The 65,780-nt window shown below is 38.7% G+C and overlaps 3 protein-coding genes and 1 long non-coding RNA gene across 4 annotated transcripts; 3 read left to right on the forward strand and 1 right to left on the reverse strand.

Moving 5' to 3' along the window:
• Nucleotides 1–7,635: 7,635 nt before the first annotated feature.
• LOC119073098 (lipase member H-like) lies at nucleotides 7,636–9,016 on the reverse strand. Its single transcript, XM_037178412.1, has 5 exons — nucleotides 8,947–9,016; nucleotides 8,530–8,884; nucleotides 8,335–8,476; nucleotides 8,053–8,268; nucleotides 7,636–7,989 (listed from the first exon to the last, which is right to left on the reverse strand). The coding sequence occupies exons 1-5, from the start codon at nucleotides 8,987–8,989 to the stop codon at nucleotides 7,717–7,719; spliced, it is 1,029 nt and encodes a 342-aa protein (XP_037034307.1). The 5' UTR covers nucleotides 8,990–9,016; the 3' UTR covers nucleotides 7,636–7,716.
• A 20,800-nt stretch (nucleotides 9,017–29,816) lies between these two features.
• On the forward strand, nucleotides 29,817–50,152 carry LOC119073117. The gene is made up of 3 exons (XR_005086999.1): nucleotides 29,817–29,827; nucleotides 45,089–45,101; nucleotides 50,037–50,152. It is a non-coding gene; the product is annotated as an uncharacterized LOC119073117 (long non-coding RNA).
• Nucleotides 38,550–39,889, forward strand: LOC119073099 (retinol dehydrogenase 11-like). The gene is made up of 3 exons (XM_037178413.1): nucleotides 38,550–38,835; nucleotides 38,895–39,158; nucleotides 39,224–39,889. The coding sequence occupies exons 1-3, from the start codon at nucleotides 38,771–38,773 to the stop codon at nucleotides 39,840–39,842; spliced, it is 948 nt and encodes a 315-aa protein (XP_037034308.1). The 5' UTR covers nucleotides 38,550–38,770; the 3' UTR covers nucleotides 39,843–39,889.
• On the forward strand, nucleotides 48,418–49,867 carry LOC119073104 (trypsin-2-like). The gene is made up of 3 exons (XM_037178419.1): nucleotides 48,418–48,858; nucleotides 49,327–49,465; nucleotides 49,614–49,867. Exons 1-3 carry the CDS (start codon nucleotides 48,439–48,441, stop codon nucleotides 49,742–49,744), a joined length of 690 nt encoding a protein of 229 aa, XP_037034314.1. The 5' UTR covers nucleotides 48,418–48,438; the 3' UTR covers nucleotides 49,745–49,867.
• Nucleotides 50,153–65,780: the final 15,628 nt, after the last annotated feature.

Consider the following 65,780-nt stretch of genomic DNA (forward strand, 5'->3'; position numbering starts at 1 on the left):
AAAGAAGATTTACGCAACGATATACGACAGATAGTAATCAGTGAAAATTTTGTACCTGAAATAACACCACGATTACTTCAACTTACAGAGACATTTCGACAAGTGAAGGAAAATGTGGAGAAAATGCAAAATCAAAATCAATCACAGAGCGACACACATCGACGACCGGATCCGGGTTATCAACCAGGAGAGTACTAATCAAAACACACTTACAAAGCGACAAGGACAGGAACTTTTCTGCAAAATTAGCACCAAAGAGAGATGGTCCATATGTTGTATTAAAAAAAATCGGAGCAACAACATACGAAATTGTATCCACTCAAGATCCAGACAAACCAATTGGAACATATCACACGTCGGATATCACACTATTTAAGGAAGAAGAAGGCAAGCAATCAGCAACTGAAGAGCCTAGCTATCCATTGAGAAAGAGAGGAAGACCAAGGAAACAACATCGATCGACATCGTCGAGCTTCATTCTATGTTCAGCCTTTGCGTGCTCGCCTTATTATTAGACAGTACCTAAGCTTACGAATAAAGAATATTGTATTTTGGAGGAGAGTTGTTTATATGTATGACGTCGATGCTATTCATGGACTTCGAAAAAGCTTTCGATTCAGTGGAAACATGGTCGATATTGGACGCATTAGACGAATGTAGAGTAGACTCAAGGTACTCCAACACAATTCGATATGTGTACAAAAATGCTACTTCATGTATAAAACTTCATAAGAGCACGGAGAAATTCAGAATTGGCCGAGGTGTAAGGCAGGGTGACACCATTTCACCGAAATTATTCACGGCGATTCTGCAGAGTATTTTTAGGAAGTTAAACTGGAGTAAAATGGGAATAAAGATAAATGGAGAGTACCTGAGCAATCTCCGCTTCGCTGATGACATTGTACCGATAGCAGCGAATCTAGGTCAGGCTCAGCTTATGCTACAACAGTTAAGTGAAGAGGCGAGCAAAGTTGGCCTCAAGATGAACTTATCGAAAACAAAAGTCATGACCAACATCGGGGACGATAGAGAAATCAAAATTGGTGACACTGTCATTGAACGAGTCGACAGCTATGTATATCTAGGACATAAACTGAAGTTAGGTCTGGACAACCAAACTGCAGAAATAAGACGTAGGATTGGTCTTGCATGGGCAGCGTTCGGAAAACTCAGACTAATTTTCAAAAGCAAAATGAATAATAGTCTGAAACGCAAAGTTTTCGACACTTGTGTCCTTCCAGTGCTCACTTATGGAGCGGAAACGTTAACTTTAACAAAAGCATCCGAAGATAAATTGAGAGTGACACAAAGAGCCATGGAACGGAGTATGCTCGGAATAACACTCAGAGACAGAATGACGAATCAATGGATTCGACAACAAACCAGGGTCGTTGATGTCATGGAAAGAATAGCATCTCTGAAATGGAGCTGGGCGGGACATATTGCAAGAAGGACAGACGAACGTTGGACCAAAAAGATCATGAACTGGCGACCATATAAAAGACGAGCTATAGGTAGACCACCAGAGAGATGGACAAACGGAATTAAGAATATTGCAGGTACAAACTGGCAGCAAATGGCAATGGATCGTACGAAATGGAAAGAAGTTGGAGAGGCCTACATCCAGCAGTGGATAGAAACAGGCTGAAAAAGAAGAAGAAGATGACGTCGATGCAGCTCTTTGAAAAGAACACGCCTTATCTTTAGACTGTTCAATCAAATCGATTAGCATCCGGCCAACGATAAAATACCCGATAGCAGCGAACCTCTACACAATGTTTTTATTTCATTATTTATTATTGATATTTTGACGATGACTTTTGACCTAATCTAGTCTTGTATATATTGTGAATTTATTTTTGTGTATAATCATGTTACTTGTTTTTTTTGTACTCCACGCGTACCCCCACGAAGAAGTGATAATAAATTCGATTTTTGGAAGAAGAAAAAAAACTTAAGAGTACTCTCGAGAGTACTACTAGTCCAATATATTTTCTAAAACTGTAATCTCTTTATTCATGCTAGTTAGTTTTAGAATATCCATTATGTGTAGCTAGTCGCACGATATATTAGTTGTTGTATTGGACTCGTTGTTTAATTTTTTTTGCTGTTCCAGACAATATTCCAGTAAAGCATTTTCTACTTGCTTTTAGGTGTGTCAAATAAAAAAAAAATCAAGCAGTCCTGATATCAGTACTTGTTAAAATACTTCTTGTAGTTTTCTTTACTCCAAAAATGAATCGGTTAGATTGTTTGCCTTGTGGAAATAAGGAAAGCACAGATAATTTGCTGGTATTGATACAAGAAGACGATTGGTAATAGATTTAGTTTTTTTTTCGATTTTTCAATTGTAAAGAAAGATTTCTTACTTTCCTCACATGTAGCACACACGACTTGCATCGCTTGGAGGCGAGACTCCACAGAGGTGTCTGCATAAGATTCGGAAATATTTGTTTGCAAGTACTGTTCTAAGTCAATATTCTTGGCATGGAGTCGGCATGAAAATTTCGTTTAAGGCTTTAGATGAGATCATCGAAATTATATGTGGAAGTGTCAAGGTAAAGTTTCCGTCATTCCGCTGGGTGGAATACTGCTTTAACATGCAAGCGTTTTCACTTATTACCGAATTAAATTCAACAGAAAGTTATTTGTCGAAAAACGAAAAAAAAAATGGAATCAACTGATACCAAAACGCTTCTGCATTTCATTTATTCAAAAGGAAATATATTTTTGGGCGTGCAAGTATACTTCTGTTACTAATTTCCAACATTTAACTGTCGTCTTATGAGAGGGGTGCAGCACTTCCTACAATTTCTTAGTTTGCTTCGAAGAAATCGCACCCTTTGGTGCTATGAGGGACTTTTCACCTACGTGAGAGTTATAAAGAGGAAGTTGTAGGAATGATGCCATTATTAAATAGACGATTTGATTAGTTGCAGAGGAAGGTGTGAAGATCATTTTTGTTCAACTTCAATGCAACTGTTGAATAACCTTTGACGTAAAGTGATATTACCATATTTACAACTTCTAGTGCAACTGTCGATCGACCTCTGGTGTTAAGTGATATTACCGTATTTACAACTTCCATTTCGACTGTTCAATAATTTTGATGTTAAGTGATATTGCCGTATTTACAACTTCTATTGCAACCGTCTATCAACCATTGATGTTAAGGCCCGTCATTGGGAAATGACAGGACAGTTTCCCGAAAATGTATGTAAAATTTTATCACAAAAAGTCACCGAAAAAATTCAAAGAAACTCACCTCTTATGCTTTCTATTGTTTTCGGGCATAGTCTCTTTAGGTCGCCAAGGCATATTTGAACACTAAACACTTTTTACTCGATGCAAAAACAAAAAGTTTTTTTTTGTTTTGTCGCGACAAAAACACAGAAAATATTTCGACACAACTGTGACACTCCGCTACTATAAGTACTAGAATCAATGTTTGCTGTGTTCACTTCGGCGGTAAAATATTTTCATTCAAAAAAGTGTCGGACATTTAAAAACAATCAACAAACGGTTGACAAAGGGTAGCGTATACATTTAATAATGCTCATCGACCATTTTTTAAAGCTTTACGAGAGCTCAGCGGACATTCTCTCAACGATGGGAGAGTATTTATTAAAAATTTAGCCTCTCGTAAGACTGCGCTGAGCGTAAATAAATGTTCGTTCCTCTTTAGTAAGCTAAGAAGACTTCGCGAAGTCTAATTATGCCACCTCTTCGAATAAAAATATCGGCTGAGGTCGAATAATTCTCCGTTGAGCTCTAATAATTCTCCGCTGAGCTTTAACAAACCTCCGCTGAGCTCTAATAATTCTCCGCTAGGCTTCAGGAAGTGTCCGTTAGGCCTAAGCAAGTTGCAGGAAGGCTTAATGGAGCGAATCGGACACTCAGCGGAGATCTGCCAAAGCTAAGTGGAGTCTTATTAAATCATAGCAACAATTATTAGGTATCCGCTGATGTTTATTGAGTGTTCGCTTAGCTTCATTGCCTTACTACAACGTGCTAAGGCCTGACGGACTCTTACTGAAGCCTAGCGGAGAATTATTAGAGGTTTATCAAAACTCAGCGGAGAATTATTAGAGCTCAGCGGGGGTTTTTTAAAGATAGGCGGAGAATTATTCGACCTCAACCGATATTTTTGTTCGAAGAGGTGGCATAATTAGACTCAGCGAAGTCTTGTTAGCTTACTAAAGAAGTGGGAGAGGTTACAATTTTAATAAATGTCTACCATCGTTGAAGGGTCGGACACTTTTTTGAATGAAAATATTTTACCGCCGAAGTGAACACAGCAAACATTCATTCTAGTCCTTATAATAGCGGAGTGTCACAGTTGTGTCGAAATATTTTCTGTGTTTTATCGCGACAAAACAAAAAACAAAATTTTGTTTTTGCATCGAGTAAAAAGTGTTTTAGTGTTTAAATATGCCTTGGGGACATAAAGAGACGGTGCACGAATACAATGAAAAGCATCATGGGTGAGTTTCTTTGAGAATTTTTGTGATAAAATTTTCCATACATTTTCGGGAAACTGTCCTGTCATTTCCCAATGACGGGCCTTAAGTGATTTAACCGTATTTACAACTTTCACTTCAATTATTGATTGACTTTTGATAGGAAGTGATGCATTTTGGTTTAAAACTATATTATTTCAACTGTTCAACTATAATTTAACCGTTGTTGCAACTTGCAGCTGACCTTATCAAAATAACTTGAAGAAATACAAGGCTTTCAAAATATAGTGCCAGTTTGGGAAACCATTAAAATTTGGAACGCAATAATTTTCTCGCAATTTTTCGACCTTTTTTTGTCCGAGTGGAATTTTGAGCGGATGTGGTGAGTCACATAATGAAATTCTCAGTCGATTCGACTCACCACATAATATTCCAAATATACCATTTCACATTTGACATTGCTTAATCCATTAAACGCTGTGGTAAAATATAATCCTTTTTAATGACTTTATTGATCCTAATCGCTTAACAACCACTTAGGGTAGCTGCACTCTTTAACAGTTTGAGAGTGACAAAAAAGGGTTTGTACCTATTATGCATCTTGTATGTACCTGAAGAAATTTGCATAAGAAAAGTACATGTTTTCGGTTTTCGATCACCTCTCATTAACCGCACACAAGCACTGAGGACTTTTTTTACAGACACCATCATTCAGTGTTGTGCTCTTGGCGTGTGAGGACGTCTGCTAAAATCAGTACCGTTTTTTTGGACGTATGGATGTTTTCGGGACCGCTCGAATCTATTTTTGATTTTACGACACGAATGTAGAGGATCGTTAAAAATGCTTTTGGAGAAGCATGGAATTTTAATGGTTGAATTTGCGCAAAATATCACAGTTGACGTTCTGTTGAGGCTGATATTCTTAAACGAGAACAACATCAACATGGTGATATGAAGCCATCAACCATTCGTGGGTAGAAACCACCGTGCAGTACTAAGTGATTTCGGACTTTGCTTGCCAGTCGATCAGAAGTACAACGGCCGGTGGGGCACAGTGGCATACCAAAGCCCCGAACAGTTAATGGTGGACATGGAATGGGACGCAAAAGTGGATTTGTTCGCTTTGGGGGCATCCATTCAGTCGTAAAGCGAAAACAGAGGACGAGTTTCTTCAGAATATCAAAGAGCTGAAGTTTCACGCAACGCACATCTTTCATCTAGCAGCTCTATCCTTTATTTACTCGACACTTTGCTATGAGTCGACACGATGAAACATTGACCAGGCAAAAACGTCGATTACGGACGAAGACATAAGTGTTAAAGAGACGTACTTCAATCATACGTCCTTTTTCAAGGGTGTCAGCGGAGTGGAATTTGTCGGGCATCGCTGGGCAGAAGATAGCGAAAGTCTATTCGATGAGCAATCCAAAAGTACAGTGAGTAATCCTTTTGTTAGAACCTACTTCAACTACACAAATCTTACTGATGTATGCGAAAATTTCGATCTTCGTAAATTGATCCATTGGAAACGCCGTGAACACTTCTATTGTATGGCGTGCATACAAAATTGGCTTCGAAGAATTGAGACCTGCCCGATCGATCGACAACCATTACGGGCAGCCGACCTAAAACAACTTTGTAATCTACTCGCTTAAGTAGACGTGATTTTGGTAGGTGTCCCTAAATTTTCTTTTTTCAATTTTGTCGTAACGCAACTATTTTTCGTTCTTTTTTACAGCGTAGAATGGATGTAACAAGACAGTAAAGTTGGGACCAGCCATCGGACCACGTGCACTAACAATCCAGATGCAGTGGTCTTCGTTGCGATCAGAGATGCAACCTGCAAATAAAGCGACGTGGCCAGTCCAGTCAATGTACTCAACCAATATCGCTGCTGCTTCAAGCTCTTCGAACGGACAGTTGTGACGAGACTCCGCGATGTTCTCGAAACTGCGAATGCGAATGAACAGGCCGGCTTCCAAAGAAACATAGAAATTGCCTATAGGCATGTTCGATAAATGAATTGATTGATAAAATATCTATTATACGCTTTGCCGACAATAATATCAAGTGTTGCTTCAATGTTGAAACGGCGCAATGATGTTACTTGGACACAATTTGCTTGCAGAACAAATGGACGGCAAAATTATCGCTCAACGAATTTGCTGCCCAAGTATTTCTGCATGTTCCGTTTTTATCATGTTATTTGCTTCGATTTAAATGACACACTGCAGGACTTTACGTTGTATCTGTGTATTTAAAAAATCATCTGTTGTCGACAGCAACGACAAGAATGAATGATGATCTTCTGTTCGAATGTCCTTTTATTGAAAACACATGGTATACAACAAAAGAAGTACAAGATTTGGTATCAAACACAAAGTGTTAATTAACCTTTGAACAGAAGAAGTAACAGATTTAATCATGATATGGCAATACGTCTACTGTTTCTAAACGGTTAATCTGGCCACTTCATGAAATCTGTTGTAGTAACAGTTATCACAATATCGGCAAAAGATATCGACCACACCAATTGAGCAAAAAAGTTGATGAAAATCGGTTCATTGTATCACGAGCTGGAGCCCTCAGAGTGAACGGTAGTCGGTTTTCACATGAAACTGAAGAAAAATCGATTTTCCTAATTGTTTTTCAGTAATTGGAATGTTGGTTGACGAAGCTGCATCACTCTTCATGCATGGTCTAGCACCTTCGCAGTTCTGGAAGTGTGGGATTTTGAAGGATTCGTGAATTTTTTTTGGCTCTTCTCTGAACTTTTGGGATTATAGAGGTGGTTGCTTTCCATAAATCTAGCGGCAATCTTTCCAGTTGTAGAACTCAAGGAATTTGAAGGATTTATGAGGTTTCTTTGGGTTCCGTTCTGAAGTTTTCGGATTATTGAGGCGGTAGTAGGGTGGTTCTTACCTGACATGTACTTTAAATTTTCGGATTAGGTTTTGCTTTTGCTATTATTTGAGAGGTACTTCGTTTAGGCTGTACGTAATTTCGAAGCTGTAAAATGTTCAAGCTCCGCACTGATGCAGTAGGGCTACAGACGGAGTATGATTTCGGACGTACTACGGTCCCAAACGCAGTAGGCATACGGGTTTGTGCGGGTCTTATGTCTCAGGATCTGCTACGTTTTTCTCTTGTCTGTTCAAACTATGTTAAGCCACAGTAATTCACCGCTTTTATTTCTCCCATCACAATTAGCACTTCAGCATGTGTTGAGCAATAACTAAGCGGACGAATCGTTAGCCTATCTGGGGCCTTGAGCGAATGGACTTGCGGAATTCGTTGCCAAGAAATAAACACTTCCAATTATACCAGGACCGTCTTGAACCGGCTCACCTCCCAATCGTCTACTGGTTCCACTCACTATACACTGTCGGGAACGTATGTCATCCAGATCTCGGCATCTCGTAGCCCCGAAAATGTTCGATGGATTGATGGACTCTACCATGAAAGTTGTTGCTAGACTGTGGCCACATTGGCCGGTTAAATCTGGCCCGCAGCCTGGCTGTTGTGTGCCCTTGATACACGACCAAATTCCGGTTTATACTAGGCTGAAGTGAACAAATTTGATTTGACCTACCCAATTCGGATAAAAATTGGCGTGGCCAATGGGATGCTGAAAACCTAGTCGTCCTCCATCGGTGACGTGGTGCTCAACATATTGAGCATCAGTATGGTGAAGTCGGTTGGCAGGATCGTCTAGCGAAAATAAAGGTCCAGCCGCATCGAGTCCGACAATACTTGCGACCATGCCACGAGTCGTTCTCTTTCCCGCAGCCCCAGCGACTTGGGCACCCTAAGACATACAATTGAAGAGTAACATGCAATTGCACCAAGACTTGCGTCCGAATATGTATCAAACCAGTGAGTGTCCAATGAGTCCAATCGAGTTAAAGGACAGTCCGTTAGCATTCAAAAAATCTATAAACTGAGCGACAACATGCCCTGCATCATTGACACGGTTACGGGCGAGAATATAATTTGGAGTAGTGGCACCAACGCCCCTATAAACAAGGACACATTACACCTTCTTGTATTTTTGACTGATTGTACGTACCAGTCAACTGTGAAAACGTTGAAATTGTCACCGCGATTCAAGAACGCGTTCCTGATAGACGCACCCGTATTTTGACCACCTCCATTCCAACCATGGATGTGGAATCTCGTTGGATGATTTACATTGAAGAAACTTCTGGACAGTGCGTCGCTATCGTGGATTCGGATTATTTGAGCTTCCGGAGTGGTCGGATTGTTTCTGGTGAACAAGCGGAAGACAACATCATTGAATGCGTTAAACAATGGTTTAATGTCCACTTCGAGTGGTCTGACGTCAACTAGATGCATTCGTCCATTCGTGTCGGGTACCATAACCCAATCGTTATCATCACTACTCCTTACCGGGCTCGCAGAAGCTGTGAGTTCGAGAGAGAAGAAAATTTTTATTGAACTGAAGACTGTGCCAATTTTGTCTTACATGAAGCTATCAAAGAGAGTACTGCTAAAGCAACTAATTTCATTGTGTCGCTTGGAATTTCGCTTATGGAATGCTGATACCAATTTCAACGATTTTTTCATTTGTTTCACATTTTAATCTTATCGCTATCGATATCACCGATTCGCTGGTGTTATTTTCATTTTAAGATAAATTGTTTTCTGTTGTCGTTCAATTACGCATGAGATTGCGCGAGAAATCGCAGCATTTCATTGGATAGTATGGGTACTTGTGGTCATTCCGTTCGCCTTTCAAGGCGAAAAAAATTTATATTTTTCCCATGTTGTTGGCCATTTACAAAATAGAACATAAGGAGCTTATGCTTCTTTTTACAACATCAGGAACTTTTGCTCTCTTTTACAACAGTCTCACAATTGACTCGTGTGCGAATAGCAACAGCCGTTTTACAACTCGATTGACGGGTTATTTTATATATTTTTTTCAGGTCATTGTCAACGAAGCTAAAAAATCACCCATAAAAAGGCCACAATGTTCTGGGTCGACCTTCGATTCGATAAATTTCATTTTTATGTTGCTGAGAACTATGCGTCTCGTTTCGGCAAGTTTTGCCTTGGTTTTAGCGATTTTTAGACTTTGAACCATAAATTTCTCGCCTACTTTCAGTCATTGATTTCTCGTGCTCATGTAATTTTTGCAATTGTCAGTCGTCGTACCTGAAATTACGACAAAATGTTTGGGATTGAAAATTATTTTTTTCACCATTTGGTAAGAAGAGAGGCTAAGTTCGGAGATGGGCAATATTGGGTCGACCCCTCCCGAGCTGGGACCCCATAAGTGATTTATGGTTTTTCGAAGATATCTCCGGACATTTAAACGCTACACTTGTAAGTGATACATCAAATGAAAGATATTTACAATACCGATCGACAAACAAAGTTTACGGAAATTGGATAACCGACTCGTGAGTTAGAGTCCTTGATGTGAACCAGGTGCAGGGCGTGAAGCAGTTTTTGCTTGTAGGTCGGCCAAATTTGATCGGATTTCGACTGTTTTGCTTTATTAGATAGGTATTGACCGTACCAATCAGGGAAAAAAGTTTATGAAATTCGGCTCACCGGAGCATGAGCTAGGTCCCTTGGAGTGAGCTTATATCCGACTACTCGGCCATACAGTGAACGTGGTGTTTTTTTTGCCAATATCTTCAGTAAATTTTTACCGAATTTCATGAATTTTTTTTGTGTTTGAAAGTTAGTAACGAATGAAAAGCGGTCGTACTATTTCCGGTTTCCTAATAAAATGGCTGCCGACGGCCATATTGGATTTTATTAAAATCGATATAAATGGGTAAAATTTTTTTGTAAAATCTAAGATGTACTTGCACACTAAATAGCGTGCGGTGGAAAAATTTCTAGAATTAGGTTCTTGGCCTGAGGCTGCTACTCGGTCCTCAGTGTTTTTTGCACATAAATCGAGTAAATCTCATGGAGTCTAATTCAATACCGAATAGAATCATGGTAAAAAAAAACGTTTCAAATTTGAACTCTTGGACTAAGGCCGCTACTCGGCCGTAAGTGTATTTTGCACATAAATCGAGTAAATCTCATCCGATTTTGCTAGTTTTTGTTTCATTTGAGAGACAATTGAATGCCGAATAGAATGATGACAAAAAAAGTTTAAAATTTAAGCCCTTGGACTAATGCCGCTACTCGGCCCTAAGTTCTTTTTGCACATAAATCGAGTAAATCTCAACCGATTTTGCTAGTTTTTGTTGCATTTGAGAGGTAATTGAATACTGAATGGAAAGTTGGCAAAAAATTTTGTGTTTCTAAAATAATATCGTAAATTGTTGGTTTCATTTGAGAGGTACTTTGTACGGGCATTCGTAATTGCGCTATGCGCAATTTTAAAAATGAACACTTTCAGTAAATTTGACCATGCCCAACTTGACTAGGTGGGCAATGATGTGATGGACACAATCGGGTTACGGAAGAATTTTGGTAACAGACGCATTAGAGGGTTGTAGACGTATTAGGGTTCCGGGCGTATTACGGCTACGGACGTATTATGGTTACGGACGAAATAAGGTTACGGGTCGTACGGGGTTCAGTCGCAGCAAACGCTCCAGCTGTCCTGATGCCTTGTTATAAACTTGATTTAATAAAGGATCTTCAAAATGAATTTAATTACAAATCATTATCATCATCAGCAATATCGCAATCATTTCAATGCGTTGTTGCCACGGTAGTGCTACTCACCAAAATTGTTCTTCTCCTTTTGGGCTGGAACTTCTGTCGTTGACTGAACTGCTTCTGGTGTTGATGAATTTCCGCGACGGAAGAATTCATGGATTCGTAAGGCTCGTTCAGTTTGAAAATGTTTTTCGACCTGTTCCATCTTTTTCTGAATTTTCGCATTTCGTTTCTGTTTGTTAGCAGCACAGGTGATCGCCCGTTTCATAGCACCGACTTCCTTGTTAGTCTTCAATGCGATAGCCTTGTCGATTTGATTTTGAACGGAATTCAATGCCGTTCCTTTGAAGGCGTACTTTCCGCCAAGAAAATATTCTTGTGCGAAATCTGTAATATTTACCATGATTTTCTTGCAGCGCTTTACATTTACTCTTCGAATGATCTTCTGCATTTGTCTCTCAATCGGTTGGTCTTGGTATTTGAAGAAGTACTCATTGTCATTTACACTGAACGAGTCGACTAAAATACCACGGGTTTTATCACGACTGCACTACAACAATGGCTGGTTCCATGTTTTGGTGTGTGCTAAATTCCTTGTATATTACGTACGTATTTAACGATTTGATTTCGAGTGGAAATTCTGAGCTCCTACGTTGTGGAAAAATTGTAAAAATGACCCAACACCAAATGCAAAATTGACATTCGTACTAGAGCTGTGCGGGCGTACCTAAATTTTATGCCCGCCAGCCCGTGACCGATGTTAACCAGTGAAATTAATGCCCGACGCCTGACAATTTTTTGACGCCCGCCTGATGCACATTTTCTTTTCAAGTTTTTGGCGCCCGCCTGATGACCGCCCAATTTTTTTTTGACGCGACCAAAATTGTTCAGTATGCCTTGTTTATGCAATATTATCAAATCAACAGAATCAAAATAAAACACAACTGCTGATTATGCAATGTTCTATCGCTGTTGGTCGATTTCATTAAGCAGTATTTCGTCGAATTTAATTTGCTTGCTCCTTCTTTGTATGAATTGTATCCAAACAAGATGTTGTTTTTGAGATTGAGCCCGCTCTAGCCCGACGCCCGATTAATTTTCGATGCCCGCGCGAAATATAGTTTATAGCCCGCCCGTGCTATAAAGCCAACAGTCATAAATGAGGAAGTGATGAAATCGATACCGAAGGTTCCTATTTAATAAACAGTGATTTACCAAACCCGGTAACATCATATATCCGTACACTGACGATCCCAATAATAAATCAATTTTTGCAGGAATGTAGTACTGTGGATCAGCCAATGGTAAATCCTTAATGTGTTTCCATTCTCTCCGTGCAATGAACGTGGATGGTAACGGTTGCGTTATCTTCTTGGTGACTGGACTCTCTATCATCATACTGAACGTTGGATTTTGTTTGGAGCTGATTTCGAAACGGACGATGTGTTTTATTTTTCCTGTGTTAACACCGCCTAGGCCCGTCGAATTTGCTAATACATGGCTTTTCTTTAAACCGAGCGTTTGTACTAAATATTCCGAAGCGTAAGACGTTTCACTCGCATCGTCCAACAATGCACGGAAAGCGTAAAATTGATCGTCCCGTTGAGAACGTACTAATACAATCGCTGTGGATAACAAAACCGGTTCGTGCCAACCGATAACCTTGGGATCGACTTCTTTAAGCTCCTTAACACTTGGCTCGAGATAAGTATGATGGGGTCGTACTATAGCATTACTCGGGCCCGAATCAGACCCACCCGAGTGATCACGATTAGTGGAATTGTTAACGGTTCGGTCAGCTCGCATCTGACCTTCATTTGAACCAGTTGATGAATTGCGTGGATGTAGTAGATCGTGATGATATTCCCGGCAGACTCTACAACTTGGTCTCATGGCACATCGACCTCCATGAGGTTTGAGACAATTTTTACACAATTTAGCACAAGCTACTAAATCTTGCCTAGTGCGTGAATCCGCTCTGAGCAAGCGATTGCAATTCGCTGCCTCATGTGCATCATTACACTGGAAAGGACACTTGCCTTGACGACCCATCGATGTGTGAAAGCTTTGATGAACTCTTGGTGGGAATCTTGGCGTCTCGTAACGGAAACTGGAACTGTGCCGACCCTTGAATTGTGAACAACTCGTCGTTGTCTCGATTGCGAAGTTGAATTTCTGTTGGCAGCCTAGCGCATGAAATCGATTTTTAAGAAAATCTAAGAACTCTTTCATCGTCGGCAACGTTTTCGGCTTTAAAATTTGTTCCCATAACCATCTAGTAGCGTCGTCCAATTTCTGCACCAACAAAAGTAACAAAATTGGATCCCAAGTGTCGATTTGAATATTCAAGCTTTTCAGTGCTTGAATATTGACCGACGTAACATCCATCATTTCTTTCAAACCATCACCAGATTCTCTGTGTAGCTTTGGTTGCGACAAGATTTTGATTATGTGTGTATCGATGAGTATTGCTTCATTGTGGAAACGATCTACCAATGCGTCGTAAGCCGGTACGTATGATTCGGCCTTGATATCGTACTGAGAAATGACCCGTTCCGCATCGCCTTCCAAACACGACTTCAAATAGTGAATCTTCTCCAAGTCGGTGTACGTTTTGTCGTGCATCAAAGAGTCGAACATGTTCCGGAAGGAAATCCACTTGTCGTAGTCGCCTGAGAAAATCGGAATGTCCATCGCCTTGAGCTTGATATTCGGTTTAGCGTTGCCTGTTGGATTCGGTTGTAACGGTGCTGCTATCGGTGCATACTTTTCCAATTTCCTTTGTATTCTTAGAGCGACCTTGTCCAACATCGCGAAAGCCGTTTCGTAATCTTTTTTCAAATATTCTCTTGCACCTTTTGCCGTTTCCACCTCACTTTCCTCAATATCATCATTGGTTTTTTCAATCTTATCCCACATTTTCGTTATCATATTTCTTTTGGTCTCAAGATAGGCTTTCGATAAATTTGGTTCTGCCATTTTAACAACTTCATCGACATAATCGATAAATCTGGAAATTTTCTCTCGAACAGCTGAAATTTTCTTCTCCATGATTAGCAACGGGACTTTTGAATTTAGACTATTTTCGAGCGGCGTTAATAACTGTATGGCTCATCAACGGTATATCAATGTAGAAAAAATGATTTTTTTTTCTTTGTCAAATTTCTTACCGACACCACTTGAAAACGCCTTGAATGCTGCTATTCGGCTTTTCTATAGGTTGTATACTGGGTGCACTTCTTTGTTGTCCAGTTACGGTTTGTGCTCGTGCTAGGCGGGAAACTCAACTAAATTTTCGCGCCTAATCTTATCGTTGTTATGTACTTCTCCAGTGGTCGATGTATGGTGTATAGCTTGGTATATGGTTTTCGTATATATTTCTCCTATGATTTCCCGTATTATTTCTGATGTTATATGTTGCTGGCGAGTGATATGTTGTTATTCGTGTGTAATTTATGTTCGATATTATTTCTTTGTTCCTCGGATCACTGTTACTTTTTTATTTTATTTAAATTCAACTGTCTCAAATATTCACTGTTTAATTTAGCTTACTGGGTAATTATTATTGTTAATTTATGTGCTTTATGTGGACTGTATATTTTCTTTTAATTTTTGGGTTTAGTTCGCTGATTTATTTTAGGCTCGAAGGACCATGTTTGAAACGCACCTTCAATTAGTTTCAAATTCTTTATTTTATCTTAATTATATTTTCTGGCTCACTTATGGAGCGGAAACGTTAACTTTAACGAAAGCATCCGAAGATAAATTGAGAGTGACACAAAGAGCCATGGAACGGAGTATGCTTGGAATAACACTCAGAGACAGAATGACGAATCAATGGATTCGACAACAAACCAGGGTCGTTGATGTCATGGAAAGAATAGCATCTCTGAAATGGAGCTGGGCGGGACATATTGCAAGAAGGACAGACGAACGTTGGACCAAAAAGATCATGAACTGGCGACCATATAAAAGACGAGCTATAGGTAGACCACCAGAGAGATGGACAAACGGAATTAAGAATATTGCAGGTACAAACTGGCAGCAAATGGCAATGGATCGTACGAAATGTAAAGAAGTTGGAGAGGCCTACATCCAGCAGTGGATAGAAACAGGCTGAAAAAGAAGAAGAAGAAGAAGAAGATATTTTCTGGCTACAATTTTACATCCGCATATCTCTGCGGCTAAATATAAAAAGAGATCGAAACCCAACATTCTACATCCGAACTGTAGTACGACACCTCTCCTTCATCGATATATACATTATCTCTCAGTATACAATATCAAAGTTGCGCGAGTTCGAATATTATACATTTATGAAGGATATATCGCGCTTTTCATCGGTTTTGCTACGAAAGCTTCACATCTCGAAGTTGTTAGTGACCAGACAACTGAAGCATTTTTAGCGGCTTTCGACCGCTACATTAGTCGTAGAGGTATTCCGGAACGCTGTCATTCAGATAATTTGAAGACATTCACTGGAGCCAAGAATGTACTAGCAGTTGAAAGCGAACAGTCATTATTGGATTACAATCAAGCGATTAACCATGCGGCAAACAAGGGCATCAATTGGTCGTTCATCCCACCAAGAGCACCTCATTTTGGCGGTATATGGAAATCAAATATCAAGTCCATGAAGCACCATTTTAACGTATGAGGAGCTGTCAACTGTTCTGACGAAAGTTGAAGCCTGTCTAAATTCGAGACCGATGTGTCAATTGAATGATGATCCGAACGATTTGAGCGTGTTGACACACGGGCATTTTTTGATCGGTAGACCGCTGAAGGCCAGACCGAAAGGAATAATGGTGGCTAAAGGAGTCGGAGTGAAAGAAAGATGGAACGTGGTTCAGAGGATTTACACAGACTTTTGGGATGCATGAAGTAGGGAATATTTGAATCAGTTCCAACACCGACCAAAATGACAAGGTCAGAAGAAGAATTTCAAAGAAGGAGGGATAGTTCTACTGAAGGAAGACAACATAGCCCCTACGAGATGGCCGTTAGCACGAGTAGTAAAAGTTCACTCGAGCTTGGATAAAACTGTTCGATCAGTGACGATAAAGACACATAACAAGTTTGGCAAATCAATCCTATAGAGTTAAATTGTGTCCGCTACCGATGGAAATGAACCGTTGAGTGAGGCCACTAAGAACCCACCGACTGTTCCTAGTCATTAAGCAATTTTCTAACAACAAAAACATTAAATTAAATGAGAGACTGATGTGTGAATGTATGGATAGAGAGTGAACATGCACTAGTGATAAAGATTGAGACAATAGTGATAAAGACACGATGAACATAAATGAGATAGCCGTGTGAGACTGTAGAAGATATATAAATTCCATCTTACCGTATTGATGACCCTTGCATATCGACGTTCAGCCAGTATAACCTCAGTCAATTTCAGAATCACAAGTTCCAGTACCTTTAATAGGGCCGTTTTATCAGAGCCGGGTTAGCGTCTGCAGCGCCCTGGGCCATTAGTTTACAGCGCCCAAAAAAAAAAACAAATTACGATTTTCTAATTTTATTTAAAAAAAAATTAAATCAAATGAACCGTTTTCTAAAAAAGAAGAAGAAGTTTTCTACACTTAGATTGGATAAATTTCTTGATGACCAGCTCGTCATCTATCATTTCTAGTATATCGTGCTCAGGGGCGGATCCAGCTTTTGCTCTGACACGGGCGGATATAACACAAAAAGTTTGTGACCCGGTCGGTTTTCGTTTAAATTTTTGTTTTCTTTGTAAAAATCATCTTCTGACCCCCGGCGACCGCCTCGACCGCACATAGGTGGATCCGCCCCTGATCGTGCTCAATAAAAAGTGTACTCAAATTGTATAGCTTATCAGGTCCAACTGAGGATCTGAGTGGATTTTTAATACGCTTTAATGCAGAGAAAGAGCGTTCCCCAGTAGTATTAGCAAAAGCCATACTTTCAAATATTCTCAGTGCAACATCAACGTTTGGAAATGTTGATTCCAGGAGGATTTTGGTTTTCGATATTTCGACTGCCTGCATCGTCAACGTATCGAGCACAGACAGTCAGTCAGTTGATCAATATGTGAAATATCCGGTGTGGAGTCGATGATTAGCGAAAAATATTTGCTCTGACAAATCAATCAATCAATCAACTTTATTACACCGCCAAAAACTGGCTGAATATAAATATAATACAAACAAGGCATCAGAACAGTCGGAGCGTTTGCTGCGACTTAGCCCCGTACAACCCGTAATCCTATTTCGTCCGCAACCATAATACGTCCATAGCCCTAATAAGCCCGGAACCCTAATACGTCTACAACCCTCTAATGCGTCTGTTACCAAAATGCAAGTCAAGTTGGGCATTGTCAAATTTACTGAAACTGTTCATTTTTAAAATTGCGCATAGCGCAATTACGAAAGCCCGTACGAAGTACCTTTCAAATAAAACCAACAATTTACGACATTATTTTAGAAACCCAAAATTTTTTGCCAACTTTCCATTGGGTATTCAATTACCTCTCAAATGGCATTGGGATAAAAAATCCCCGGACAAAATATCCCCAGACAAAATAACCCCTGCCAGGGTATTGCACCGACAAAATATCTCTGGACATAAAAACCCCGGACATTTAATCTCCGATTTTCGAGACAAAATACCTCCACATGGGAAAAGGTCAAAAGGTCTATGCAAAAATATCTAACGAACAAAAACTCTAACGACGAATTATCTAAGTACAAGAATGTCTACACTATCGAAATGTCTATTAGGTTAAATATCTATGGACACAAACACTAATAACAAATTCAATTCTAATTGTATAGTATTGTATAGTATATTGTATTGTATTAAGTATATCGAATACATCGACTATATTCGAGTATATCGAGTACATCGACTTTTTCCGAATATATCGAATACATCGATCATATCCGAGTATATGGGTAAATGTACAGCTCTTTGTTACCAATTTTTTTGTAACTGCATGACGTTTCGCATTTTGACATATGGAAATATTTTTATTATGTAACGTAGCAGCAATACGAAAAGTGAAATTAATTAAAATAAAATAATTTATTTCGGTAAAATAATTCCAGAAACGTGTTCCTGTGAAGTTTTTGTACTTGTGAGCATATAAAGTACTTCTCGAAATTTTTTGTGTTAGTCATGAGTTGTCGTTTTGCGTCAACAACACACATGAAAGTATCAACTTTGTAACGTAGCAGCACAACAATTTTGGTGTGATTTTCTATAAAAATTAATTAATTTTATAGTTTTTTTCCAAATAATAAGTTCTACTAATACTCTACAGAATCTAGTAAGAAATTAGATAACTTTCCCTCTCATTCCCTCAATAATTGAAAAAGTTTAACAGATAATGCCTATTTTTAGATCACATACATTTACCCATATCGAGTACATCGATTATATCCGAGTATATCTACTACATCGCCTATATCCGAGTACATCGATTACATCCGAGTATATCTAGTAATCTAGTACATCGCCTATATCCGAGTATATCGAATACATCGACTATATCCGAGTATATCTAGTCCATCGCCTATATCCGAGTATATCGAGTACATCGATTATATCCGAGTATATCTAGTATATCGCCTATATCCGAGTACATCGCCTATATCCGAGTACATCGCCTATATCCGAGTACATCGCCTATATCCGAGTACATCGCCTATATCCGAGTACATCGCCTATATCCGAGTACATCGCCTATATCCGAGTACATCGCCTATATCCGAGTACATCGCCTATATCTGAGTACATCGCCTATATCCGAGAATATGGAGTATATCGACAATATCCGATTATACTCGAGTATATCGTCTATATCCTAGTATCAGAGTATATCAAGTACATCTATTATATCCAAGTATATCGAGTATATTTGATTACGTTTGAGTATCTCGAGTACATCGATTATATCCGATTGTATTCGAGTATATCGAGCAATCTCAGTTCCACTGTAATTGGAAGACAAATAAATTGTGACTAGATTGTACCGGAATTCACTTGATCCACATAAGTACAACATCACAAATGCGAATAATATTATGAGTTTTATAAAATAGTTAGCGCCGCAGGCCGTGAAGATAATGGAAAAATAAAAAAGCGGGGTCGAGGGGCGGCAGCCCCCGCTGAGGGGGGTCAAGGGGGGAGAATCCCCTCTTGAATGTAACAACATAAGTTTACATCTTGCAAAGTTTTTGTCAAAATTTCCACATTGCCAATTATTGTTATCTCGTCTAATATTCATTTTCGCCTTATTGTGACTTTCTGGATGTAGATATTGCCTTTAGACATTTTGATCCAGACATTATAGCCTAAAGTCCCTCCACAAATTTCCGCGTTGTGCAACATACACACAAGAAATGCTTACTGGAAAATTTTTTTAAATTTAATTCAGCGAAAATAGAAGTGAGTCATTTTGTCTTATTTCAATTTTTGTATTTTGGAGTTATTTTGTCGGGGTTTTTTTGTCTGGGGATATTTTGTCGGAGATATTTTATCCGGGGATATTTTGTCCGGGGATTTTTTATCCTAGTGCCCCAAATTTGAAACTTTTTTTGCCATCATTCTATTCGGCATTCAATTATCTCTCAAATGAAACAAAAACTAGCAAAATCGGATGAGATTTACTCGATTTATGTGCAAAAAACACTTAGGGCCGAGTAGCGGCCTTAGTCCAAGGGCCCAAATTTGAAACTTTTTTCGTCACGTTCTTTTCGGTATTCAATTACCTTCCATAAAAAACTAAAACTAGCAAAATCGGATGAGATTTACTCGATTTATGTGCAAAAAACACTTAGGGCCGAGTAACGACCTTTGAGCCCTCCCAACAAGCCCACGTTGCATCTTACCCAAAAACAATGTTCAGCAACTTTGTTCTACTCGTCAATACCTTTCATTTGATATATCACAAGCAGCTATTGCGTGCGTATTTCGGTAGATATCGTCGAAAGACTGAAAAACACTTATAGGGCCCTAGCTCTGGAGGGGCCGACCCTACCATGCCCATTTTCGAACTTGACCTTACTTTTGTCGATACCAATCGGGGAAAAAAAGAATTTTGAAAAAAGGTTGTGATTTACTCAAGCTAGAGGGGTCACGGACGGACGGACGGACATTTTTTTTATTGCGGATTCGTCATCTATGAACATAAGCAAATGCTTTGCCCTTACTGTCTGCTTCCAATTCGACGTGTTACAAACGGCATATTAATCTTATAAGCCCCCAGTACTTCGTACGGGGCTAAAAATACAATGAATTTGACGAATACACAATGTACAATGTTAACGGATACGCGCGTCAAAGGTTAAAAACATCAAACAAAAGACTCTTGAAAACCGTCCTGCTATTAGTCCGTCTCACTAGCGATTTATTAGCCCCGTACGAAGTACTGGGGGCTTATAAGATTAATATGCCGTTTGTAACACGTCGAATTTGAAGCAGACAGTAAGGGCAAAGCATTTGGTTATGTTCATAGATGACGAATCCGCAATAAAAAAAATGTCCGTCCGTCCGTCCGTCCGTCCGTCCGTGACCCCTCTAGCTAGAGTAAATCGCAACCTTTTTTCAAAATTCTTTTTTTCCCCGATTGGTATCGACAAAAGTAAGGTCAAGTTCGAAAATGGGCATGGTAGGGTCGGCCCTTCCAGAGCTAGGGCCCTATAGGTGTTTTTCAGTCTTTCGACGATATCTACCGAAATATGCACGCAATAGCTGCTTGTGATATATCAAATGAAAGGTATTGACGAGTAGAACAAAGTTGCTGAACATTCTTTTTGGGTAAGATGCAACGTGGGCTTGTTGGGAGGGCTCAAAGGTCGTTACTCGGCCCTAAGTGTTTTTTGCACATAAATCGAGTAAATCTCATCCGATTTTGCTAGTTTTAGTTTTTTATGGAAGGTAATTGAATACCGAAAAGAACGTGACGAAAAAAGTTTCAAATTAGGGCCCTTGGACTAAGGCCGCTACTCGGCCCTAAGTGTTTTTTGCACATAAATCGAGTAAATCTCATCCGATTTTGCTAGATTTAGTTTTTTATGGAGTCTAATTGAATACCGAATAGAATGATGGCGAAAAAAGTTTCAAATTTGGGCCCTTGGACTAAGGCCGCTACTCGGCCCTAAGTGTTTTTTGCACATAAATCGAGTAAATCTCATCCGATTTTGCTAGTTTTTGTTTCATTTGAGAGATAATTGAATGACGAATAGAATGATGGCAAAAAAAGTTTCAAATTTGGGCCCTTGGACTAAGGCCGCTACTCGGCCCTAAGTGTTTTTTGCACATAAATCGAGTAAATCTCATCCGATTTTGCTAGATTTAGTTTTTTATGGAGTCTAATTGAATACCGAAAAGAACGTGGCGAAAAAAGTTTCAAATTTGGGCTCTTGGACTAAGGCCGCTACTCGGCCCTAAGTGTTTTTTGCACATAAATCGAGTAAATCTCATCCGATTTTGCTAGATTTAGTTTTTTATGGAGTCTAATTGAATACCGAAAAGAACGTGGCGAAAAATGTTTCAAATTTGGGCCCTTGGACTAAGGCCGCTACTCGGCCCTAAGTGTTTTTTGCACATAAATCGAGTAAATCTCATCCGATTTTGCTAGTTTTTGTTTCATTTGAGAGATAATTGAATGACGAATAGAATGATGGCAAAAAAAGTTTCAAATTTGGGCCCTTGCACTAAGGCCGCTACTCGGCCCTAAGTGCTTTTTGCACATAAATCGAGTAAATCTCAACCGATTTTGCTAGTTTTTGTTTCATTTGAGAGGTAATTGAATACCCAATGGAAAGTCGGCAAAAATTTTTGGGTTTCTAAAATAATATCGTAAATTGTTGGTTTTATTTGAAAGGTACTTCGTACGGGCTTTCGTAATTGCGCTATGCGCAATTTTAAAAATGAACAGTTTCAGTAAATTTGACAATGCGCAACTTGACTTGCATTTTGGTAACATACGCATTAGAGGGTTGTGGACGTATTAGGGTTCCGAGCTTATTAGGGCTACGGACGTATAATGGTTGCGGACAAAATTGGATTACGGGTTGTACGGGGCTAAGTCGCAGCAAACGCTCCGACTGTTCTGATGCCTTGTATTAATTTACAATTCTGATTAACCGGACTACTGGCTGGTTCGAAAGATACGCTCTGGACATTCGCGGTTCAATAAGCAACTGCATCGTAGAATCCCTCAGGCCGTATGCGCTCGTGTTGCGTACAAACTTCGGTGATAACATATCGTCCACAATATTCCCTTTGTATATGTCGAAGGCAAGAACAGCGTCCGCGATCGTACGTCTCGTTTCCAAACTTTGCAGATTCAACTGTTTACACCGATCGACGTACGGTGCTAGCCGATATGATAACGCATTGCTTCGGCTCTCAAGCAAGTAAATGACAAATTGCTTTTGAATAGATTCGATGTCGTGCCGCCGGATTCCAAATGGTCGATGCGAATTCTAGTCTTGATCTAACGTACGCCACATACAATATTCGCTGCGTCTCTTTCGTAAAATTACCGTTCGAAAAGTGTTTTATGCATCCGATCGTCTGTCGACATTTCATTGCCATTGTTTCGATGTGGTGACCAAAATGGAACCATCTGTCGACCAAAACACCCAAATCGCTGATTTCCTCGACTCTTTCGATAATTTGACCACCCAAAGTGTAATCGGCTTTGATGAATGCTGAATCAAGTCGATAAATACTGAAGACGTGACATTTTTCAATGTTGAATTGAAGACAGTTTGCCGTGTTCCAACTGTTAACGTTATCGATGTCATTCTGCAATCTTCGTATATCCATATGATCATTGATGATGGCAGCCAGTTTGATATCGTCGGCAAATAGCAAAGCACAAGCGAATGTTACGGCTTCAACCACGTCGTCGATAAATACGGTGAATTCACATCAGATAGCTATAAAGCATCTTTCTGGTCTTTTTAACGTTGCGCTTTAGCAACGAACTAAACGAACAACGATGAAGACCAACCTATTACCACCTACAGCACGAGGCTAATAGGTTAATAATGCCTACAAACTGAAATAGCTTAAAGCTGAAATGCCTACAAATTGAAGCAGCTTAAAGCTGAAATGCCTGCAAATTCAAGTAACTAAACGCTGAAATGCCTACGAATTTAGCTAAATAACTGAAATGCCTACAAATTCAAATAACTAAACGCTGAAATGCCTACGAATTTAGCTAAATAACTGAGATGCCTGCAAATTCAAATAACTAAACGCTGAAATGCCTACGAATTTAGCTAAATAACTGAAATGCCTCATAAGTTTAACTAAACAACTGAAATTCGTTCGGGATTTCAGCCAACGAATCGTCAAAGCTTGATTGTAAGAACGAACAGAGCTTTTATGCTCTTCCCTTACCCACGGTTCACGTTAAGTGATTGAATCAATGAAAGAGAAGCTGTTTCGACCTCCGAATACGATGGTGGTCACAGGACAGTATAGAACTGTCCATCATCAGTTGCTTCCATCGTATTCGTTCACAAGACAGCGTAAATTTTCGATTGAACAAGTTTTGAAAATGTACATAGAAAAATTGCCATCTTCGATGGAATGTTCGGATACTAATGGATGGCTACTTTGAAAACCCAACATGTAGCAAAAAACATCACACTGGTCCAAGTGAACTTCCAGGAGGCACTCCTGAGGTTGATTCGAACGTCCTGGATTTGTCACTGCCAACTTGAACGTAATTTGTCCTTCCAACTAAGAATTGCCACAACCACTTCGCCGTTTTCCTTCCAATTCCAAATCTTGCGAATTTGACAACCATTGATCGAATCACTACTTTGTCGAATGCTGTCTTATAGTCGCCATAAAAAGAATCGAGCTGACACGATCGTTCAAAAGCAGCGTGAGCCAAAGTTGACAAGCAGAGCAGATTGGTTACGACTGATCTTTTATCTCTAAACCCATGTTGAGCATTGGTCAGTTGAGGCTGGATTCTTTCACTGATCTTTCGTTTAACTGCGATGTCGTGTATTTTCAATAAAATCATTTGAATGGCTACGACCCTGTAATTTTTCACATCTGATCTGTCTCCTTTCCGTTTGTAAATTGCAGCAATACGTGAAGCCTTCGATGCAGCCGGTATTTTTCCATCGTCGAATGTCTTTTGGTGTAACAACCAAATGGGCCAAGCCATTGCTGTCGCACATGATTTGACTACACTCGGTTTAATGTCGTCTGGTCCAGATCCACTTTTCCAATCAATCGTATGAATAGCCGCTTCGATGTCAAACAATGTCAGGCTGATGTCTGTAGCTCCATTCACCGGAACGTACACGTCATCGAATTCCCAATTCGATTCGTCCGGTACATAAATCGATTCGAAATAATCAGCAAACAGTTCGGCGATTTCTTTCGTTGTTTTACCAATCCTGTTGCCAAGATACATTATGTCCGGATACGTATGGTCGTTGCCTCCCTTCAGTTTGGCGAATTTCCAAAATTCCGCTGGATTTGAATTGATGTTCGCTTGAATACGTCTGATATGTTCGTTGTATCGACGGTCACACTCATCGCTGAATAACTTCTGTGCCTCTTCGTACTCCAACGTTGCTTGATTTCCAGTCTTTCGTTTGAACAATTTGTTACGTCGATTTTTCAGTCGCTGCAATTCCGGACACCACCATTTCGGCTTGTTAGAATATTTCCTGACCTTTTTCTTTGGCACATTATTCTCAATTAGAGTTTTGATCGTGTGAACACCGCCAAAGACTGTCCCAAGCCAGTTTGAAAAAGAGTGGAGGGAATGAAGTTTAACGAGGACGTAGCAGTAGATAAGATAGGATTAGATAGATCAATCTTAAGGTTGAATGAATCGTGAGCTGGAGGCCGAAAGAATTGGGGTTAAGGGACCAACGTTGAGGTGAAACAACACGATCAGGAAGCCAAAGGATAGAACGATCCCAGAATTCTTATTAGCTACTAGGTTAAGCTTTTAAAGGACGAATAACCTTTTGCTCAGATAGGTTCAAAAGAATGGGCAAAGCTTTATGGAAAAGAATGTTCAAAAAGAGTAACACTACCCCGTCGGGCACTGTGCACTTTGATAGGCACGGTGGTCCCGGAACGTGCAGAAATGTGCGGGTCAGAGCTCGAGGATTACCGGGGGCGAGCAAAGTAAAGCTTTCATACTCACCAACCCGCAGTAGCAAGCGTGGTGTTTTAATGCTAAAAACCTTCAAACGAAGCCATAACGAATTATACATTGCCACATATAATGCCAGAACATTGTCGTCAAGACAAAAAATGCAAGAAATGGAAGAAGAGCTAGAAAAGATAAAATGGGATGTTGTGGGAGTGAGCGAAGTGAGAAAACCAGGAGAGGAATGCCTGAAATTACAATCAGGGCATACATTCTTCTACCGAGGAAGTGACAGTCAGATGCTGATGCACGGTGTCGGATTGTTCATAAACAAGCGGTGGTCGGATCGCATAATTCACACGAAAAGCATATCCGATCGAGTGATATACGTAAGCCTGAAGATAAATAACAGATACAGTGTCAAATTAATTCAGGTTTACGCACCCACGTCCACCCATGATGACGAAGAAGTAGAAAGATTCTATGAAGATGTCGAGAAAGCTCTGGACGAAAACCCTTCACATTACCAATATCTAATCGGTGATTTCAATGCGAAGCTGGGAAAACGAGAAGAAGACTCCGAAGTTTCTGTTGGTAGTTTTAGCAACGACCAAAGAAATGAGCGTGGAAATACTTTACTCAACTTCTTACAGCAACACAATTTGTACGCAATGAATTCATTTTTTGCAGGAAAGCCTCAACGGAAATGGACTTGGGCTAGTGCAGATGGTGTAACGAAAAATGAGATCGATTACATCATAACTGGCTGTAAGTCAACCGTTAAGAACGTTACGGTCCTAAACAATTTTTCAACCGGTAGTGATCACCGAATGGTTCGTGCAAGAGTCACGTTAAATACCAGATTTCAAAGATCACAACTAGTTCATAAAAGTGAAAGGATTGACGTACAACGGCTTTACACACAAAATGAAGAATTTGCTACGAAAATGACTGCCGAATTAGATAACGTCAACAATCAATGTGAAACATTGGACGAATTGAATACCAAAATCGTCGATACAATAATGGGTTTCATGAAATCCAAATGCAAATCCGTCCAAGGGAAAGAATCAAAACTCAGCAGAGAAACATTAGACCTGATCGCAAGCAGAGCAGAGTTGGTAAAAAACGGAGGACGAGATTCGGTGGAATACCGGAACCTGTCTAAAAGTATCAACAAAGCAAGGAGATCAGATGAAAGAAAATATAATGTCCAATTGGCTCAAAACATAATTGAAGCTAACTGCAATATGAAAGTCCTACGGAGAAAAATGACAAACGCCAAAAAAGAAATCTTCAAATTACGAGACAAAACAGGAACGATTCAAACGGATCGAAATGCGATATTAAACATTGCAACAGAATTTTATGAGAATTTGTTTGCTTCAGCAAGACAGAGCCCAACGGAAGAAACCTAAGATAGACCAATAATAAGAAACGTGGGATCGGAGGATATGCCCGACATAACTGTTGATGAAGTCAAAGCTGCAGTAGCCGAGATGAAAAACAAAAAGTCTCCCGGAGAAGATGGTGTTCCAGTGGAAGCCATTAAACTAGGTGGAGACTCATTATTAAAGGCAATCACGGCTTTGTTTAATCAATGTCTCCAATGGGAAGAAGTACCAGAAGCCTGGGAAAATGCGGTAATTACATTGCTGCATAAAAAAGGAGACATAACAAAGCTGGAAAATTACCGACCCATAAGCCTATTGTCAACACTCTACAAGTTGTTTATGAAAATCATTACGAAGAGGAACACTAACAAGTTCGACTTCTACCAACCTGTTGAACAAGCTGCTTTCAGATCTGGTTTCAGCACAAACGACCATTTGCAGGTGATGAGAACGCTTATTGAGAAGTGTCGTGAATACAACATCGACATAGTCTTGCTATGTCTTGCTACTTCTTTTTCAGCCTGTTTCTATCCACTGCTGGATGTAGGCCTCTCCAACTTCTTTCCATTTCGTACGATCCATTGCCATTTGCTGCCAGTTTGTACCTGCAATATTCTTAATTCCGTTTGTCCATCTCTCTGGTGGTCTACCTATAGCTCGTCTTTTATATGGTCGCCAGTTCATGATCTTTTTGGTCCAACGTTCGTCTGTCCTTCTTGCAATATGTCCCGCCCAGCTCCATTTCAGAGATGCTATTCTTTCCATGACATCAACGACCCTGGTTTGTTGTCGAATCCATTGATTCGTCATTCTGTCTCTGAGTGTTATTCCAAGCATACTCCGTTCCATGGCTCTTTGTGTCACTCTCAATTTATCTTCGGATGCTTTCGTTAAAGTTAACGTTTCCGCTCCATAAGTGAGCACTGGAAGGACACAAGTGTCGAAAACTTTGCGTTTCAGACTATTATTCACAGAGCCGGATTAACCCATGGGCAAAGTGGGCCCGGCCCAGGGCGCTGGGAAAATAGGGGCGCTAATTTTCTCGACAATGTAATCATTTCACGTTCAACACAAGTCATGCACAAATCAACGTCGATTAAAAAAAAATCGCGCTCGCTTCGCTTGCGTCTGTACATTACATTCTTGGGGTAAATGTGAGCTACAAGAAATGCATATATACATCTAACTTTATATTTTTGAATAATACACGCACATCGACTAACCCAAGGCTGTTCGTATTTGGTTATTTAAAGCGTTTTTATGATGGTCCTGCTTTAGAAAAGTTGAATTTTGAGGCTTCTGGCTGAAGACACTATAAATAATTTTCAATAACCATTCCATTGCTTCATTTTCGTCAGCCGCCGGTGATAGTCGGATGATGGAAAGCTTTTAGCTCATGAGGAATTTTCGAAAATTTTGTAAATTCCTCATGAGCTGAAACCTGCTCATGATCGCCGGACAACGGGAGTTTGGAACAAATAAAGCAGCTGGAAAAGCTGCAGAACAAATCCGTTTCCGCCCATTGAAAATTGTTCATGGCATATATTCGCGATTTTTTTTGTCGAAATCCGAGGCCAATTACCTAAATTTCAAGATCTAACACTTTCAGAGTTTAGACAAAGGATCATCCTACAGTGCCCTAAACTTCAATACTTTTGGGATCCCGAGTCCTAGATCCTTGAAATTGCTTCAACGCAAGTCGTTTTTTCCGAATCATGACCTTACCCAACGCACTGCTCCTAGCATGAACATAAGAAATATTTGGAGGCTGATGAAGTCACAGTAGGCACTGCGTTTCTTTCGTGAAGATAGGTGACTTGTTTTAGTTGTGTGAGTTCAAACACACAATACAATCAATCTTAAGCGGTAGCTCTCATCACAAAAGCCTCCAAATTCGACGTTTGTCAAAGTAGTGTTCATGCTAGGAGCAGTATCACAAATATTGTGTCAAAAATTCACGTTTTACTCTTGGTTTTTCCTCACAACGCGTTCATGTTCTAACGATCTTCCAAGGGAAGTGAAAAGTGAGAATAATGAGAGGACATTCGAGTGTAAATTGAAAGAACACCTGAATGAAACTATAGAATTGTGATGTAAATTTGAATTGTAGTGTTCATTTTTCAATGTCTGTGATTATGGAACTTTGTATTTGAAAATAGCTATTTGCTAAATAAATTTGTTTGATTTGATTTGTTCTTCAAAAAAATTGTTTCGGATTCATTCTACAAACTTCAAACTTAAAATCCTGAAAAATACGAGCGAAACCTTTTTATAACTTTACTTGATTTTTGTTTGTGGGAAAGTTTTGCGAATTAATCACGAAAACTCTGGTTATATCATATATCTCTCATTCATATATGGTTATATGTTATCATAAGCCTGCCACCTCGCCTCGCTCGCCGTTTCTAACTACACATTACTTAGAAAATAATATTCTTGAGGAAATGTTGAAAACATTTTATTTGATTTGGTTGACAATGTAGGAAACAATTTCTGTAATAAATTTTTCATGCGGCGCTGCAAGGCTCGTTGCCCAGGGCGCTGTAAATGCTAATCCGGCCCTGATTATTCATTTTGCTTTTGAAAATTAGTCTGAGTTTTCCGAACGCTGCCCATGCAAGACCAATCCTACGTCTTATTTCTGCAGTCTGGTTGTCGAGACCTAACTTCAGTTTATGTCCTAGATATACATAGCTGTCGACTCGTTCAATGACAGTGTCACCAATTTTGATTTCTCTATCGTCCCCGATGTTGGTCATGACTTTTGTTTTCGATAAGTTCATCTTGAGGCCAACTTTGATTGCCTCTTCACTTAACTGTTGTAGCATAAGCTGAGCCTGACCTAGATTCGCTGCTATCGGTACAATGTCATCAGCAAAGCGGAGATTGCTCAGGTACTCTCCATTTATCTTTATTCCCATTTTACTCCAGTTTAACTTCCTAAAAACACTCTGCAGAATCGCAGTGAATAATTTCGGTGAAATGGTGTCACCCTGCCTTACACCTCGGCCAATTCTGAATTTCTCCATGCTCTTATGAAGTTTTATACATGAAGTAGCATTTTTGTACACATATCGAATTGTGTTGGAGTACCTTGAGTCTACTCTACATTCGTCTAATGCGTCCAATATCGACCATGTTTCCACTGAATCGAAAGCTTTTTCGAAGTCTATGAATAGCAAGACTATGTCGATGTTGTATTCACGACACTTCTCAATAAGCGTTCTCATCACCTGCAAATGGTCGTTTGTGCTGAAACCAGATCTGAAAGCAGCTTGTTCAACAGGTTGGTAGAAGTCGAACTTGTTAGTGTTCCTCTTCGTAATGATTTTCATAAACAACTTGTAGAGTGTTGACAATAGGCTTATGGGCCGGTAATTTTCCAGCTTTGTTATGTCTCCTTTTTTATGCAGCAATGTAATTACCGACCTGACCTGACCAGAATTAAATATATAAACTTATAAAAGCCTCATTTTCAAAAAAATTGCCTGCGGCGCGCTTCACAGAATTTTTAATTGAACTTTCAGTCTATCAATACTTTGTCCCTAAATTTTTATTCACTTGACTGTAAGTCATATGGGTCTTTATGGCAGAAAATATCGGAAAATGTGTATAGGTACCGCGATCACTATAATGGAAAATTATGTGGAAATATGACGTTAAATATGAAACGTTAAATGTATAATATTTTTTTTTAACTTGAGTAAATTTAAATCGATTTTCAAAAACGTTTTGTTCGAAGGAGAACTGAATTCCTCAGGTCAAGTTTTTAAATGGGCGTTATCAGCTCAATGGTCTGGGAGTAGTTCTCGAAAAACCGATATGCTCATTGTTTCTTTTCCTATGGAACACGATAACTAACTCAGCTAATTCAGCTAATTTTCTAGACCTGGTTTTCATTCAAAAAAGCATTTCCTCAAAAAAAGAATCCTGTTTTTCAGATTATGGTACTCGGGCATAATGTTACAATTCTTCCTTCGAGTGAAAATCAATAAATCAATATTAAGATAATAATTTAACGAGTGAGCGCAGCGAATGAATATGTTAGAAAATAGCTGTAGCTCTAAAAGACAGCCACGTTAAGAGTTTCCTGTGTCACATCTTGGCTGACTCCAATATCTTTTTTAAGCATTTTTTCAGTATAGTCGACATTAAAAAATTTCGAATAGAAGGGAGAATATGATCGAATTTTTGAAGTAATAGTAGGAAAAGTAGACAAAAATTCCAACAGGTTTAATGGAAACTAATTACAAGATTCGCCAGTGGCGCATCGAAATTTTAACCTTGCTTGTGATCATTATTTCTTCCATCCTTCGATGAATTACATGCAAATGATGTAGGTCGACGAAGGAAGTTTATTGATTAAAAACCACATATTTGAGGAAATTATTCTATGCGAGGAAAATGTATTTCTCAGCATTTGTCCAAAATTTGAGGAACGGAAAGAAGCCTGACCCGTATTCAACCTGGTTTTATTTAAACATACAGTCTCGCAAGGTTGAAATACGACATGTTTCTGATTCGGGAGTTGTGGTTTGTAATTGAATTCACAAGAATTTCGTTTGACAAATGAAGATCTGGATTTCTGTTTTCTGAATTTTTATACTAAAATACCAAATCTAGATTTTCGTTTGTTTGACGAAATTTATATGGGATCTATTACAAACCCTTACCTCAGAAACATGTCAGATATTATTCTTCCGCGATATGCATTAGTTAACCTACATCTTTAACACTATCTTTTCGTGAAGGTTTCAAGCCCTCTATTCAGGTTTATGATCTGTACAGCTACAGGTCATGTCAAAGTATACTTTTTAAAAAAATCTCATCTCTCTCACTTTATATAAGGCCTTAGAATTTGTTGGTGGAATGGACTTAAATGACTTACAGACTTTTTCTAATGCGTAACTTTAGTGAAAATTGGAAAAAAAATGTCCGAAATTTTTGCAGAAAATGTCCGAAATTTTTGCAGAAAATGTCCGAAATTTTTATGAAATGTCCGAATTTCGGACAAGGCAAAATTTAGTGGGACGCCTGCATTGGCGTTCGTTAACGTGTGTGGCAAAAATGCGTTGTCATCATATGCGTCTGCTGACCAAACAATATCATGGAGATTGAAATCACCGACTACCATGACCTTGTGCGTGCGGTACTTTTCGACGATGAATTTGACGCGCTGATAATGCTTCATTGCCACTTGCAGGTTGAAAACACTTTGGTAGCACACGTAGACGATTATTGACTGTGGCTTGATGAGAATTTCGATTGCCAAAAATTCGCTGTTTTGATCGATGTCAACTACGAAATCGAATGTCACAGTTCTGCTGGGTAATGATTGATGAACAAGGACTGCTACTCCACCAGCTCGTCTTAACGTTTGGTTCAAACGGTCATTTCGGTACACTTTAAACACACTTGGAAAGTATACGCTACTATAACATCCAGAATTCAGCATAGTTTCGGTAAAACAGAGCACCTTGTACGGCGACAGTTCGATTTTCATGGAGACATTTCGCTTATTCGTGATACTGTGGGCATTGTCGTAAAATATTGCCAGTGATTTAGTGCGTTCGGGTTCGTCGATTGTGATTTGAGTCGTTGCATTAGTATCAGTACCATCTCCAATAGCACTCCGAAAGGACGTTGTTATTAGCGGTTGAACGGTTGATTTACGGTTTGTACATGCGGGAACGGAAATACGACTCAAATTAATTGGTGTAGCGTCATGTCTTGCTCGGCTAGAGCATATACTATTTAATGAGTTACCTGTGCGATTTCCATCGGTGCCAAGACCGGTAACTGATTGGCATTCGTCGTTGCTTGCATGTTTTTTGGAACTACACCACCGGTAGACGGTTCCGGGCCGAATTCGAATTCGCGGATCAGACTATAAGATGGCCAGCATGCTGGATTCATCAAGGTCTGGAAATGAGCCTGAGTACAGCCAATGCGAAATGAGACGAAACGGTAGGTAGTGATGTGACGATCCCTCTTCACCAATTTGCAGACGTCAAAATCGGTTGTTGGTAAACCAGTAGCCTTATTGATGTAGTCAGCTAATTCCTCTACCGTTGATTTCTCATTGTTGATCAACCACTCTGTTGGGTTGTCGATATTAATATTACCGAATGCAGACATTTCGTCAGCTGAAAGTATTAACGAAACAAAATCAATATGACACAGTGAGAATCAAGTTTATCTCACCATTATGAGTCGCAACCGTCTCAACACATTCACTTGAGTTAGTGGAACTCGTACGGTCACTGTCATCGTTATTAGAGCGCGGATTATCATAATCGTCATTTTCAGGACTGGCCTGGAATTCTAATAAAAAATTATTTTTATAGGAGCCGGACTTTCTGTTTCACAAAATAACCGCATTTCGTACCGATCAAATTCCCATTAACATCTAAGATGTTACCGGTTCCGTATGTTTGATCAAACTCAAGCGCAGTGTTTTTAGCCCCGTACGAAGTACAAAGGGGCTTATAGGATTACGATGCCGTGTGTAATTGATGGAATTCGAAGCAGACGGTAAGGGCAAAGTGTTTGCCTATGTTCATAGATGACGAATCCGCAATAAAAATTTGGGCCGTCTGTCCGTCCGTCTGTCACGTCGATATCTTGAGTAAATCAAATCCGATTTCAAAATTATTTTTTCCCTGAAAGATAGTCGAAATAGTGAGGCTAAGTTCGAAGATGGACATATTCAGGTCGGCCCTTCGTGAGTTAGGGCCACCTAAGTGATTTAAGGTCTTTTGGTGATATTTATGGCAAAATAAACGATGGAAATGTAAATGACACGGCAAATGATAGGTATTGTCAATACCAATCCAGGAAAAAAAGTTTTTTAAAATTGGGTGAGTGGACCGTGAGTTAGGGCCTTAGAAGTGAAATGCTACTAGGGCCCTATGTGTATTTTACATAGAATTCGAGTAAGTTTCATTCGTTTTTCGTAATTTTTGTTTGATTTGGAAGGTAATCGAAGGCCGAATAGAATGTTGTTGAAAAAAAATTAAATTTGGGTCCTTGGCCTAAGGCCGCTACTAGGGCCCTATGTGTATTTCACATTTATATGTCGAGCAAATTTCATCCGTTTTTCGTAATTTTTGTTTCATTTGGAAGGTAATCAAAGGCCGAATAGAATGTAGTTGAAAAAAATTTTAAATTTGGGTCCTCGGACTGAGGCCGCTACTAGGGCCCTATGTGTATTTTACATATAACTCGAGCAAATTTCATCCGATTTTCGTAATTTTTGTTTCATTTGCAAGGTAAGCAAAGGCCGAATAGAATGTAGTTGGAAAAAAAATTAAATTTGGGGGCCGGTACTAGGGCATTTATAATGTGCATTATAATAATTATAATTATGTGCATTTATAATCAATAAATTAAAATTTTAGGGCTATTTGAAATTTTTGTTTCATTTGAAAGGAACGTCGTACGGGGCTTCGTAATTGCGCTATGCGCAATTTCTAAGATGTACACATTAAATAATAATTTTACTTTAACTACATTAACCGGCGCAATAGGCTTACGGTCAAAGTAGGGTCCAGAGTTGGATCGGTTATCCGAAAAACCGAAAATTTCGGTTCGGATAGAACCGAACCGAGAATTTCGGTTCGGATTGAACCGAACCGAAAATTTCGGTTCGGTTTGAACCGAACCGAATACTTTGGTTTCGTCGTAAAACAATATGAAATGAAGGCAGACTCGTCAAAATTGATTGATTTCATTATGAACTAAACAAAAAGAAGTAAATGGAGCAATTGCATGCGATTTTAGTGAGAAAACGAATTTGACAAGAACTTATGAGATTTTCAATTCTCAATAAAAGTATCATGCAATTGCTCCATTTACTTCTTTTTGGTTAGTTCATAATGAAATCAATCAATTTTGACGAGTCTGCCTTCATTTCATATTGTTTTTCGACAAAACCAAAGTTTTCGGTTCGGTTCAATCCGAACCGAAATTCTCGGTTCGGTTCAATCCGAACCGAAATTCTCGGTTCGGTTTAATCCGAACCGAAATTTTCGGTTTTTCGGATAACCGATCCAACTCTGTGACAGACGCACTAGGGTCACGTACGCAATAGATATACGGGTTTGTACGGGGCTCCGTCGCAGCAAACGCTCCGACTGTTCTGATGGCTCGTTTTTTTTTTAAATACCGCTCTAGTCTGAGTATCAGGTCGCTGTAATTCGAAATTGGCATTCGTTTGATTTTGAGGCTGTAAATTATTGTTTGAATCGGCTTGATGCACACTTTCGCTCATTGATGGTAGTGATTGATGCTGTTCAGTTGTTGATATTTCTTTTGGGACTTCACAATTGTCACTCGATTTAAAAAAATTGGTTAACGGTTTTATTTTACTCAGTTCGGCTTTCTCAAGCTCGATTCTTCGTGTCCTTGTCTTTCGATAATGAGCGCCAGATTTTTAGCCCCGTACGAAGTACGAAGGGGCTTCATAGATGACGAATCCGCAATAAAAATTTTGGCCGTCTGTCCGTCCGTCTGTCACGTCGATATCTTCAGTAAATCAAATCCGATTTCAAATTTTTTTTCCCTGAAAGATAGTCAAAATTGTGAGGCTAAGTTCGAAGATTGGCGATTTTGGGTCGACCCCTCCCAAACTGGGGCCCCATAAGTGCTTTAACGTTTTCCAAAGATTTCTCTGGACATTTAAAGGCTACTCTGGTAAGTGATACATCAAATGAAAGGTATTACCGATCGACAAAAAAAAAGTTTATGGAAATTGGATGACCGACTCGTGAGTTAGACCCCTTGGTGTGAACTAGGTACAGGGCGGCAGGCCGTTTTTGCTTGTAGGCTGGCCAAATTTGAACGGATTTAGATAGATTTTGCTTTAGTAGATAGGTATTGACCGTACCAATCCGGGAAAAAAAGGTTTTTGAAATTCAGTTTACTGGAGCGTGAGGTAGGTCTCTTAGAGTGAGCTTATATGTGGCTACTCGGCCGTACAGTGAAGGTGGTGGTTTTTTGTTAATATCTCGAGTAAAATTTGACCGAATTTCATGAATCTTTTTTGTTTGAAAGATACTAACGAATGTAAAGCAGCCGTACTATTCCACCTCCTAACAAAATGGCCGTCGGCCGCCATTTCGGATTTTTGTAAAAACAATATACGTAATGCGAATAGCATTTTCCTTTTTAAATTATCGTCTGTGCCAATAGTCAAAATTCTATAAGAAAAACTATTGATAGGCGCCTGCCAATAGTCATTTTAATAAAATCTGCCACTTGTGACGCAAACTTTTTTATTATAATTTTCTTCCTAAAATTTTTCTGGTAAGATTTTTGTTGATAAAACTTTCGCGTACTTTGCTCATCAGCTGCCATTTGTGACGCATATCTTTTTGCGTGTAGAATCTGTAAGCGTCACCTACACCGATATCAGTTCTTTTGTAAGTGGATAACAGGACTTGCGTCACACCTCCACTGCAAGTGGTTTTGGGCGATGTCAGCTCCTTTGTAAGTTGTGATTTTTTAGAATTGGGTCGAAGATAATAGACAATTATACTATGCAGTTTGAACGAAAATATTCTTCTTAGAAAACTGTATAACTTTCTCCTTGATCTCAACCTTCCAGCTTTCATTTGACGAAAATCGAAAATTTTACGGAATTCAAAAATTTGATGAAAATCGAAAAGTCTAAAATCGAAAAATTCACGAATATCGAAAATTTGACCAAAATCGAAAATTTGAGGCACTTAAAACGCTCATAGCTCCCAAATAAGCGACTTTTTAAGAAAACCATGAAACACGCATCGACTAGAATCTAAAACCCTATAACTTTGTCTTTTTTACGAAGTTTCCATCTGCTGTATTTTCCGAGTTATGGCTGACATAGCTCGCACTTAAAACGCCCTTATATCCAAAATAAGCGACTTTTTAGGGAAACCATGAAACACGCATCGACTAGAATCTAAAACTCTATAACTTTGTCTTTTTTACGAAGTTTCCATCTGCTGTATTTTCCGAGTTATGGCTGACATAGCTCGCACTTAAAACGCCCATATCTCCAAAATAAGCGACTTTTTAGGTAAACCGTGAAACACGCATCGACTAGAATCTAAAACTCTATAACTTTGTCTTTTTTACGAAGTTTCCATCTGCTGTATTTTCCGAGTTATGGCTGACATAGCTCGCACTTAAAACGCCCATATATCCAAAATAAGCGACTTTTTAGGGAAACCATGAAACACGCATCGACTAGAATCTAAAACTCTATAACTTTGTCTTTTACACGAAGTTTCCATCTGCTGTATTTTCCGAGTTATGGCTGACATAGCTCGCACTTAAAACGCCCATATCTCCAAAATAAGCGACTTTTTAGGGAAACCATTAAACAAGCATCGACTTGAATCTAAAACTCTATAACTTTGTCTTTTACACGAAGTTTCCAACTGCTGTATTTTCCGAGTTATGGCTGACATAGCTCGCACTTAAAACGCTCATAGCTTCCAAATAGACGTCTTTTTAGGTAAACCATGAAACACGTGTCGAATAGAATGTGAAACTCTATCAATTTGTCTTTTAAACGAACTTTCTATCTGCAGTATTTTCCGAGTTATGGCTGACATAGCTCGCACTTAAAACGCCCATATCTCCAAAATAAGCGACTTTTTAGGGAAACCATGAAGCACGCATCGACTAGAATCTCTATAACTTTGTCTTTTACACGAAGTTTCCACCTGCCGTATTTTCCGAGTTATGGATGACATAGTTCGCACTTAAAACGCTCATAGCTACCAAATAGAAAACTTTTTAGGAAAACCATGAAACACGTATCGACTAGAATCTAAAACTCTATAAATTTGTCTTTTAAACGAACTTTCTATCTGCCATATTTTCCGAGTTATAGGTTCCATAGCTCAATAGCTTAACACTCTCATAACTCCGAAATTATAAGCTTTTATAAAAATTCCTTCAAATTAGTTTCTTAGAATTACGTCCTTAACATACCCTGAAAATTTCAGCCAAATCCGCCGGTAAATTCAAAAGTTTCGGTTAACAGAGTGACAGAGTGACAAAGTGACAGAGTGACAGAGTGACAGAGGTTGGTAAAATTCATCAATTTCAAAATGTATGAAAATGAATTTCTTCATACAAATTTCTGCAAATTTCCAAGTTTTGAAATTTAATATGTCGGCCAAATTTTAACCTTATGAGGCGTGTGATAGCTCGTTGAACTCGTATGGACGCCCAGATTACGAATAAAATACTTTGGGGGTAGTAGGAGCAAAGGGGGAAAAGTCAAAAAGTTCGTGTTCCTCAGTCCCCCGAAAAAAATGTTTTGTCAAATTTTTCAGTGTGAACGGACTTGCGTCACGGCCCTTCACTAACGTAGGGCCATGATTTTTAAGAATTTTGTAAACGAAAACAATCACTAGTTTTAACAGCAAATCCACAGACAAATGAATGCGACTTACTAACGTTGATAATTTCAGGTATCTGAAAATATGAAATTTTGCTTATTTTCATATAAATGTCGATTTTTTAAAGTGGACTTGTGTCACGCCCGCTTACTAACGTGCTGCCATGATAGATGACATAAAATAATCGGACTCGTAACATCATTAGATCGATAAAAAGAGAGCTATTTTCCTAAATACGTTTTGGTCGATGTAGTACGTCAAAAAGAGTATGAGTGTGAGATAAATTTAACCAATACAACGACAAAAATAAAATCTACAGCGGAACTGAGCAAATCCTCTCTTTTAATCGATCTATTAAAAATGAGATTGTTTCGTATTATTCTCAGAGAGTGAGTGCTGTTTCTGCTGTATAGTTCGATGTCTCTGGTTCGAGGTTATCTCATTATAGTTTTTGCTCTTCTGCGATTAAAAGATAAATAATAAACATGAATGATGCTGTCTATTACTACCAGTCGCATATCAACATCGTCGCTTATACATCTAATTGCTCAGCTGTTTTGATGGCATATAATCAACATTTGCTCTTCTACAATGTACACATAAGATAAAGTTGGAAGTATGAATTCTCGTCTGGTCAAGGTTGATTCAGAAATCATTCACTCTTTCGCATTATAAGTGATTATATTGAAGAGAATATTGTTGCGTACACCTACCGTGTAAACACATGCTAAATAAAGATCGAAAATGAATTGTGATTTAACTTGTGGATCGATTTTTGTTGTGATAGGAGTGGTGTTGTATCTTTTAAGGCATGATCTTCTATGAAACAGTTATACTCATGAATTATACTAACGTTTCTCATTTACAGACGATACGCACAAGGTGGTCAATTTACTAAGAATGTTCGTGCTGATGGAAAGGTTGTAATAATAACCGGTAGTAATACTGGGATCGGAAAAGAAACCGCTTTGGAACTAGCTAGAAAGGGTGCACGCGTCTATATGGCATGCAGAAGTTTGGAAAGGGGCGAAAAGGCGAAAAAGGAAATTGTTGCTGTAACGGGAAATACAAACGTTTTCAACTTAACGTTAGATTTGACATCAATGGAATCGGTTAGAAACTTTGTCAAAGAGTAAGAACACGAAATGAATGTCCTATAAGATTGATCGCTTTGATCAAGTTGATTTGTTTCTGAAGATTTTTGAAGAGAGAAACATCATTGGACATACTAATCAACAATGCGGGTGTATTTGGTTTGGACAGAAGTATAACTAAGGATGGACACGAAATTGTTTTGGCATCGAACTATTTAGGTCATTTCTTGTTAACCAATCTTTTGCTGGACATTTTAAAGTCATCAGCAGCCAGCAGAATTGTAAATGTTTCCAGTACATTGCATCGATATGGTAAAATTGTCCGTGACGATTTACATGCCGAACGAGAATACAAAGTGGGACAAGTGTATGCAAACAGCAAGTTAGCTAATATGTTATTTTCACGTGAATTGGCCAAACGGTTAGACGGAAGTTCAGTAACAAGTAACTCGCTTCATCCTGGTATCATTAGTACGGAAATCTCTCGAAATTATCCCACTTTCTCAGCGATGGCACCATTCGTCTTTTACTTTTTTTGGAAAAGTGTTAAATCGGGCTGTCAGACTACATTGTATTGTGCTCTAGATCCGGAGCTAAAAGGTGTGACGGGAAAGTATTTTTCCGACTGTAGAATTGCTGACGAAAGCAATAATGCACATGATGATGATACAGCTGAGTGGCTGTGGAGAGCTAGCGAAAAATTAACTGGTTTGGCAGAGTAATAGTATTATATATAATAGTTACAGTAGTTTGAATTGGGAAGAGAATGGTTGAATAAAAAAAGAATTTTAGATTTTCTATTAAATTTTTGCTTATTCTGAGAACCAGAATCTGAATCCCAATGCTCGATTAGTGCCAAAACGCAACTGATCTTTTTTCAGCAGAGAGTTGGTGCTATAATGTTATACAAAGCATTAGTTTTGTGACTCGCCGATTAAAGTATCTTGGTGTGGACCGGCTTCGAGTTTTATGTTGAAAACAATCTACTTAACTATGTTTAACTTTGCTTCCCGACTCTTGACTAGACTAGACTAGACTTAGATTAGATACGAAGAGTTCGATGTGTTATGTATCTATTCTGACCATTTTACCAGTTTGGTTTGATTTTAATTGATAATGTTTAAGCCGTGCTTCGGAAGCAGTCGCATATGAACGTCTATCGTAGAGGGCAAAAACAACAAAAAATAACACTCAATAAACAGGATAATTCAAAATTGGCTAGCGCCTCCGTACGAACAGACGTGTCAGCAAAATTTGCACCAAGATGACTGGGACCTCTATAACATTCTTCGCGAATGTTCGATGAGTTCTGAGACATTGCTGGAGCTCCAAGGCCACAATAAATAACTTCACCATCCATGTTATCTGGAAATAACAGGAATCCGTTTTGGAGTGTACAAATTTTAGACAACTTAAGTTTATCATCAATAGTCTTTCAAACTAGAACTATTTTGATGATACAGCAAGGCGATAAAATAACCAGTAAATTTCCTCTTTTGCCAAAATCAATTAAGGAGTTTGATGACACTGGTAAAACCTTCTATCGTGGTGTATGGGCAGGAAAAACTGGTCGAAATGTGGCATCTGTATCTGAGAGGACATTAAACGAAGTAAAGCAACTCAAAGAAGTAAATTTGCTGATGGACATTCCGGTCGGTACCAAAACATCTTAATTTTCGCCAATTGAACATAATCAATGTTATAATCCGAAATTGGTGCTACCCACTGGCGTATATTCTGATGGAAAAAAAAGATTTTCTCTTATGTGAGCTCGTATTAAATGAGATAAAAGGAATGATACCGTCGATCAATGTTTTAAATTGCATGACGGACTACGAATCAGCAACACGAAAGGTATACAAAAAGTATTTCCAACCGCTCGCTAATCCGGCTGTTTTTTTCATTATGTACAAGGGATTCAGAAGTCAGGTAAGAAATTTGGATTAAGGAACGAAGCATTCGAAGGAGATTTCGAAAGAGCAATTAACAAAACTTCGGCGTTAGCCTTGCTCCCCAATGAATTTATTGTCGATGGGTTCAAGGAAATATGCAAGTCTGTTCCGAAGTCGGCCAGGTGGGATCGATTTGCTCGTTGCTGGAAACAACAATAGGGAAAGGCCAACATTTCAGTTTATGGACTTCGTCACCGAACCAATAATTTTTCTGAGACTTTAAATCGTGTTATCAACTTATTAATCGGAAGAAAAAACCCGAATATTTGGTTATTGATCGGAAATCTTCAGACAGTCGACATGCTAAAATCTGATGAACTTGAACAAGTTTTGGATGGTTTGGTTGTGGACAAACAAGTCAAAAAAGAAACCACTCGTTTGAACAAAAAAATCAAACAAACTCTTAAAGACTTCAAGAAGAACAAAGATGTTGGAGAATTTTTGGATTCTGTTACTTACAAAGATAATTTGGCGTGTTTATTAATTAAAAACATAGCTAACGCCGACCCGTACGAAACACCTATTCGTATCAAAAGCCTTTCATGTGAAACTTTTCATTTCTCTTACTTCATTTTCTTCTCTGCTGAAAAACTATTCTTCCTTTTAAATCACTTACATTATCCACTCTTTGCCTTGTTATCATATACAATTAAATTGCCGGAGGCAATATAGACAGCCCCGTACGAAGTCAAATTTCATAAATTCCTATTTAAACAGCTATATACCGCTATATTTACCTATATTTCACTGTAAATAAACATTTCACAGAGGAATATGCTATTATATAGCTCTATATGCCTGTATATAGCTCAATATAGCTGTATATAGGTATATATAGATGTCCGTATATGGAATCCCTGAAACCCCACACACATAACAAATTATTTCCATGTTAACAGAAACTCTCTAAGTATCATTTTCCCCAAGATATTTCTATTTTACTAAAATCCAATATGGCCGCCGGCAGCCATTTTGTTAGGAGACCGGAAATAGTACCGACGCTTTACATTCGTTAATACCTTTCAAACAAAAAAAAATTCATGAAATTCGGTCAAAATTTACTCGAGATATTGTCAAAATACACCACGTTCACTGTACTTCCGAGTAGCCAGATAAGAGCTCACTCCAAGAGACCTAGCTCACGCTCCGGAGAACATAATTTCATAAATTTTTTTTCCCTGATTGGTACGGTCAATACCTATCTAATAAAGCTAAAACAGACGAAATATGTTCAAATGTGGCCGACCTACAAGCAAAAACTGTTTGCCGCCCTGTGCCTGTTCCACACCAAGGGGTCTAACTCACGAGTCGGTCATCCGATTTCCATAAACTTTTTTTTTGTCGATCGGTATTGTAGATACCTTTTATTTGACGTATCACTTACAAGTTTAACGTTTAAATGTCCGGAGATATCTTCGAAAAACCGTGAAGCACTTATTGGGCCACAGCTCGGGAGGGGTCGATCCAAAATCACTCATCTTCGAACTTAGCCTGTCTTTTGACATTACCAAACGGGAAAAAAAAGAATTTTCAAAATCGGATGCGTTTTACTCAAGTTATCGTGCAGACAGACAGACGGACAGACGGACATTTTTTTTTTCGCGGATTTGGCATCTCTAGACAATCACAATAGGTTTCCCCTTACTCAGGGAGTCCAATTCGACGTGTTACAAACGTATGCGTAAACCTATAAGACCCCAGTACTTCGTACGGGTCTAAACAGTTGTCGGAATTGCTCAGCGTATTGCTTTAATTACCAGATATTTCGTCTACATTTCATAGACATTCCCAATGGCATCGCCTAAAAACAACAATAAATACACTTTACAGTTACAAAAGTCATCCGAAATTTACATAACAAATCTCGTCTTACCCTAACAGTCGTACAATAACATTGTCTTCGTCATTGATACTCTTCCATTCAAATAGCCTTACATATATGTTCACTCTGTAACAATTAAAGCGGACAATTAACTATCGTCAACTAAAGTATAGTTTCCACTTAAAAAGAGCACTCCGTTTAGCCTCCGTTTACATGACAGTTGTAAAATAGAACAAAGGAACTGTCACGTAAACGGAGTAAAAAATTGAAATAAATTCAATTTCCACTCCGTTTGCGTGACAGTTCTTTTGTTCAATTTTACAACTGTCATGTAAACGGAGGCTAAACGGAGTGCTCTTTTTAAGTGGAAACTATACTTAATACATTTAAATTCGTTTACATTTCATCTAAACTCTAAATTCAGGTTCCATTCTTGAACTTCAAACTTAAATTCAACAAAATCAAACTAGGACACACATAAAATTAATTTATGAAACGAGCACTTTAAGTTCCAAAAACATAAATCACTCAAAAAATCTCGTGGTCAGACCAAACTCACTGACGACGCACGGTGGGGCTGAACGAACTTTAAATAAACATGTCGACTTCCATCTCGGTTCTTTTCATAGCTGAGTTAGGGGAGGCGCGTACTATCCAACGGCACATGTTGCAGGCGTAACCGCTGAGCCGTTTCTGAGAAATAGGAATATCGTAGCCTGGCTCTGCGGAAATTGCTGGACCAGTGTTTGAAACTGGAATCGGTAGAGGGACAAATTCTTAGAATAACCTTGTAAAAATTATTGCTCTCGGTTATTTGGTCGCAGAGCAATAGAAGCTGAAAGTCGAAAATTCCACCTCTTCAAGGAGTGATGCCTCCACGACGAAGTTCCCGATCCAGCACTTTAATAGCGTTTCTAGACTAGAGTAATGTGCTCTTTCGAATAACAATACAAATTTTTTGAAATTGGTCTCTTTTGGTACATTTTCAGAAAAGTCACTTTTTTGCTACCCTCGGTGAACTTTGGCTACTCCCATACCTTGTCGGTATCACAATTGCTCAGCTTGCGGTTCTGCTCATTCACACTGCTTCAGTCACTTTCGTCGTTGACATTTTGATGCTTTTTCTCCACTTTCAATCTTCGTCGAATTTCGCAACTATTGGAACAAAAAACCAGCATACCCACAACCTTAAACACACTTCCGAGTCTATCAGATCACAAAACAACAGAAACCGAACAAAAAACAATTAAAACACACAAAAATACTGAAAAATTCGACGAGCAGAAACTTTCACGACTACAGCCATTTTCACACCGCCTACTGCTACACAGTGTGGAGTCCACACACGAATTATTTGATTTGATTCGATTATTAAAGCTAATGCGAAAGGATGCCCGGAAAAAATTGCATCTTTCCCAAATAAAGATGTAAATATAGCTAATAGAGCTCCAATCGATTTAAGAGAAGGTATGAAAGCAATTTCAACCAAAAATTGTGCCACATTTCCGCCACAATCTCGTCGAATTCATTTCGTAAATTTACGAGAGGCTATTCACACAGCTAAAGACAAAAATGCGCCTATAATGCCAACTTCGTCAAAAGTTGAGGAGACAGCCATTAATTTTAGGACTGCTAACAGCAACTTGACTACAAATAGCAATACTATTGCTTGACTACAATAAGCTTTCCATTAAAGGGACTGTTTGGAACGACAAGGTCCCGGACAATTTTTAGACCCGTACGAAGTACTGGGGTCTTATAGGTTTACGCATACGTTTGTAACACGTCGAACTGGACTCCCTGAGTAAGGGGAAACCTATTGTGGTTGTCTAGAGATGCCAAATCATTGAAAACAAAAATGTCCGTCTGTCCGTCTGTCCGTCTGTCTGCACGATAACTTGAGTAAAACACATCCGATTTTGAAAATTCTTTTTTCCCCGTTTGGTAATGTCAAAAGACAGGCTAAGTTCGAAGATGAGTGATTTTGGATCGACCCCTCCCGAGCTGTGGTCCAATAAGTGCTTTACGGTTTTTCGAAGATATCTCCGGACATTTAAACGTTACACTTGTAAGTGATACGTCAAATAAAAGGTATTTACAATACCGATCGACAAAAAAAAAAGTTTATGGAAATCGGATGACTGACTCGTGAGTTAGACCCCTTGGTGTTAAACAGGCACAGGGCGGCAAGCAGTTTTTGCTTGTAGGTCGGCCACATTTTAACATATTTCGTCTGTTTTAGCTTTATTAGATAGGTATTGGTAATGTACCAATCAGGGCAAAAAAAGTTTTTGAATATTTGTTCTCCGGAGCGTGAGCTAGGTCTCTTGGAGTGAGCTCTTATCTCAAAATTTACTCGAGATATTGACAAAATACTCCACGTTCACTGTACGGCCGAGTAGCCAGATAAGAGCTCACTCCAAGAGACCTAGCTCACGCTCCGGAGAACAAATATTCAAAAACTTTTTTTGCCCTGATTGGTACATTACCAATACCTATCTAATAAAGCTAAAACAGACGAAATATGTTAAAATGTGGCCGACCTACAAGCAAAAACGAATTGCCGCCCTGTACCTAGTTCACACCAAGGGGTCTAACTCACGAGTCGGTCATCCAATTTTCATAAACTTTTTTTTGTCGATCGGAATTGTAAATACCTTTCATTTGACGTATCACTTACAATTGTAGCCTTTAAATGGCCAGAGAAATCTTCGGAAAACGTTAAAGCACTTATGGGGCCCTAGCTCAAGAGGGGTCGACCCAAAATCGCCCATCTTCGAACTTAGCCTCACTATTTCAACTACCTTTCAGGGAAAAAAATTTGAAATCGGATTTGGTTTCCTCAAGATATCGACGTGACAGACAGACAGACAGACAGACAAAATTTTTATTGCAGATTCGTCATCTATGAACATATGCAAACACTTTGCCCTTACCGTCTGCTTCGATATTTGAAATAACTAATCTCCCGCTCCTCTCGCTCGGTTTAATAGTTTATCTAGATTTCTTGCCCGAGCAGGCTGTTAGCGTTACCATCAGATATTTTCCATACGAATACAATTTTAATGAGTGACGAAAATATTAAATTTAATTTAATCTGTTTCAAAATCTAAGACTTCTCTTAAACATTAGACATACGGAAGGCGAAAGACAAACTAAAATTAAAGTTTGAAAAAGCCTTTGGTAATTGGTATCAATAATGCGAAATACGGGCATAGCAGTACAGTAAGGGCGGAAATATAAGTATTACTACCGAATATCACCATAGGTCACAGTGTGTTGAAAATTCTGGCCTTTGACAAGGATCTTGTGTTCAACCTTAGTCTTGATTTTGGCTTCTGTTTGGTTTCTGTTCGATTTGTGATTTGTAACGGATAATGTATAGCCACGCGATTAACAATAACTATTGATTTGATACACCAGATACTGAGCAGAAACAATAAGAAAGCTACAGTTGGTCCCTGTTACCAGACCCGAAGCACTGCGAAAAATTTATATGCAAAATGAGGCTTTAATTGTGATGCAAAAATGACGTTTTTGATATCCGGATGATGTGCAATTGTACATCACCTAAATATCACCTAATTATCACCTAAACATCACTTTAACAACAAGCACATCATTTATGAGTGATTTATGAAGAGACGCACATTTTGAGTATACACACCTGTTGAACATGTTGACCTGTTGGTGATATCAATCATTTTAGGTGAAAAAATAGGTAATTTTCCCAAGTACCTGAGCTGCTGCAGTGACACAGGTCCGAGACATGGTATGCTGAGAGAGCCTAGTCTCTGTAGTACCATAACATGTAAAAACATCCTTGGATACAACATAAGACATTCGACCACTGTTTCGATCTGAGAGAAAAATTTAAATACGTCTTTCGACGTTTTGCATTAATATGCAGTTCAACTCAGCGGAAGTCGACGAAATTTTATCCCTTTCTTTCGTTTGTTTTTCGCTTTTTTGAGGTTTTTTGTGCGGCTATTCATTATTTATTGCTGACAAGAGTGAGATCTACTAAAATAAAGAATTTTTCGATGTAGTTTTTCATCTAAAGTCATTAATATCACCGTCAGGTGAACATGGCCCTTGTAGTGCACCGCACTATATTTACACTTTCACCCAAGACATGATCCATTGATACCTGAACCATGGATAAGCTTTCAAAATAAATAACGCCTGATGTTATACACATCAGCGAAACTATTCACATCTGCTCACAAGGATTCAATTTAGTTTGAATCATTGTGTGCAATAATAAAATGATCAAGATGTTTTCAAAATTGTTAGAATAATAGAAAAAAAGATTAAGTCATAAAACTTGAGTTCGCACTTTGAATAAACGCGTATCCGCAATAAAAGTGCAGCTGCAAGTTTGTTAGAGGTTTTTTTGGTCCTCCTACCCTAGTTTCCTATCCTCTCCTAGTTTTTTATAAGAACTTGAAAATATTCAACTGTATAATATCTCTGTATACACTCTGATTGAGGAGTTATACTTTTTATGTGTGAACTATCCTTAGAATATTAGTGATTTTGTGGAAATAAATATTTGTGTTCTTAAGAAGTTTTGTTGTTTATAATCCAACCATAAGCTCGAGTAATCCACTCTCATTAACCGGTTAACTACCGCTCGGCTATCCGGTCGATAGTGTTGTGCACTACACCCTGGTGGTAAGTATACTCAAATTTTGCGTCTCTTCAAGACCTTCAAACGTAGCTAAAATAGTTTTTTAATTGCAAAAAAACGATTTTGGGCGACCCATACTTCACTACCTCGATCGTTGACAACAAAATAAATTTCACCAAACGTAGTACTACGTTTTACTAGCGTCAGTTCAACGAATCGAATGAGCTATAACTCAATAAAATCCGTGACCCTATGTCCCAAAATGTCTGGTTTTGTTCGATGTTTTGGCGACATCACTCTTATACATATCAAATTTACATCAGATGAACTACTCTCTCAACATATTTACATCAAATAATTTTTTACTATATTGAAATTTATGATTCTATAATGGACTCAGTTTAACACAGATATCGATAGAGCTAGAGCTCGAAAATTTGTCACTGCAACTGAACTTTCAGAATTTTTCATTTCACCTTGAGACAATGTGTTCAAACACATGAACACTTTAACGGACTGGGCTGGGCATTTATAAACAGTTATAAAAATTACACATGATTTATCGAATAAATCTAATCAAAGAGACGTATGGCGCAGAACACGGTACAATTGTCTCAATTAAACAGGGCGAGTCGAATTTAAAACACTTTCTTTATTTGCAATTGTACGAAATAAACATTTATTACCGACCGGTTAAGTCAGCCAAGCTAACATCATCGAAGCAATAAATCGATTTCATCGATGAAATCGATTTATTGCTTCGATGATGTTAGCTTAGCTGACTTAACCGGTCGGTAATAAATGTTTATTTGGGACAATTGATAATAAATAAACTGGGTTAATTTCGGCTCGCCCCTCTTTCATATAAAAAGCCAATCGAATTCTTCGAAATTAATTCAATTCGTGCGATCATGTCGAACCTATCGGTTGTGCTATTGTTTTTCCAAGCTATTTGTTTTACAATAGTTTCGAGTCAGGACTATCCTTATCAAGTGTACGTTACTGCAGGAGGATTTACGTGCGGTGGAACTCTTATTGCGAATGATATAGTTGTCTCAGCCATCCTTTGCGCGGACTTTAACAATAATTTCAATGTTAACAATAATGATGCTTTCAATGTTAACAATAATGACGCTTTCAATGTTGTTGTTCGCTCGGGAAGTTCAGAAACCGAAACAACCGCAACAACCTATCAAGTTTCTGATGATCTTGCCTTGTTTAAGTTAGATCCTCCGATTTCATTTAACGAATTTGTTCAGCCTATCCCGATAGCAGATCGTAACCCCATCGCAGGTGATAGTTGTGTCGTACCCGGCTGGGTGGAAACAGACGTAAGTTTTCTATTTGCTGGTGTGAGCTTTATTGTCATCAACCATCAGATTCAAATAATTTGTTCGCAGCAGAGAGAAGATAACAGATGGAAGCAACGCCATCTGTTATCAACTCACTGGTTCGGAGTTGATTTCAATCATTTCAACGTCAACGTGTTTAATCTCTGAGTTCTAAATAAAATTCAGCAGCTGGGACGATGTTAAAGATACTGGCAATGTGTCCGCTTAACGATCATTTAGCTCTTCTCAATTTTCAGTTTGAATTTTCATCGGCTTACGATGTCAATTTGTTGAAGAATTTCAACTCAACTCAATTTATGTTTCTAATTGGTTTACATTCTACAGTTTTAATTGTACCACATGGTTCTACATGTTGTCAACAAAAGAAGCGTTAGGTCGAGGTGTTGTTGTCTCTCCTGAAGACGCACCTATTTTGCCTTTACTAATAAAACGAAATCTGTGTTTCAGGACGCCATTTCAATCGATGTCCAATTGACAAATGTTGTTATCCTCGCTAAACCCGTATGCCAATCATTGTCGCTGATTCCTCTATTAAATTTACAACGTTTGTGTGTCTTGAACGTCGGTGCTTGCGTGAATGATTTAGGTAAGTTCGATAATTTACAATCAATGGGTGCAGTTTGTGATCCGTTGAGCGTTTGCATTACCTTCAGTGTTTACGTACTTTGGTGCTATCGGTAGACCGCTTGAGGCAAGTCTTGTGTAGAAGTCAATAAACACGTTTTATGTTTCAGGCGCACCATTGGTCTGTAATGGAAAACTTTCTGGCGTTAGTGTAGGGACTAGTGGATGTGTTGCCGGGGTGCCTCAAGTTTATGCAGACGTTGATGCTATTCGAGCTTTGCTTGCAGCCGCCAACCTATGACATGCCGGATTCAACATTTCTTGGAGTTTCTTGAATGTTTGAATGTGGGGGATTGTCTCAGTCAATATGAATGTTTGTCAAAACTTTCTTTTTGAAACATTAAATGTACAACTTCTCGTTCGAAAAATCAAAACGTTTTTCTTCACCTCTTACGGCATACTGTTGATTGTACAATGTACACGTTAAGTCGTTCGACTCTAATATGACAACTCCTGAAGTGAAACATGTCTGTGACGTACCTACGAACTTGATACTGCGGATTTTTCCTTATTGTTCGTCCGTTGTGACGTAGTCTAGGAGCCATGGAACATCGTGTGTCCAAACATATGTCCGGAGCATCTGAAAGCGGTTTTCGGTAGAGGTCGACTCCCAGACGAAGAATAGTTTGGGTGCCAGGCCAGGCTGAAAGAGGTGACGGGAAAAATCTCCGAGTGTATTATCGTTGCAGCGGCGATAATATCGTTTCATGGCTAAGACGATATTATTGTTTCAGAAAACGATATTATCGTCCGGAAAACGATATTATTGTCGTCTGATACGATAATATCGTATCAAAAACAATAATATCGTTTGAATCGGCGATAATATCGTTTCACTGGTGATATTATCACTGCAGCAACGATAATATTGTTGCATGAAACGATATTATCGTCGCAAAAACAATAGTATCGTTTCAATCGGCGATAATATCGTTTCATGGGCGATAATATCGTTGCACGGACGATATTTTTGCCGATTAGTCTAGTCGATCAAACGTTCTAAAATTTAGGTGTTAATTTTTTTTCTCGTATTGTCTAATAATTAGTCTGTGTAATTCATTGCACATAAAAAGCGTTTTAACACGCCGAGCGATCCGGCCCATTGCCCCGGAGCGAAGCGGAGGGCCGCAATGCGAGCCGGGCGCCGGAACGGTGTTGGTAACTTAGGTGTTAATTTTTTTTCTCTCGCATCGTCTAATAATTAGTTTGTGTAACTTTTATATAAAATATTTAAATTTACAGAAGCAAATTATAGACGGCAACTGAATTCACCCTTCAATTAGAAAGGTGTTTGGTTTGCCATAGAAAGATAAAAGATGGGTTCTGGAGATATTATAACTAGAAATGGAAATAACAAATGAATGGAATTTTCAATAATTTTTAGAGAATAATTTAACTGGACTACTGGACTACGTATAACGATAATATCGTTTCATGGGCGATAATATCGTTGCAGGGACGATAATATTGTTACAGAAGACGATATTATCGTCCGGAAAAAGATATTATTGTCTTCTAATATGATATTATCGTCGCTCGGACGATAACATTGTTTCACTGGTGATAATATAATATCAGAAATGATAATATTGTTTCTTGGACGATAATATCGCTTCACGGGTGATATTATCACTGCAGAAAAGATAATATTGTTGCATGAAACGATATTATCGTCGCAAAAACAATAATATCGTTTCAATCGGCGATAATATCGTTTCATGAGCGATAATATCGTTGCACGGACGATAATATTGTTACAGAAAACGATATTATCGTCCGGAAAACGATAATATTGTCGTCAAATACGATATTATCGTCGCTCGGACGATAATATCGTTTCACGGACGATAATATTGTTACAGAAAACGATAATATCGTCACAGCGACGATATTATCGTTTCAAAAACGATATTATCGTCCCCGACGATAATACACTCGGAGATTTTTCCCTAGCCCGCTGAAAGATGGGTCAATTGCCATCTCAAAATCCTTGTTAGCCCCGTACGAACTACAAAGGATTACGATGCCGTGTGTAATTCCGATTTTTTTTCCCTGAAAGCTAGTCAAAATAGTGAGGCTCCAAAATAATTAATTTTTTTCGGGCCACCCTATAATCCTTAATTAATTAGGTCTAAAACGTCTCTATGTACTGTTTTGCACATAATATAGACTGTATGTCCACCAAGTTGATGATTTCTAATGATTGTAAGCCAAAAAATTCTTAATGAAAGATATTTCGTACTGAAAACCCGTATTTTTACTTTTTACCAAACTTTTAGGCCCCACCTGTAACTTCTACATAAAATGCGTCTTCAGAGAAAATACGCAGAATTCAATTTTCTATAACATTGCCAAACTTACTTTTTGTCGAAATTTTGAAATTCATGCACTAAAATATCGAAACATGAAAAAAGTCAGAATTTGGGCCAAAAACCGACTAATATCTCGAGAATGACCAGGAACTCAGCCTGGCACCCGAACATTCCGTAATCAACGAGAGCGTTATCGGAACAGGGGAAAGATGTCGTTTTCCTGAGATGATTGTGAGGGATTATTTTGAAAAACAGAATGTTGAAATCGGACGCATTTTCCATTGGACTTTTTTATATGTGCCTGAATTGGTATTGGTCCCTAGAACCTAAAACCACTTTCAAAAAAAATCTTCGAATCTTGTGTGGCTGGTGGGAGGTGATCGAAAACTGAAAACATGCACTTTTCTTACAAAAATTTCTCCAGTTACACGAGCCGTACAGGGTCGTGTGGGGTGTCATTAGAAAGGTAATTGCATGTGCTAATGGGAAAAATAGGGTCTTGTTGGGTATAAAATTAATCCACACTGAGATATGTGCAGTTGAAGTTTTCAACCGAAAAAAGACTGAAAACTTACACTTTTCTTGCAGAAATTTCTCGAGGTACACGAAACGTACACGGTCGTGTGGGGTGTCATTTGAAAGGTAATTGCATGTTTTTTTAGAAAATATAGAGCTTACAGAAGTTTGGTAGCATCTACGTTGAGTTATGTGAAGTTGAAATGTTTAAGTGCTTATATTGCATCGAAGATGCTACCAAACTTCTGTAAGCTCTATTTTTCCTAAAAGTACATGCAATTACCTTTCAAATGACACCCCACACGACCATGTACGTTTCATGCACCTCGAGAAATTTCTGTAAGAAAAGTGTAAGTTGTCAGTCTTTTTTCGGTTGAAAACTTCAACTGAACATATCTCAGTGTGGATGAATTTTAAACCCAATAAGACCCTATTTTTCCCATTAGTACATGCAATTACCTTTCTAATGACACCCCACACGACCCTGTACGGCTCGTGTAACTGGAGAAATTTTTGTAAGAAAAGTGCATGTTTTCAGTTTTCGATCACCTCCCACTAGCCACACAAGATTCGAAGATTTTTTTTGAAAGTGGTTTTAGGTTCTAGGGACCAATACCAATTCAGGCACATATAAAAAAGTCCAATGGAAAATGCGTCCGATTTCAAAATTCTGTTTTTCAAAAGAATCCCTCTTGTTCAACTTACGCTGACCTGTTGTACTTTACTGAGAGCGCTCAGATATGATGAGGGTTTTTGAAAGAGGTTTTACTCGGGCAATGATTGTTTTTAATAGCAAACTCTCTAAAACGATAGCCTCCAGGGAAAGAAATTGAATGGGTGGAAAATGAGACGATGGAGAGGAAGTGGTTGGTTGTCAAATGAAGATTGGGTGGAAACCTTCGCGAAAACCTATTCTTTTTGTTTTCAATCGACTTTGTATGTTATGCGTTGTAGGAAACTGTCAAGTGAGCTCGGAACCAGATCAGGTCAACGTGAAATAACCTGAAAGGAAACGTAAACCGGTTTCGATTTGAGCTTAATGTAATAGTATGTTACGTCACTGTTTGTAAATATTTGTTTAGGCAAGTGTGAGGTTTGTGGAACGAGCCGAAGGCGAGTGGAGTAATCACACGTGCCTAAACAAGCATTTACAAACAGTGACGTAACACATTTTACATGTTTGTGGACGGTAAGTGCATTTTCCCTGTCACAACCAGTGATGTAAAGTGCACTTTACCGTGCATAAGCATGTAATAAACTTTGACCGGCTAAATTGACTTGAAACCTGAATTTCGTAGCAACCCCCACAATTTATTGTTCCGTTATATTAACACAATGATTTAAACTCTCTTTTTTGCTGTACGTACCAGCAGAAGTCCCCAAGTGAGGACCCCAATGCACGCCGCTGTGCTAAAAAAGTTGGTGTACGTTAAAACGACAGCTCTCTCTTCAATTAATTTGCCCACAATCAGCGGATAAATGGCAGCAAATCCAGATCCCAGCACAATCATAAAAGATCCGATGGCATCGGTGAACACCAAGTGCCGTTCCATGAACGCACAAAAACCCGGATACATCGTCGAATATCCCGTGCCCACAATTATGCAGCCGATCCAAAACATTGTCAGATTATCACCGGCCCAAACCAGCAACATTACGTTACCAATGAGAATCAGCACCAGATTCACATACAAGATGATTTCGGGCAAAACTTTTAAGACCAAAATAATGCCAATGCCTCTGCCAATAGCGAACGTGGCCGTTAGGCTGGTCAGCACGTATGCAGACGCCGATTCGGTCATTTTAAGATTGCTGTATTGGCCGAATATGGGAATAAAGCTGAGCGTGCACATTTCCATGCCCTGATAGGCTCCTATAAATATGCCAGTGATTGCAATGAGTTGAACTTTTCGTTTGTTCCATCCAAATATAGCAGACGAATCACTGTTCGCGATGGCAGCAGTCTTAGTCGATGGTTCTTGAGAGACGGTGTCAGTAGTTGGGAGTCCGTTTGCAATTTCATTGGCATAAATTGGCGGCGTATAGTATCGGTAGAATGTGAACAGCACTACTTGACAAAGAAATGCTAACGTTGTTATAGCACCTAATATCGTAAACGGAATGTATAATCTCGATTCACTCCCATTATTTCCAGTCGTCGATTCGGTTTCGACCAGGAACGGAGCTATCAAAATGGAGGGAATGTTACTGCCAAGTGCGTAAAAGAAATGTTGAGCCAAAATGAATGGGCCGGCTTTCTCTTGCCAGATTTCTATTATCCATACCACCTGAGATGTATCGTAAAATCCGGCAGAAAGGCCCAACAATCCCCCAGCCACGAAAAACTCCAATTTCGCTGAACAGTGTGGCAACGTGTACAGTGCAATTGCCATTCCGGCTAGCGCGGCCAAAACAATTATTTGTCGTCTCAGGCATTTCGTAGCGAATCCGTCTGTTCTTACGCACACAAAATAAAGGGCAACAATTACATCTTCCACACCTTCGTCAGCTGGTTATAGTTTAAGGAAAGTCACGAATATATTTACATGCTAGAGCACCAATGCAATACGATACCGAAATTACGGTGAATACAATCGAAATTTCGTCAATGCTGGTGTCATACCACAATCGTATTTCTTCGATGGCCGGTGGAAGTGCGTTCATTACATATCCCTATGAGAAATTAAAGAAATAGAACATTGAATTTGTGATTTTGTAGACTGAAACTTTTCTTTTCGTCACTCTTGTTCTTCGTTTGTTCTCAACCAGAGACAGTCCCAGTTGATTTTGGCCCCCACGGTAAACATCCTTATTCAGACATAACAATCTACGATTATCTTGAATGATTAGAATGTATGTTAGCGTCGGATGGTGCCTATCGATCGTAGTCATGCCCAAAAAAGAGTAAGAATGTCCAACGTACAGAAGCCTCGATAGCTTGGACAAAGAAATTGATTGCAATCTAACGAAAACATTTTCGCCCACGGCTCTTATGCGAGTCAATGATTCACTTATTCGTTAATTGCACGAGTGAGGCACATAGAGTTAAAGTACCAAGAGAAATTTTAAGCGGAATTTAAGACACATTACCTCACACACTGACAACATTTGTCAAATTTACTTTTTCAAAATGGCACGAATGACGTGCGGTTATACCGCAGCCGCATTCTATGTAATGCGTAGGCGAGCTAACCAGTCGCCATGAGTTTAGCTAGCACGATATGCAAAATACGCTTGCGCTAAAGAACAGTGGAATGAGGAAACACTAATGTGTGGTCTCTACTCTATACACTATACACTATTGACGCAGTCTAACTTCCAAAAAAAGAACGAAGAAAATTTTTTGAGACGCGGCAACTATATATAGCCGAACATTTCAGTTTCTACCCTTTAGTTTATATCACCACAAAACATATTCTATCATATTCTCGCTTCAAATACGAGCAAAACGAGCTATCACTCGACTATATGTAGGTTTAAAATTGCCGGAGATACATCGTTTTGAAATTGGTTACTTTTCATACAAAATACACCAAATTGACTTTTCCCAAACAATCAAAATCTTTCAACTTACTCTGTATGTTAAAAAATCGGATCAGATTCGTTTGAGCTAGAGTTATTAGAGTGACCAAATTTTGAGCTACTCGAGCGTAGGATGAAAGGACTAATATTTTTTTGGGTTATGAGAGATAGAGAATTACTTTCTTCGGCAAAGTCTCAGAGTTTTACGAGTAGAACAGAGGGGCATATGTGAAAAATGTCGAAAGTTGGAAATGGGTGGGTGAATTGGGGTTTTGGAGATATTTCTTGAATGGTGGCAGATAGAGAATTACTTTCTCCGTCAAATTTTCGAATTTAGTTTAATTTTCGATTTTCGTCAAATTTTCGATTTTCGTCAAATTTTCGATTTTCGTCAAATTTTCTATTTTAGTCAAATTTTCGAATTTCGTCAAATTTTAGATTTCAGATTTTTAGCCCCGTACGAAGTACTGGGGGCTTATAAGATTAATATGCCGTTTGTAACATGTCGAATTGGAAGCAGCCAGTAAGGGCAAAGCATTTGGTTATGTTCATAGATGACAAATCCGCAATAAAAAAAATGTCCGTCCGTCCGTCCGTCCGTCCGTCCGTCCGTGACCCCTCTAGCTTGAGTAAATCACAACCTTTTTTCAAAATTCTTTTTTTCCCCGATTGGTATCGACAAAAGTAAGGTCAAGTTCGAAAATGGGCATGGTAGGGCCGGCCCTTCCAGGGCTAGGGCCCTATAGGTGTTTTTCAGTCTTTCGCCTATATCTACCGAAATACGCACGCAATACCTGCTTGTGATATATCAAATGAAAGGTATTGACGAGTAGAACAAAGTTGCTGAACATTGTTTTTGGGTAAGATGCAATGTGGGCTTGTTGGGATGGCTCAAAGGTCGTTACTCGGCCCTAAGTGTTTTTTGCACATAAATCGAGTAAATCTCATCCGATTTTGCTAGATTTAGTTTTTTATGGAAGGTAATTGAATACCGAAAAGAACGTGGGGAAAAAAGTTTCAAATTCGGGCCCTTGGACTAAGGTCGCTACTCGGCCCTAAGTCGTTTTTGCACATAAATCGAATAAATCTCATCCGATTTTGCTAGTTTTTGTTTCATTTGAGAGATAATTGAATGCCGAATAGAATGATGGCAAAAAAAGTTTCAAATTTGGGTCCTTGGACTAAGGCCGCTACTCGGCCCTAAGGGTTTTTTGCACATAAATCGAGTAAATCTCATCCGATTTTGCTAGATTTAGTTTTTTATGAAAGGTAATTGAATACCGAAAAGAACGTTGCGAAAAAAGTTTCAAATTTGGGCCCTTGGACTAAGGCCGCTACTCGGCCCTAAGTAGTTTTTGCACATAAATCGAATAAATCTCATCCGATTTTGCTAGTTTTTGTTTCATTTGAGAGATAATTGAATGCCGAATAGAATGATGGCAAAAAAGTTTCAAATTTGGGCCCTTGGACTAAGGCCGCTACTCGGCCCTAAGTGTTTTTTGCACATAAATCGAGTAAATCTCATCCGATTTTGCTAGATTTAGTTTTCTATGGAAGGTAATTGAATACCGAAAAGAACGTGGCGAAAAAAGTTTCAAATTTGGGCCCTTGGACTAAGGCCGCTACTCGCCCCTTAGTATTTTTTGCACATAAATCGAGTAAATCTCATCCGATTTTGCTAGATTTAGTTTTCTATGGAAGGTAATATAATACAGAAAAGAACGTGGCGAAAAAAGTTTCAAATTTGGGCCCTTGAACTAAGGCCGCTGCTCGGCCCTAAGTGTTTTTTGCACATAAATCGAGTATATTTCATCAGATTTTGCTACTTTTTGTTTCGTTTGACAGATAATTCAATACCGAAAGAAAATTGATAAAAAAAAGTTGTAAATTCGGATTCCTAAAATTACATCGTAAACTTTTGTTTTATACTTGAGAAGTACTTCGTACGGGCTTTTGTAATTGCGCTAAGCGCAATTTTAAAGATGAACGCTTACAGTTTACAATTTGCAAAAATAGACAATGATGTCAAGTACGCAATAAGGTTACGGAAGCATTTTGATATCGGACGAATAAGGGTTACGGGCTTATTAGGGCTATGGACGTATAATGGTTTCGGGCTAAATAGGTTTACGGGTCGTACGGGGCTCAGTCGTAGCAAACGCTCCGACTGTTCTGATGCCTTGTTTTGGTAAAATTTTGGTTGTTTCCAGTCAATTTTTTTTGGTAAAACTTATTTGGCAAATGATGAGATAAAACTAAGCCAGCTTGTTTGAACTAAAATTGGGTGTAAAATTTAATTTTTGCGTAACGAAGCTGAACGCGTCAACTCTAGCGATATCATTTATTTTAGAAATTGTACTTCAAAGACTGCGTCACACTTTTCTCGAAGAGATTTTTGTTGGGATACACTATACACCCGCGTTCATGTATGAATTCGGGTGAGACTACGCGTGCGCGTGCGCAAAAAGATGTATCTATAGAATGAAGGAATATGCAAATATTCCATGCGCGACAGATTTGCGAAGACGTCCGAATGTGGTACGTGCGATGGTGCATAACTATGTGCATCATAAATGAATGAAATGGGTTTAATGAACCGTTTAATTCGGAGGAATGAATGAATGAATGATTAAGGAAGTGTTTCACGACAGGTGAGAGGAATCACCAGTGGTCCGCCATAATACCTCTCTCTCAGAGACAATAGATGTCCATGTAAGACGAATTTGTCTCCACCAAAAGTCTACAATTACCATTCAATGACTTACTTTCCGACCGTTCTTGAGATAGGTCAAGATTCATTTTAAGAGTGATATCGCCAAAACTTGAACCAATTCCAAAACAATGGTTCGCCGATCCGGGCAACCTATGGCTCGTTTGAATCGTCTTTCAATTCTGAGAAATAGGTATCTTTTACTTCGTCTGCAAGTTTTCCATTTTCGGAGTAAACACGTGAACACCATGTCGAGGGGTCTTGAAAACAGTATTTTTTTGTGATAGCTCAAGATAGGCATGTTTTTAAAAGTTGAAATGTTTTAGGAATATAGGCCTCTGACAGACCTTCATAAAAAGTACAATCATCGGTAAGGGCTGCCACCCGTTCTAGACATATTACTAAAGTATGGTGGATGTTTGGACAGTCCTCCTGGCTTGCAACAGAACTTATCCGCGGAACTGACTATAGGGTGTTGTAGCCAATCCAATCCATTCCATTAAGGGAATCTGAATCAGTCAAAGAACCCTAAGGGTGAAAGTGACGCAAGTCCTTGTTTAACTCACAAAATAGCTGATATCGCTGAGGGTCACCCATTCTGCGCCTGTACGCAAAACTTTTATCAACTAAAAATTGACCAAAAAAATTTAAAATATCCAATTGGGGGTCGTTAGAGTAAAGGGAGAAGTCAAAATGTCAAAAAATATGCTCCCTAGTCCCTAAACATTTCTTTGGAAGACCACCAATGATTACAATTTGCAATTATTTTCGTCGAAAAACATTTTCCTTAGGCTTCAAGTCTATTATCCTAACCCTCTTTTGGGACTGCACTCCATGCACTAGCACTACTAGGGTCGCATACGTTTTCAACCACAGCACAGCACAGAAAACGCTACATTACCAAAGCGATATTCCCGAAATAGATGGCTGTTGTTGTCAAAATTTTTAATTTTCTCGGATGTGGTTGCTGTGATGATTTCTGATCGAGCTCATTGTCCATCTTTATATTGCTGTGAATCCTCACGTAATTTCCTGGTACAATGTGTAGTTGTCGGGTCGCGTTCTAACTTTATTCCGTTTCTCTTATTTATCGAAAGTAAGTCACATTGCGACTGGTTGAGTAACGATTTTGTGAACCACTTAACGGGTTTCTGAAGCGTCTCCACTTGTGGAAACTCATCTTATTGTTTAATGATAACATTTTAAGTGAGATCCGAGGGGAAGTTAAATGCTCAAAAAAGAGTTTCAATTATGCGAACAAAATTTCAATTTTCGTTAATTGTTGCTCAAAAAAAGCAGGAAAGATTAGAGCCAAAAACCAAAAGAACCAAAAATATTCGTAAACAAGGCATCAGAACAGTCGGAGCGTTTGCTGCGACTTAGCCCCGTACGACCCGTAATCCTATTTCGTCCGTAACCATAATACGTCCGTAGCAGTACCCCTAATGCGTCTGTTACCAAAATGCATGGTCAAATTTACTGAAAGTGTTCATCTTTAAAATTGCGCATAGCGCAATTACGAAAGCCCGTACGAAGTACCTATCAAATAAAACCAACAATTTACGACATTATTTTAGAAACCCAAAATTTTTTGCCAACTTTCCATTGGATTCGTTTGAGAGGTAATTGAATCTCTCAAACGAAACAAAAACTAGCAAAATCGGATGAGATTTACTCGATTTATGTGCAAAAAACACTTAGGGCCGAGTAACGACCTTTGAGCCCTCCCAACAAGCCCGCGTTGCATCCTACACAAAAACAATGTTCAGCAGCTTTGTTCTACTCGTCAATACCTTTCATTTGATATATCACAAGCAGCTATTGCGTGCGTAGTTCGGTAGATATCGTCGAAAGACTGAAAAACACATATAGGGCCCTAGCTCTGGAAGGGCCGACCCATGCTCATTTTCGAACTTGACCTTACTTTTGTCGATACCAATCGGGGAAAAAAAGAATTTTGAAAAAAGGTTGTGATTTATTCTAGCTAGAGGGGTCACGGACAGACGGACAGACGGACAGACGGACATTTTTTTTATTGCGGATTCGTTATCTATGAACATAGACAAATGCTTTGCCCTTACCGTCTGCTTCCAATTCAACATGTTACAAACGGCATATTAATCTTATAAGCCCCCAGTACTTCGTACGGGGCTAAAAATAAGAAATTTCGATAACCGATGAAACCTAAACCGACGAAACTTAAAGTGTACCACGTCGGCGGTTTCTTTCTTAGTTTAATTTCTATTCCTAATGCCTGTAAATTTCAGATGTTCCGCTATTTGTTCTAGCTTATTGCCCCTCGATGTGAACCACGATGTACTTAGGTCATTTTTCGTTGGTAAATTAATTGACAATTTCTCAGACAATTCGTTTTTGTTTTCTTATCTCGAATTTACTTTTTTTTATCTCCAAGCCTATTATACAATGCTTTCAGGTTTATCACTCATCATAATCCACGCTATTAGTCGTATAATTTATACGTCAGAGAGAGCTTTTTTCTCCTTTGTTACGATCTGTCAGTTTTTAGACCCGTGCGAAGTACTGTGGTCTTATAGGTTTACGCATACGTTTGTAACACGTCGAATTGGACTCTCTGAGTAAGGGGAAACCTATTGTGGTTGTCTAGAGATGCCAAATCAGTGAAAAAAAAGTCCGTCTGTCCGTCTGTCTGTCTGCACGATAACTTGAATAAAACGCATCCGATTTTGAAAATTCTTTTTTTACCGTTTGGTAATGTCAAAAGACAGGCTAAGTTCGAAGATGAGTGATTTTGGATCGACCCCACCCGAGCTGTGGCCCAATAAGTGCTTTACGGTTTTTCGAAGATATCTCCGGACATTTAAACGTTTTATTAAAAGTGATATATCTAGGGAAAAATGGTACTTAGAGAGTTTCTGTTAACATGGAAATAATTTGTTATATGTGTGGGGTTTCAGGCATTCCATATATGGACATCTATATATATCTATATTCACCTATATTGAGCTATATACAGGCATATAGAGCTATATAATAGCATATTCATCTGTGAAATGTTTATTTACAGTGAAATATAGGTAAATATAGTGGTAAACAGCTGTTTAAATAGGAATTTATGAAATTTGACTTCGTACGGGGCTGTCTATATTGCCTCCGGCAATTTATTTGTATATGATAACAAGGCAAAGAGTGGATAATGCAAGTGATTTTAAAGCGCGAATAGCTTTTCAGTAGAGAATGAAGTAAAAGAAATGAAGAGTTTCACAGTAAAGGCTTTTGATACGAATAGGTGTTTCGCACGGGTCGGCGTTAGCTATGTTTTTATTTTGCGATTTAGTATGGAAATGAAAAATTGAGACATCTTTGCTGTTTTAAGTGGTTTTTCATATTTTTTTGAACCAAAATGTTTTAAAATGTGTTTGGAATCGATTAAGAATGAATTTGCCAAGGTATCGAACAACTGAGATTCAAGCCACATCCGATCCGAATGATTGATGGTTCTATAGAATCGTTAGTCTCCCTTGACAATTTTGTGGAACAACTTTTTTCTGGTTGTCTTTTCATTTTTGGCAGTAGAGTTGCAAAAGTGAGCTGTGTCGCATGTTGAATAATATTTATTTGTGAACTAAAAGTTCAATTATTTCGCCAATAAACAGACGATTTATTTGGATGTGTGCAGGTTTGTAGTACATAGAAAGACGCTGCGATACATACCCAAAAGACGTCGAAAGGTCCGTGTGTGGAAGCGCTAGACATTGAAAATCAGTATATGGTTTTCAGTTTCGGAATCGCTTGGACAGCAGCGACCAAACAAGTTTGACAATGGATAGTAGCGAGTAGTCCATCAGGAGTCCAACGATACTACGGATGCCGTTGGCCGTCGCTGTCCAAGGTTGTGGCAGGAAATTGAGAAAATTTGACTACGCTGGAGAACTTCTAGGGGCTCCTCTGCCGCCATAAAGCCACTAAAAAAACGAAAAACCTATCAGACCTCGTTACTACGGGTATCTACTTTCCAACGATACCAAACACGCGTGGGTAGAGAATCGATGAATGTATTTTTTATTAGTAAATGTGACACACAGTACGTCTATGTGAAGAATAATTATGGAGGAAAAAAATGTCAAAAAATTCATTCCGACAGTCTCAATCCTCTTTCTTCGCATTGAACGTGATAATATCAATCTAAAATAGTAAATTACTCTTCAAATTGAGCCTTGGAACTAAATTTTAGCTATCTACTGTTTGCATTGGCTACGAATAGTCGTTAGTGTATTTAATACTTCACTTTACTTTCTGACTCAAACTTTTTATAAAGTGAGCACAATCGATTTTATGATACACACATCTGTAAAAGTGAAGTAAAGAGAGAATGTGCGACATAAGAATTTGAAGTTAATCAAGTAAATGTTTCCCCTCTTAACATTTTGTTATCTCTTCTGGGTTGATGCTTTAAACGATAAGATGCAACTAACCAGAAGTATGATTACTTGGAAGCAATATATTGTGGAAATTGTTCTCGTTACTACTACCGCAAAAATCAGCGATGACACTGCCTCCGAGTCAGTCTTTTGCGATACAAAATTTTCGATCACATTGTTCGTGTGAAGTGACAGAAGGCCGACTTGCCGACAGTGTCAATCAATGACCGTAGTGGTCAAATTCACAATCTATATATATTAACAGAATATATTTTTGTTATTTAATGTCAATCGTTACTATTATAATGTTAAAATATACATTTCAGGTCAATTCAGGACCTGAAGTGCAAAAATCAGGTCAGGAATCTTTATTGTAACCTGAAGTCATCTACAGGTCAGGTCAGGCTAAACTTTTTTATTTTGAATCAGGTCTCTGGTTAATTCAGGTCGAGCCAAAATTATTCCGATTTCAGTTTGAATTGACCTGTTCCGAGCATTAGTATTTTTTCGACAGAAACATAGGAATTAGAGATGTGCGGGCCCACCTATTTTCAAAACCCGACACAGCCCGGCCCAAACTAATTTTTAGAACCCGAGCCCGACCCGACCCGAGAATTTTGTATTAAAACTCGGCCTGGCCCGACTCGGCCCGTTTTTTTTTACTGAGCGAAAAAACCTAAAATTGGCGCGTCTAAGAAGAGGAAATCGTTCGGTTACCTATCGTTATAATAATGTAGTCTCTCAAATCTACCGAACACTTGAAAGTAAGTTTACGACTGTATTGCAATTTTTCTTTACATTTTTTTTACATTTTTCACATTTTTTTAAAAGACGAACAAAGTCGGGCCAGCCCGAATCTTTGTTTTTGAAACCCGAGCTCGCCCGAGCCCGACTAATTTTTGAAACTCGGACCTAAGCCCGTTCGGGTCGGGTTGGGCCGGGTCGGGTAGGTGAATTTTGGGCGGCCCGCACATCTCTAATAGGAATACCTAAGTTCGTTCATTCGTTTCAATGTAATTCTAATGGTCCGCTGCCAATTCATAACGTTAAAAAAATCAATAGCGGTAAAATATGTCGGTATTGTTGAGAGCAACCCGACTACTTATATTCACCGCCTAATGTAACACGTAGATACATTGTAATTAGGATGAGAACTCTTTGAATAAAGTTTAGTTCTGATTGTAAACTCAATACGAAAAGTCGCATTTATTATTTCCATCGCTAATACTCTGCCATCAGGTTATGGGTAGACCAGCAAATTAATTTATCGAAAAGTTAATTTGGAATTCAGTAAAGATGTCAAAGAAATCGGATTTCGAGGTGAAGAAGTTGCAGGGGTCGGACAATTACCATTATTGGAGATTCCAAATGCAAAATTATTTGGCGCTAAAAAAACTGCAAAAGTGCATAAAGCCGAAACCAAATTTACCAAATGTATCCAGCGAAAATGATCCCGAAAAGTTAGTGGAGGCTCAATCAATTCTGTCATTAAGTGTTGCTGATTCACTAATTTGCCATATACAGAATGCAAAAAGTGCACTAGAGATTTGGAACATTTTCAACAATATTCAATAGATTTAAAGGAAAACATGTACAGGCCCTGAGCCTTCAATGTTTGAAGTTGAAATAAATATAATATGTATACGGTTTAGTTTTCATATCTAACCCTAGGAAAACAACTATCTGATAATCGTTCATGACACTCTGGAATTTTCTAACCTCATCAATAGAACAACCACTAGTAATGGCAGACATGTCCACACCTGCTTCTAACCTGCACCACTCTCGCCTATTTGTCGTTTTACGACCCCTCCCGATCCGTGAGGTAGCTGAATGTGCTCAAATTGAACAACTAATGCACCATTCTGAAAGAATTCTTTGTCGCTATCAAATATTTTCATAATAAGTTCAAGAATATTTTCAGCTGACAGCTGATCGGCTCTTCTTAGTGAAATGTATACAGGGTCCGTGCTACTGATTTCGTTTTGAAGAGTCATTCCTACTCTATCACCGTCTCTTATAGCTATACTAGTATCATTAAAAAAATGCGTGATAATACCTGTAAGAAGACGCTTCAACCAGTCCTCAGGGTGTACATTAGGTCCTGGTGTAGTAATCGACAATGCATAACGCACTCCTTGGGTTCAAAAATTTTCATAGTAGCGTTCCGATTTCCGTACTACTTTAAATAGAGGTTCTTCGTCGTTTTCAGCTTCATGTTGTAAATTGTTGTTGGCTTCTGCTCAATATTTAAACCATCTATAGGATTTTCTGGGATAGTGTCTGGAACCATATCACCATCAGGATCAAATTCAGCAAGAATACGTCCAATAGATTCGTAATAATCTGCTAGTGGTATTGTAGGCATGTCACGGACATTTACTCTTTCTACTTGCTCTATTGCAGTACTGAAGGCATTTTCCCATTCAGCTCGCTCCACATCAGCTAGTACTTCATCCTCCACTACATCAAAGTCATCCCAAGCGAGTTGAGCATCTTCAGCTACATCATTCTCAGTCCCCAACATGTCAACCACTGTAGCAGCAATTTCATCGTCATCATCACCTTCCCACATATTTCAATTAGATGCCATTTTTATCCACACTAAACTTTTTTTTTAAGTTTTTTTTACAGTGAAATATTAATTTCTAACTTTTTTTTATCTTGAAAATGTTTTTCAGATTTTTTTTGTCAGTAAAAACAAAATTTAATTTTTTTTAGATGAAAATTTGTTTTTAACTTTATTTTAATTCAACAGATTGAAAAATTCTTTCTTTTCTTTTACATAAATTTTATTTTACAACATAAACTTTTCAA

This window comes from Bradysia coprophila, unplaced genomic scaffold, assembly GCF_014529535.1.
Source record: "Bradysia coprophila strain Holo2 unplaced genomic scaffold, BU_Bcop_v1 contig_137, whole genome shotgun sequence".
Taxonomy (NCBI): domain Eukaryota; kingdom Metazoa; phylum Arthropoda; class Insecta; order Diptera; family Sciaridae; genus Bradysia; species Bradysia coprophila.

Bases quoted from the DNA above. Each gene is read 5' to 3' on its own strand.
- LOC119073098 (XM_037178412.1), bottom strand. From the start codon at position 8,989: ATGAAATTAGTTGCTTTAGCAGTACTCTCTTTGATAGCTTCAT. The intron at 8,269-8,334 runs GTTTGATACATA...TGTATGTCTTAG, and splicing joins GACTCATTGGACACTCACTG to GGTGCCCAAGTCGCTGGGGC. The intron at 7,990-8,052 runs GTAGGTCAAATC...TCGTGTATCAAG, and splicing joins CCAATTTTTATCCGAATTGG to GGCACACAACAGCCAGGCTG.
- LOC119073099 (XM_037178413.1), top strand. From the start codon at position 38,771: ATGAATTGTGATTTAACTTGTGGATCGATTTTTGTTGTGATAGGAGTG. The intron at 38,836-38,894 runs GCATGATCTTCT...TCTCATTTACAG, and splicing joins GTGGTGTTGTATCTTTTAAG to ACGATACGCACAAGGTGGTC. The intron at 39,159-39,223 runs GTAAGAACACGA...TTGTTTCTGAAG, and splicing joins GTTAGAAACTTTGTCAAAGA to ATTTTTGAAGAGAGAAACAT.
- LOC119073104 (XM_037178419.1), top strand. From the start codon at position 48,439: ATGTCGAACCTATCGGTTGTGCTATTGTTTTTCCAAGCTATTTGTTTT. The intron at 48,859-49,326 runs GTAAGTTTTCTA...TCTGTGTTTCAG, and splicing joins CCGGCTGGGTGGAAACAGAC to GACGCCATTTCAATCGATGT. The intron at 49,466-49,613 runs GTAAGTTCGATA...TTTATGTTTCAG, and splicing joins TGCTTGCGTGAATGATTTAG to GCGCACCATTGGTCTGTAAT.